At 38.5% G+C, this 72,089-nt stretch overlaps 1 protein-coding gene across 1 annotated transcript; it reads left to right on the top strand.

Moving 5' to 3' along the window:
* Positions 1 to 13,742: 13,742 nt before the first annotated feature.
* Positions 13,743 to 69,840, top strand: RXFP2 (relaxin family peptide receptor 2; the record flags this gene model as incomplete). Its single annotated transcript, XM_081125904.1, has 18 exons — positions 13,743 to 13,785; positions 31,901 to 32,047; positions 34,758 to 34,835; positions 37,665 to 37,770; positions 38,578 to 38,649; positions 46,810 to 46,881; positions 47,517 to 47,588; positions 49,174 to 49,245; positions 50,830 to 50,901; positions 52,605 to 52,676; positions 54,116 to 54,187; positions 57,814 to 57,885; positions 57,992 to 58,063; positions 59,957 to 60,028; positions 62,574 to 62,803; positions 63,409 to 63,819; positions 66,896 to 67,114; positions 69,581 to 69,840. The coding sequence occupies 18 exons, from the start codon at positions 13,743 to 13,745 to the stop codon at positions 69,838 to 69,840; spliced, it is 2,214 nt and encodes a 737-aa protein (XP_080982030.1).
* Between the last annotated feature and the right edge of the window lie 2,249 nt (positions 69,841 to 72,089).

Below are 72,089 nucleotides of genomic sequence, written 5' to 3'. Positions count from 1 at the left end.
CGCAAGCCCCCTTCCCAGGCCCAGCTTGCCTTTTCCCACTGTGATGCCTCTTCACATTGAGCAATGTGCCCAAGAGCAGAATACACAGATCCCCTCTTGCAGTGAGTGCACATGAGGACAGTGACCCAGGCTGCAAAGCACCCTCCCCACTGTCCTTCCAACAACTCAGCAGGGCTTCCCATCTGACACTCACTGGTCTTTCCTCCAGATCTTCCCAAGCTTGGGCCTGTGTAGAAACTCAGGATCCGTAACTGATCTTATCAGGGTCAAGGAAATCAGAGCATCAAAGAGCAGGAGGTATTCTCTGGGTTAGGGAGAAGGAGCTCCTCTGTTCAGTAAACTGAAGCCCAATTTCTAGGAGTGGACTTTCTTATTCATCAACTGATATAACATATAAACCAAATATCATATCAGTACTGAATCTGGGGAGAGGACCTTCTTCCACATTTTCTTGGGATCCCTAGTACTGCTGCAGGCCTCCCAGGCTCCTTCTAAGTGGCTGCCTTGACTGTGGTATTGCTAATTTGTGTAGTCATGCAGGCCCTGCCACAATTCTTAAGAAATGAAACTACAAGGCCTGACAGAGACTGCTGGCCAGGCCAGTGCTCCAGAGGCTGGCAGACATCCTGGGGAGGTGAGAGGGGCCTATCTACCTTAACCACTGTCCTGTCCAAGGACAGCCCCTTCCTGGTGCTTCCCAAGACTGCAGAGCTCGCCTTGGTGAATGTGAAATCACCAATCAGACATGTGAAGGAGAGCAGAACAGAGTAAGTGTTCATTGGATGAGGCCCCACACATATACCATAAGGTGACACTAGCAGGCACTGGGGAAGGGTAGCCATTTGCCAAGTCAAATGAATATTATATGGGAAAATAAATGAATTTTAGCCTTTGCCTCACACTGCACTCAAAACTGAATTCCAAATTAACTGCATATCTAAATGTAAAATATTTTAAGAAAACACCAAGAGCATATCTTCATGACCTCAAAGTAGGCATAGACTTCTTAAACAGTATGAAAAAAAAATGCTAAGCATTAAAAAAAATGATCAATTAGACTACACCGAAATTAAGAACTATTTATCTAAGAACATCATTGTGAGGGGGTAGGGGTCTGGCCACAGACTGCTAGAGGATGTCTGTTGTGCTTATATCTAGAAAGGAGAACATTCTGAGAATATTCAGAATTCCTGCATAGTGAGACGTGTATTAGTCTGTTATTGTCACTGTAACAAACTGCCACACTTAGTGGCTTAAAACAAACAAATGTATTCTTTTATAGTTCTGGAGGTCAAAGGTCCTAAATCAGTTTCAAGGGGATAAAATGAAGGTGTGGGCAGGTTTGTGATCCTTCTGAAGGATCCAGGAAGAATTGATTTCCTTGCTGTCTCCAGCTTCCAGAGGCCACCTGCATTCTTAGGCTCATGGGTCCTTCCTCCATCATCAAAGCTAGCAGTGTAGTGTCTTCTTTCTTCTCTGACCTCTGCTTCTACTGTTATATCTTGTCTTTCTAACTGAGATCTTCCTGCCTCCCTCTTAGCAAGACCCCTGTGGTTACATTGGGCCCACCTGGATAACCCAGGATAATCTCCCCATCTAAGATCCTTAACTTAATCACGTCTGCGAAGTCACCTTTACCATGTTCAGGTAGCAGACTCACAGCTTCTGGGCATGGACATATCTAGGGACCATTATTCAGCTTGCCCTAGGAAGGTTGACACCCAGAGGAGAGCTCATCAAATTTAGGTGAACAGTTGCAGGGGAGGATATCCACATAGTCAATAAGCATAAAAAAGTTATCAAGAAGGTACAGGTTAAAGAGGCCACTAAGCCATAAGACTGCCCAGCAATCTGAACAGCTAAAATCAGATCGATGGCAATGGTGTTGGTGAGAACGCAAGCAGCTGGAGCTCTGGAGATGCTGGGAGTGTGGATGGGAAGAGTCAGTATGGAGAACCCTTTGTCAGTATCTATGTGGCCCAGCAATTCCACTCCTAAGTATGTACCCAACTACATGCACACATATGCTCACCAAAAGACACATTTGCAGATGTTCATGGAACCACTGTTTGCAGTGCCACAGACTGGAGCCATCTAGATGTTCATCTGTGATGGGTGAGGGATGAATCTTGACATAGTCTCGTGGTGGAAAACAATGAGAATGGACAAGGGTTAGCTGCATGCCTCAACATGGATGGATTTTGCAGTATGGTGTTGAGTGAAGAGAGCTCTTTACGGGGGACTATGTGCATGGTTCCACTTGTAAAAGAACAAGTGGATGGTATTGAAATGTGTATGGTTTTGAAAGTCAGGATAGTGGTTGCCCCTGAGGCAGTGGGCAGTGTGATTGGAGGGAGACACGGTAGGGCATCCCTAGTGTGTTGTTTCATGATCTGCATGGAGATCACATGCGTAAATTCATTCTGTGAAAATGGATTCAGCAGTACCATTAAGATTTGCACACTTCTCTGTATGTTATACTTTAAAAATATTTACAAAAAAATAAAATAGGTTCAAATAAAACCAACTCTGGGAGAACTTTTCGTTCCCACTTCTCACCTGCAATACAGAGTTGTAAGCCCTTGCACCCTGGATACAGAGGTCTGAAGGCATGGAATAACTGTTGTCTGTCTTCCTAACTCCTAATAAATCAAAAATCCCCAGGCACTCAAGGCTCCAAATTATTGGATCAGGCTTTTTCTAAATCAATAAATTATTGAGGGGAAAAGCCAAGACTCTAACTGGTACATGAGGCCTGAGATACTGACTGGTCTAAGCCAGGGAGATATGCAGCTGCTTCTTTGTTTGTAGAACTCCCCATTTGAAAACAGATTCAGTTCTGTTTCTAAGGAGTGATAATGTGACCAGTCATACACCTCCAGTAATCCAAATTACAGTCCCTGGACTAGAATCCACCCCTAGGCCGAACTTCTATGATGCCAAGTAATCCAGATGTTTTTCCATATTTAGAATGAGTTGTAATATTTTTTACGTACATAATCTTAAAGGATTCCATTTTAAGCAGAAAATTATGGGCCAGCCCCTGCAAAGTGGTTAGAGCATTTCCTACCTAGAAAGGAAATGCATTAATGTCACTAAATCCTCTGAGGCTACAGTCATCTTGGCCCTGTTTCTGGACTTACTTCAACTCTCCAGAATCCTTTCTTCAAATCTATACCTACTGTCGCCTTAGCAGACCCTGGGGGTTCTGTCAGATAATGAGTCCTCAACATGGAGGAGCCATGTGTTTGATTAAAAACATGTATTCCCAGCTGTCATCACTAAATGTGTGGGCCACTCTGGGCTAGGCACCAAAGCTACTGGCAAGTGTCGAAGACGTCAAGCCAGAGAAACTGATTGCCAATTTTACTCTTAATACTCTACAGAGTTCCTCATTCGCTCATGAAATCGCTCAGTCCCTCCACAAATAATTTATTGAGTGTGTACTAAAGTTCAGCATGCACTAGAGATAGATAATGAAGAAAACAGTCACAGACCTTGGCCTTGTGGGGCTTCCATTCTAGGGAGGGGAGACAGACAACAAATGTATAAATATTTAATTTGATGGCAGGTGAAGAGAGAGCCAGGAAGAGTGAGAGGAGACAGGAGGAGGTGGGGTTTGATATTTTGAGTAATCTAGCCCCCACATGGATGTTAAAATGGAACTTTCTCCTCCAGTGTTTGTTCTCTAGTGCATGATCTGCCTAACACAAGCCTCCATTTCTTCCTGTGCCCATAGCCAATTTCTCCAAGAGGAAGTGGCATCTGGGATTGTTTCAGACTCTCTGGCATTTGTGAAGACAGCAGCTTCCAAGGGCTCTTCCCGGCTCTTCAGAAGTCCTGGGCTCTGTCTTGTGCCACCTGACACAGACCGCCTCCCCACCTATGCCCCAATGCTGATGTTGAACCCTTTTACGCTTACTTCTTTGTGGGCTACACAAGAATTTGATAACTCAAAAACAGACTCTTGCCCTGGCCATGTGTCTTAGTTAGTTGGAGCATCATCCAGTACACCAAACAGTTGTGGGTTCAATTCCCTGTCAGGGCACATACCTAGGTTGTGGTTTTGATCCCTAGTTGGGGTGTGTCTAGGAGGCAACCGATTGATGTTTCTTTCTCACATTAATGTTTCTCTCTCTCTCTCTCTCTCTCTCTCTCTCTCTCTCTCTCTCTCTCTCCTTCTCACTCTAAAAATCAATAAAAATGCATCCTCGGGTGAGAATTAATTAAAGAAAAACAAAAACAGACTCTCCAGGCCTTCCCTCCTCTGCTCTTTCTCCATCAGCAATTAGCTTCAGGGACTCCTCCATTCCCAGCTTCAGCCCTGGCAGAGTCGTCATTCTTAACCCATCTGATGATGTCCGAAGGGTCCCGGTTTACTGCATAGCACACGTATGCCATCCCAAGTTAGGAATGACCGCCAGGGAAGATGCCTCAAAGGGGGTATGTCCTAAGATAATACTTGTCAGAGCACTTTTTCTAACAATAATTAAGTTTTCTTTATTAGGACATATCTGTTCTTGACATGGCTATGCTTAGAATCAGGGGGCTATCTTTTCAAGTGGTTCTTGTTCCTTAAAAATAAAAAATAAAAATGACTAACTACCCTGAGTGTGTAAAATAAACTGAGAGTCAACTAATATTGGGGAAAGAAGCAAAGCAAGAGGTTTTCTTACTTCAATGCTAGTATCTTAAAATTCTTTTTGGTACTTTTGTCCTAATGATACTTAGTTCATCAAATAATTTTAAGGAACAAAACAAAATTTTTTTCTATGAAGGCCTTATAAAAGTAAACAGAAAAATCAACGTAGGTTTAAAAAGAATCTCTCTTGCCCGGCTGGGCGTGGCTCAGCGGTTGAGCGTCGACCTAGGATCCAGGCAATCAGGGTTCAATTCCCGGTCAGGGCACATGCCCGGGTTGTGGGCTCCATCAATGACTCTCTCATCATTGATGTTTCTATCTCTCTCTCCCTCTCCTTTCCTCCCTCTGAAATCAATAAAGATATATATTTTTTTAAAAAAGAATCTCTCTTACTTTTCTGAGAACTATCAAACAGTAAATTTGTCCATTTACTCATGGATTCTATGAATCCTAAAGTTCTTTGTAGCCAATAAATTTTAATTATTTTATTGAACTAAAATCATTTGACTCTAAATCTATTTGAGTTTCATGTTGTATTAATTTAAATGAGGGAAATGGCGAGAGATAAAGAAAGCAAAAAAGAGAAAGATTGATGGCAGAGAAATCACCCTTCCACTCTATCAACAAATATTTCTTGAGGGTTTGCAGTGTGCTTGGAACAGTACTAAAAAGAAGGAAGGCGGGGAGAAGGAAGGAGCAAAATAAGGGTGGGGAGAAGCCCTGCGGTTTCAGAACCAGAAAAGTCCAGGCTTACCTGCTGTCTCTAAGGCTGCTCCATCCGAGGTGCTCTCACGTGGAAGCTGACCCTGCTGCCCTTCAACAGTGTGTTGAGCGAAAACCTGCAGCTTACCATTCTCCACAATGCTTCATTTAACCTTGACAGACTCTTCTCCAAATGTAATCATCCCAGCAATAAAATTGCACTGGAGGCTGCAGAGCTCTTGCCACACTCACACGGGGGATATTTCCTGAGACTCAGATGAACTAGGCCTCAGCCAAATCTGGCCCATGGGCTGGAGGTTTGCCAAATGCAAAGTAATTCAATATGTTTTTACAACAAATACTCTGCGGTATGTGGTCATGTCCTGAGTTCAGAGTTTCATGTAGTGAAAAAAATGACCATCCTCCAGGATGACTTTTTTATGGAATGCCAACATATTTATATTCCTAAAAGATACAGTAAATGGAAAAGCATTCAGTTAGAGATAAAATACATAATTGGGTCCTGTTATAAATTTCAACAAAGACTCAATTTACTAAAATTAGTGATTAAACTGTTTTTAAACTACAGAACTAGTTCAGCATATGCTGGCTAAAGGCAAACTCTGCAGACTTATCATATTCTCAGGCTTTGTCTCAACAAATGAGGTTTTCTGGTTTATTCCATGGATTGTTGACACTATTTTGCTTTCTCAATCCTTTCAGATCCAGATCAGGATTCTCCCCCCACCCCTCCCCTTGCCATCTTGTTAAATATGACTAAAAGAATGGAGATGTCTGCAACCTACAGAAGCATGTGGAAGGGACGAAAGTACATATTCTAGGTATCCAGCTGTGCTGCATGATCTATGTAAAGACTGTCAGAACCAGCCAGTGAAAACATTTCTGTCTCTAGTACCTCAGCCCCTACCTACCCTAGCTGCCTTCCTGAGTCTATGAGCTCCCTTGGTCCTCACTGGAGCTCAGAAGACCTCTAAAATAAAGACCTAGAGAGGCTCTTCTTATAAGCATCTGCCCTAGGAACATCACTGTGATTTAACAGAGAATTTTAGCTTTTCCCTGGCCCTGTGCTTGGCCCTAGCTATCTGGGATCATCCTTGATTCTGGAGTTAACTGCTATATCATATCCCAGGAAAATAAAACATTTCAATATTTCCAAAGAGTTTAGTGTTTTCTCTCATTTAGTTGTTAACATTGTGTGCCTTTAATACCCATTCTGAAATCAGTAGCATTGTATTGACAGGATCTAGTTAGTTTTCTGCTTATGTTTGGAATATGCACGTGTGCATATAATTATTTACCTAATCACACTTACTACCCGTGGCATTGTAACTTTTCTTTTCTTAACTCTTTTACTTTGGGTTACTCAAATGGAGCCCATGTATGTTAGTCATATAATGAATGTTCATTAGTTAGTATTTTAAAATTAGCTGTATGTAACCCAAGTACCTGAGTGCTTTAGAATTTTAATGACTTTTAAATTGAGCTTCTCACAACTATCTTCTCATACATGGCAAAGGAATGATTTTAAAAATTTGATTGTAGCTTTTGAATCCCTTTATTTTAAAGTATTTTAGGTAATTATTACATAAACAAAACTCCTCCTAGTTTCCCACATCATACTTTTTTCCTGAATTCTAACTTCTATTTCCACCTGCTGGCTAGACATTGCTACCTCAGAGTCCTCAGATTCAGCACATGGAAATACTCAGTCAACACTGTCTCTGAGAAAACACTCCTCCTCCAGGTCTGAGACCCAGAGGCTCAGTCTGGAGGTCTAAGAATCACCTGAGGCAGCTCTCCCTCCCTACCTCTTATTGGTCACCCCATAGCTTCCGTTCTACCTCCTAAACACAGTATGCACACTTGCTTGCTCTTCTCTGTTCCCCAGCCACAGCCTTGGGCCACGCCTTCCTGAACTCCAGCCATAAATCTAATGGGTCATCCTGCCTTCAGACTCTGTTCTCTCTAACCCACCCTCCATGGTGGCCATGGCAACCTGTTCTCCCTTCTCTTTGATTAGAGCTTCTCCACAACTTGCCCTTTCTTGCCACATAAAGTCGACATTTCTCCGCGCCAACCCCCCCCCCCCCATGGTTTAAAATACAGTTCAATGCTTGTCCCTACTCCCTGCAAGCATCTGGCATCCTCCCACAGCCTCCTTCTCTTGAGCCCTCTGTACATGCCCCACTCCCTCTCTCTTCAACTTAAGCATAGTTCAACTCAGTGTTTGTTGAATGAATACATCAATAAATGAAAAAAAATACCCATCATGAGTTGTCACAGCGTTGCCCAAAGATAAGCAGAGTTAACTCTGCTATCCAGAGAATATCCAATTTATTGATTATTTAATGAGCCTTCCTTCTGCTCATTCTCACATCTAAAACCAATGGTTTGGGCACTTCTCTGGAAAATTCATCCAGCTGTCAGAATGTGAAATAATAGAATAAAAATCATTCAGATCCAGATCAAGATTCTCACCCCTCCTCCCATCATGTTAAATATGACTAAAAGAATGAAGATGTCTGCAGCCTACAGAAGCATGTGGAAGGGACAAAAGTACATATTCTAGGCAGCTAGCACAAGGCACAGTGAGGGAAGGGGGAAGGCTAATGGCCATGCCTGGCCTTTGAGCTGGTTTGAGGGCTTCTGTGGGCTCTGCCAGGTTTGTGTTTTTATGAGCCTATACAATGAAGGGCTGGCATAATGAATTCAAAAGGAATTCAGATAAAAATGATTTGTGGCTTTTCACTTTACCGAGCAATAAAAATGATTATAATTTTTAAGTAAAGGTACATTCATTCAGGGTAAGTTCAATATATGGACTTGAAAATTAAAATAGTCACCAAATAGTGTTCTAATTTATTTGCTGTTCCCGAAGCTTAAAAATGTGGACACTTGGAGACCATGACAAAGATGCACTAGGAAACAGCACCTATTTGCTAAGGGCATACTGAAGTTTAGTCTTAATATGCAGAATTTCAGAAGAACAAGAAAATTTAGTAAATGTTGAGGAATCATTTTGAATAATGAAGGGAATGCTACCTCTGGATGTAGCAACTCCTGCCTAATTTACTCTAAAAAGCATAGAAATAGCATATAATGCAAAAGGTATTTTAAACAAAGAAAATTTCTGCAAAGAAAAACGGAATCTGTACATTAATGGACTCAATATACCTAGCATAAACCTCTAGGCCAATCTACTCAGTTTTTGTCCTGAAAAACTGAGAACTAGATTAATAACTTCCAGATCTGTCTATTTGAGACAGGTTTTGCTGTGGCAACTAAAACAGCAAAGATAAAATAAAAATCTCAGTGGCTTACAACCATCAAATAAACTTCTTACTCATGGTGTATGTGGGTCATCTGTGGCCCTTCTGGTCTTGGCTGGACTCAGATTCAATTGAGCTGCATGTTATTCTCATTCTGGCTAAGGGGTAGGGAAGCACAACAGGCCAAGCAACATCCCACAAGCACATTTAAAGTCTCTGCTGGAATGTGGCACATGCTGCACATTCACTTGATCAAAACTGGTCTCACGGTCAAGGCAAAAGTATATACATGACCTACAAGAGGCACTGGTAAGTCACACTGCAAGAAGTGGGGGCACATAATCCTTTTACAGGGAGGAAAATAATTGGGAGAAGTAATTAAGTGTACCACCGTATTTCCAAGGTTCTTGTAGAGTATCTCTCCTGGTTTTGGTCTTGCCATGTAGTGTGCGTGGGCAGCACTCTCTCAGCTTCACACAGCTACCAGAATCTGCATTACTTCCTTCCACCTTCAGCCGGACTTGAGTGGGTCTTCATACCACTGAGAAAACAGTTGACATGACTTCTTAATCTCTCAGTTCTTTCTTCGAGATGGATGGAGCTCCACTTTCTTATAATGGTCTTCAACTAAAACAGATTGCTCCCTTTCTTGAAATACCATTGAACTCCTTACCCACACCTTTTATTTTGGTTTTTCCTTAATCTTGTGTTTTGTATTTTGTACTTGACTTTATGGTATTTGCCTTTTAAAAGACAGTTTTCCAGGTACACAATTTTTAGATGCCAGTTGTTTTCCCTCAGAACTCAGTGCTGTTGCACTTACTCTGGCTTCCATGGTCTAAGAAGTCTGCTAGCATTTCAATTTTCTCCTGGTAGGTGATCTTTTTTCTCTGGTTCCTTTTAAAGCTTTCTCTGAATATTTGATATATGCCATTTCAATACAAAATGTCCAAATGGGGATTTATTTTTATTTGTACTGTGTACTAGAATATTTTCCTACATCTGTAAATTTTATATTTCATCATTTCTAGAAAATTCAGTTATTATCTCCCCTGGAACTCTAATTAGCTATATGTTGAAACCATCTTGCTTTTCTCAAGTCTCTGAACTTCTTTAATTCTTTCTATTCCCTGTTTATTTGTAAGACCTTCTGAATAATTTCTTCATCTCTTTATTCCAATTTACAACTTTATTCCCTTAACTATGTCTTAATAACTATTTTATCTAGCCATTGAGTCCTTAAGCTCCACAAATATTTTGTTCGTTTCTAAAAATTCTCTTTGGTTCTTTTGAATGGTTCCTTACTCCTGACTCATTTTTGTGATTCCATGTGCTTCTTTTTTTCTTTTTTTTTCTTTTTGTAAGCAAAAGCAAAAGTTTATTGAAAGAAAGACAAAAGCTCCCTCCGCCACAGCGAAAGGGGTCCCAGATGGATAGCCCAATGTGTTTCTTTAAACATTTTAAATTCCTTAAGTGAAAATTTTAATATTTGAAGTTCATGGGGTTCTAAATCTGTTGTTTTTGTTTCTGCTGATTCTCATCCAAGTGTGCTTGGTTAATTTCTGATAATGAGTCAATGTTTGCTTGATGTTAATTTGGGTAAAACCTAAGGATCTAAATTGAGGATGTTTACTACAGAGATTGTGCTTCTTTTACACGGTGCTAGAGGGCACCTCTGTGGACAGTGCTCTCCTTAATCCTATAGGAAGGTTGAGATTGAATCTTCACAGGTCGCCAGTCACTCGAGGCTTAGTCCCAAGCTGCAGTGCTGGTCTCTGCATTTGTTTGCAGGGGTTCTTTGCCTTTTATACTTGTTTACTGCTCTTCATTGCTATTTCAGCATTTTGTTTTCATTTTGTCTCACGTTGTCTCTTTAGACTTAATTCCCCTCATTTTGAAGACTCCAGAAATACAGTGAAATTTTTTTATGCAGTAGGTATCATCTTAAAACAAGAAGGCCTTTTAGACTATCTAATCAACATACTGCCAGTAGTATATGTCTTGGTAATGTTTTGTACTCTGTGTTTATAGCTATGCTCCTCATCACGAAGCTTGCCAAGAATAGAAATTCCCAGAGAAGTGGAGCATGACTTAAATTATTTCAAATGTAGAACATCAGGGTTAGAACACTTAAGTTAGACTTTCTTGCTTGTAATGGACCTTATATCAGAACTGGTTTGCTAACTGACTGATACACTATGCTACTGAGACCAGATGATTCAGTTAGTTTTGCTCTTCTTATAGGGTGCAAATAAACCTGTTACTGCTGCTGAGAAAGTTACTCAAAATAACAATTGTATTGGATGATGAGTTCATGATATAATCTCATGTAGAAAGGCTAACAATTGTAATCACAAATACTTCACTAATATAGCTGAATTACTAAGATTTTACTATAACTTCATTTATAATAGGGAGACACTCAAGTGAGCATTGCCATTGTTGGCCTGCTATCATGAGTTTGGAATTCTGATATTTATTATTCTATAATTTCTCTTTTTCAGGTGAGATTGTCTCTATTAATATAATTCATTTATTGAATAGCACTCTTTTCCCTCAAAACAAAAAGTGATACAAAACAACTAATGGATCAGGTTTTGATAAAGACTAGCTTGACGGTAGAAGTGAGAGGTGTTTACAAGCCTATACTGGAGTCACAGAGTAAATGTTGAGCAAATATCTTGATTGAAAACATTAATTTGGTAAGATAGGGAATTACAATCCATATGAAAAACAATCACACAGTTATGAAAATGTGTTAAAATCAGATTTCCTGACCATATTTAAATAAATTGTGTTCTGGATTTCAAGACTTTATATAGAATAATGGCTTCTAAGATGTGAATAAACCTTAGAGTGGAAGCTAAGAAAATGCCCACCCCCAACACCCAGAACCAGGTAATTAGTACTTTCAGGTAATAAACTCCCTAGAATTAGCCAGAATTATATTGAATTGTGCCATATAGTAAATACTATGTTTATGTGAGCTTTTACACAGTGCCAAAAGTCTGAGTGCTGCCCACAGAAGACTGAAAAGAAATGAGTTGGTTCAGGCAAGGATCAATAAAACACACTTGCGTGAATCTGAAGTTAATATCCAGGGGTGAACCAGTACAAGCCTCCTTCCCAGCTCTGCACGAGGCACTCTCTAGGGCTTTCTTACCAACATGTCTCTGAGAAAAAAGTAAATCCATTCACCCTTATTTAAACACATACATTATATCCTTGTGCACCTTTTAGTTATTTCAGCTCCAATTCAAAAGGCTGCAGATTCACACTAGATAAAAGGTAAAACATATTAAACAAAACATGGTTCAATCCTTGCACTTTCTGCCTTTATAAACTAATAATGAGCCAAAGATGCTCTTAGCTGTTACTTATAATTATTAAGTTCTGAATTTTTTGTGTTAATATTTCAGAGTAATTTTGAAAAACCTGACACAAAGCGATGACAATTCAATCTTTTAGCAGTTTCAATCTATTCCTCAGGCTTAATATTCACACACAAAAAATCTAAACTAAGTTCTTTGAGATCTTGGCATTTCTTCTTTCTCTAAAAATTGTATTTTCACAGAATAATATATGTAAACTTCAAATAAAGTTGCAACAGGCAATTCATGGTACTTAATTGCACTTAAAAATTCATGCTCAAAGTTTCAGGACCAGAAACTAGCATCCATCATTTTGGCAGCAGAACACAAAATGTAAGAAAAGCTCATCACGGTGGTTTTTACTTAAGCGAAGTAAGGCAATTTATAAAAGAGTTGAAGGTTAGTGAAGGGAAAAAAAAAGTGTTTGAAATGTTAAAAAGATCTTGAAATATTTCTTCTCATCTTTAATTTATTCTCTTTGTTGCTCTCTCTTCTGGTTTGAAAAATAAGATGAGGACACATCTAAACGTGTCTGGAGAGTCTTGGGGAATTTAGCTCACTTCTTAAAGGAGAAAATAACCATATTATGTGATAAATAAAATATTTTCTATTTCAAATTCCTTTTGAATCCTTGTTCCATCAAAGTTTGGAATGAAAGGAAGCACAATGAAAACCCCGTTTCTTATGATTTGTGATGGTAACAGCCCATCATCACAGGACAGTTTTCTGTGTTGTTACAATGCAGCTAATAAAAACATGTAAGAGAAGCTGTGTCATTCACTTACAAAACTCTCTGTTCAAATCAGAAGGACATCCTGTTTTACATGTCTAAACAGGCATTTCACAGTTAGTAAAATATATGCTCTGATAACAAAATTCGACAGTGTCCTTTTGTAGAAGTTTTTATGATTATAGTAGGACTGACTGAATCCTCCAACCAAAATCCCTTTCTGTACTTTAACTTGCACTAACTATGCTATTTTTGAAGCTGCTTTCAGGATCTAAGAACTAAATTAAGAATAAAATTTTCTAATAGGTGTGCAACATGGGACTGAAAGCAAGAATGCAGTTGTCCACTTTAAAAAGGAATATGATTATAGAGGAAGTCAAGGAGGCTCATACTACTGTGGAAATCTCTTTCAGTAAGTAGCTATTAAATGCAAAGCCATATATTTTAATTATTACTACCTTTCTGTGTATCATTTGAAAACATTTAAGTGACTTTGATTAGAAGTTTATCTGTCAGTAATTAGCTTTGTGTCACTTGTTTATTGCATGAAAAATACGCTTGCAGAGAGTTTCGTCACCTGTTCAGTGTAAATCTATATCCCTTCATATTTTAAGAACTTCTATATATGTTTGGATTTAAATAAGAGCAAATTGAACTATGTGCTTGGAGAAGAAAAAATTAAAGTGATTTTTAAGTAAAATGTTTCTTATCTAAGAATACCAAAGTCTTATCTATGTCCCTCTCTACATACTATTCTGAAATGATGACCAAGAATACAACTGAAGATTTAAATTAAAATGAAAAAAGAAAGAAAGGCTGCATTGTGACAAAACACCATCTCCCCTTATGCCAGTGAAGTGAGCATGCTCAGCCCATTGGGAGGCACCAAAGTTACTCTATCAGACTCCTTCTGAGGTACAAGGAGGACACATTTAATAACTCAATTGCTGTGAACCTATTGCTGTTATTCTGGTATTAAGCATTTCTTCAACTGCAGATTGATTGAAATGTTCCTTCTACTTCATTTCATTGTTTTGATAAACGTCAAAGGTAAGACTGCTGCTTTCTTGCTTACATGAGTGCAATTCCAAAAAATAGAACATTTCTATCCAGCTTTATCATATTTGTAATAGACTCATTGCAGTGTTTGATAACAGCCCTCCAGTCGGCATTGTCATTTTCATTGTCATTATCTCTAACTGCTTAGAGTCTCATCCTAGCAATTTCTATGTGCAACAAATTTTTCATGAAAACTTGCCTTAATATGTTATTAAAATTGGAGATAAAATATCTTTTAAAACAATGTTGAATATATCAATTATAAGGGAGAAAAGAAATTAATGGTGAGGAATGATGACAAATTAGCAAATTAAAAACATCCTATGAAATTTCAACCTGTTGAAATATATTTATAACATTTATGCAATTGTTACTTGTTATGTTCTGCTATAAACATCGTTAAATTGAGAACTGCAAAGTCACAGACAAATCAATAATCAGTATCTCTCCCAAAGAGCAAACCTATCTAAAATAAAATCATTAAAAACACACAAAAGCATACCCATTTAAATAATTCTCTTTTCTGTTTTTAACATTTTTATTTCAGCCAAACTGCTAATTTTCAAGTTAGTGGAAATTTATTCTAAAGCTGAGGAAAAAATAGCATTTAATCTTCACTTTGTTTAAAAAATACAGAGACTTGTTTTGTTATGACCTTGTACACTTGTCAACACATAATCTATTCATCACACTCAATGCATGTTTGGTTTATTAGTGCTATTCCCAAATCTATCTATTTAAATTTATAATTTCATAGAGACTTTTGATAAAAAGAATAAAAGTTAGAATTTAAAATTATTTTTATTTACTGAGAAATCTGTCCTAGGTTTCTAAAATATTCAATTTTAGTAAGTGAATTTAATTGAATATTACTAATCTTGAAATAAAATGCAGTACTTATGAGAAATTATTTGAGAACTTCAAGCAAATAAGATATTTTTAAATATTTAATTTTTGTTTGAATTTTAAATGCTGAAACTTTACGTTTCAAATTATTTAAAAACATTATTTTAATACACTTAGCACAAGTTTAGTTTTGTGTTTTTATCTCTCTGTAATGAAAACTTAAGTGTTATCTAAGCAGAACAAACGTATGAGCTCATTTTGTATGAAATACGGCTGCAGAAAGCTGCTCATTTCTTTACTTAAGGTCTCCCCTCAGAAGTTCATGTCCTGTGCACTTTTGTGATATTCACTTTGTTATGATTTTTTAAGAATAAACTATTAAAAAGTAGCTTCTTGAATCAAACACATTTCGTAGAGGTTATCTGTGCCTTAAAAAATTCTTTTTTAAGTACAGGAATATAACTATAGTTAACCAATTTTACTATAGTCCTGTTTTTACTGATGGTAAAGTATCTAACTGATTTTGCTTAGAAAAACAAAATCTTTAGGAGATGAAAATAATGCCTTATGATTTGCCACACTGTAATGGTGCTCTTTAAACTAAAAAAAAAAAAAAGAGGAAAAGAATTTTAAACAGATGGTATTTTTATGCCTAAGCAAATGACATGTTTCAGATTCATAGTACCTAACTGATAAGTAGTGATTAATTGTAATCCCTTGGAAAATTTTACTTTCTAATTTTACATTAATTTGCTAATATAAACCTTTATATTTAAAATTATTTATTTTCAAGGTTAGGCATATTAATGCTTTGATATCTCACTGCTACTTATATATAGTAATAATTTGCTCTATATTAGCAAAACTTTTTACTTTCTCACAATAAAATTATGGACAGTTAAAGCAGTAAGACTATAATAAACAAATAAAAGTCATTTAGAATTATGTAAGCTAAATTTAAATAAATATTTCTGATAGATTTTTAGGCTAGATCTAAACAAAAGGAAACTTTAGAAATGATTGTTTATTTTCCCTCTCACCATGATTACCTAAGGAATGAATAATATTGACTACCTTAAGCTGTAGAGATTAATTGATATGTAAAGATAAAATATCTTATCACTTTCTAACACAAAACTTTATCATCAATTTATTCATTGGGTATCCTTGCTAACCAGCCTCAAGCTGCCTCCAAAAAGATTTTTTTTGTGTGTGAACTAATTATGGACAATATTACAAACCAAAAACATGGGCTTATATGGGAAATTAAAGCATGAAGTACAGAGAATGCTACTTGGTATCTACCAATTGCTACTTACTCAAATAATTTGCTAACCTTGAAAAATAGGGTCATCAAAAAAGTCCTAAGCAGCACTTTGAAGTGAGCAGTATGTGACTGCCCCCTAATGGACAAGTTCAAACCTCCACTCCAGGACTTGATAAAAGGGTTTTGAACTAAATTTTAATTTTACACAATTGCATCCATGCTGCTGATAACTGAAAATCAGTTAGATCACTGGCCAGTCCTACTGACGGGCTGAAGCAGTACTATTAATGAGAAAAAAACTGCCCTACTTGAGCGCTGCATGGAGCTTGCTGTGAGGGAGGAGGGGATATACCAGGTACCCAGAAGTTAAAGCTATGGAAATAGGTCCTCCAGAAGGCACCAACTAACATGACCACACATAATAAAAGAGTTTAAGGACTCTCACTTGAAGTTACAAAATTGGCTATTACCTGGATTTTAGATACAAAATTGGGATACTGCTTTCAAATAAGTTGATATTGAAATATCACATTTTTATTCTAGAAAACTGTGACCTAAATAAAATTTGATGAACTAAGGCTAGTTTGTGTACATAGTTATATAGTAATAATTGCACCAAGTTTTTAGGCACACATATCCACACATTTGAGAATCCAAAACGGCATGTTCTACTTGTTTGGTAAATGTTAACTAACATCCACCAGGCAAAATGAATATGCTTGTTTTACAAGAGAAATAATAGTAGAATCAGAGGCACAATTATCTGAAAATACAAAATAACTCTCTCTCCCATGCTTTATTCACATGTACCCATTTCTCAGCCCCAAACTTCCAGCTGTTGAATATGTACAGAGAAAAATTAAACTTGCAATAAACATTTCCCACCAGTGCTGTATGGCTATTTTCTTTGCCCAGGAAAGTTCTGTATAAATAGAATACATGTTTGATAAGGAAAATATAAACATAACTAATTCTCCCTTTCTCTGATTCCAGTTTATTTTTTTTCAATCTATAAAGTTAAAATTTTTTCAGTGACTATAGTTTTCATTCCCATGATTTCAACAGAATTTAAAGTTGTCATTCTGGTTTTATAAACTTCCATTCTTAATTTGTGATGTTCTTCCTTCCATTATTTCTTTGAGAATTTAATCATCCAGATTTTAAACTGCATTTGAAAACTTTATCATCTCCTGGTTCCCCAGGTATCAATTCTCTCTTTGGTAGAGCCCCAGACACTTTCATGAAGTTGGAGAGATTTTCCTCCCACACACGCATCCGTGGGAGTGATCTCTTAATTGCCTTAACAGAGTCCATTGGAGTCTTGAGATCTGAGCTATTAGTTTGTATTAGTATCTCAGGGATTTTACATTGTGGATGATCCAGTTCCAGAGCTCATGCCCAATCTGTAGTCCTGCTGGCCATGGACAAAGGGTAAGATTCAAATCACCCCTTGGTGCAGTTGTCTTGGTGTCAGGTAGAGCTCCTTCATCGCCACTCACAGTCAGGGCTCAGTCCCTGCACATGCTTCCTGTCAGTCCCAGCTTCTGTGGTGGAGCTGCATTTGAGCCTTTTCTCAAACAGGCATGAACCTAGCTTTCTATGCTTATCCAGTACAGCTTTCTGCCAACAAGTGGGTTAGCTACTTTCACAATAGTGTTTTTTTCTCTATTCGTGTTCTCCCATCTGTGAGCGGAATATATTAATGAAAACACATATCAATCGTTCCTGTGTCTGGAGAAGATATGCTGTGGGGAGCATATTCAGAACTTGCTCACAATAGATCATCCTGACCCAGAAGCTGAGAAAAGAAGGTAGATTTTATTCTTCAGCTTTTGCTTGATCAGAGACAGAACATGAGAGGCCACACACACCAGAGGTCTGGAACTGTGGAGTAAAGAGCTGCACTGTAAGGAGTTAGGACAGGAGAGGCAGCAGAGTGGCAAGGAGGCTCCACTTAGGGGCTGGCAAACCTGGTCATTACCAGCCTTTGGCCTTCAGCATAACAACCTCACAATCTTCGCCACCACATTTGTGCAGTTGTCGAGTTTCTGAGAACCACTTGCGGTGATGTTAAAAAAAGAGATTCTAGGACTTCACCCACCCCCCAGGGTGGGCTATGGGACTCTGTACCCCAGGCGACCTGATGAACCTGTCCAATGGATCACACTCTGCAAACACTAGTATTGCGTTAGTTTATCAGTGTAGGTAGGCTTCTTTTCTATAAGAAATGCCAATTCCTTGTTAAACTCTTTATGTGTGCACTGATTGCTAATTAAGTTTACCTGGATTATTTAACACATTAATTCTACCTGAAAACTTTCTTTTTAAATCTGGGGACAAATTATTTAGCAAGGGAATCGCTGAAACTACGTTGTCTAATAATCAGTATACAACCTCCCAATGGAGAATACAATTCAAAAAAGTATAATTAATATGCAAGCTTAGCTATAAAGTAGTCTTGATGTCAATTATCACTCCCTCCTTAAGGTATAAGGAGAAATTAGTAAATCTATGATGCAACTGGTGGGGAAGAGTCTCTTGGAGCAAGATCCTCTTTCTCATTTGTCACCTGGTTTTTGTTATCTACTATTTTGTTCAATTATGGTCCAGTCAATGAACACTGGACTAGTCATTTGCCTGTAGCAGAAGACTGATAATTTAGGATCCTCTCTCTTCCTTTCCCCACACCCTCCTCTGTCTCTTTCTTATTCACACCTTGCTTGAGACTTTCTATCCTAACCATATAGGCAAAACATAGTATATCTATTGTTGTAGATATCTCTACCCTTAATGTCTGTGCATGTAAATTTATAAAATACAAGACATTCAAAAAATATTGATCCTTTTTTATTCTTCCTTGGAAGGCCACTGCAAAAATATTTCCTCCAAAACCTCAAATTCTGTCTGAAGGTGAGCTAAGTGAGTATTCATGTAAACTTGCTCATAGACAGAAAAGGGGTAATAATCCACACTGAATGTTACTAAGAAACTCTGTTCCCTTATTCTAAACCATTCCTTTATGGTTGTTTTCTTTTTTTTAAAGAAAACCTTTTTTTATTTTTTAATTACAATTGACATGCATTATATTAGTTTCAGATGTACACCCCAGTGATTAGACATTATATAACTTACTAAGTGATCGGCCAAATAAATTTTGTACCCATCTGACACCATACATAGTTATTAGAATATTATTGACTATATTCCCCATGCTGTACGTTGCATCCCCATGATTATTCTGTAATTACCCATGTGTGCTAATTAATTCCTTCACCTTTTTCACCCAACTCCCCTCCCATCTGGCAACCATCAACATTTTCTCTGTATCTAAGTCTGTTCTGCTTATTCATTTATTTTAATTTTTTTAGATTCAATTGTTAATAGGTATGTATTTATTGCCATTATTATTTATCTTTTTTTTTCTTTTCTTCTTCTTCTTAAAGAAGACCTGTTAACGTTTCTTGCAATACTGGTTTGGTGGTGATGAACTCCTTTAACTTTTTCTTGTCTGGGAAACTCTTTATCTGACCTTCAATTCTAAAAGATAGCTTTGCTGAGTAGAGTAATCTTGGTTGTAGGTCCCTGCTTTTCATCACTTTGAGTATTTCTTACCATCCCTTTCTGGCCTGAAATGTTTCTGTTGATAAGTCATCTGACAGTCTTATGGGAGCTCCCTTGTAGCTAACTAACTGCTTTTCTCTTGCTGCTTTTTAGATTCTCTCTTTGTCTTTAATCTTTTGCATTTTAATTATGATGTGTCCTGGTGTCAGCCTCTTTGGGTTCATCTTGTTTGGAACTTTATACTTCCTGAACTTGTATGTCTATTTCCTTCGCCAGGTTAGGGAAGTTTTCCATTGTTATTTTTTCAGATAGGTTTTCAATATTTTGCTCTCTCTCTTCTCCTTCTGGCACCCCCATGTGAATGTTGTTTGTTGGCTTGAAGTTGTCCCAGAGGCTTCTTACACTATTCTTTTTTGTTTTTCTTGATAATTTTTTTAATTTTTTTCTTTTTGTTGTTCTGATTGGGTGTTTTTTGCTTCTTTATATTCCAAATTGCTGTTTTGATTCTCAGCATCAGCATTACTGTTGATTCCCTGTAAATTATTCTTCATTTCAGTTAGTGAATCCTTCATTTCTGACTGGTTCTTTTTTATGATTTCCATGTCCCTTTTTATGCTGTTGAAGTTCTCTCTAAGTTCACCTACTCTTCCCCTAAATTCATTGAGCATCATTATAACCAACCAGTGTTTTGAACTCTATATCTGGTAGATTGCTTGTCTTCATTTTGTTTAGTTCTTTTTCTAGAGTTTTGTTCTGTTCTTTCATTTGGGCCATGTTTCTTTGTCTCCTCATTTTGGCAGCTTCCCTGAGTTTGTTTCTATGGATTAGGTAGAGCTTCTTCACCTCCTGAACTTGGTAGGGTGGCCGAATATAGTAGATGTCCTTTAGGGTCCAGTGGCAAGCCTCCTTATTCACCTCAGCTGGGCATTCCAGGTACTCATGCCCATATTGGCTGTGTATACCCTCCTGTTGTAGTTGAGCTTTGATTGCTGTTGGCATGACAGTGGGAGGGATTTACCCGCAGGCTGATCCACTGCAAGAATTGGCTGTGACTACCATGCAGGATCAGCTGTGCAGGGGCCCACCCCATGGAGCAGGACTTACTTCAGGGGGGCTGGTGCCCACTGAATCTTCCCCTTGAGTGTGTCACTTGTGAAGGTAACAGTTTGACATGGTCTGAAGCTATGCACTGGTGCACTGGCTGTGGGGTCTCCCAGGAGGTGCAGGCCAAGGTCAGCCACTGCCTGCATTCTGTCCAGAGCCAGTTGGCATGAGCTACAAAGTGATCTACAGGTGGCTGTTACTTGTGCTGGGCTCAAAGGTGCCCAGGAGAAGCCAAACTTTGAACAAAGGCTACCTGCCACTAGTGCCTGGCCTGGGGCTACTTAGCCAGAGGTACAGGGTACATTGAGTCCAAATGCTGCTTGTTTGAGAGATTTTAGAAAAGTCTGAAACATGAGGCAAGGGAGGCCATTTGTATGGAAAAGCCACAGGAAATGACTGAGATGGGTCCAAATGTTGGTCGTGCAGGGTCTCGGGGAATCACCAAGGTGGGGTGAGTAGTGATAGCCAGGTTAGTGAAGACTCAGATATGATGTCTGCCTGCTGGCTTTGTGTGTGTGTGGGGGGGGGGGCTCAGAAAAGGAACAATGGCCTCTGCCACCACTTTTGTCTGTCAGAAACCTGTCCCTCCAGCTCTTGACCTGATGCCAGACACTTCAGTTCCTCCCTGTATGTCCCTGGTACCTTTTGAGCTACTGTCCCAGCTCTAGAGCTCAGAAGGAGTGAGTTGAAGTAAGTCCATGTGCAGGCCCTTTAAGAGGAACTGCCTGGGACTCCAGCTACCATCCATCTCACTCAGCCACAATCTTCACTGGTTTTTATAGCAAGAAATTATAGAGACTTGCCTTCCTGGCACTGGAACCCTGGACTGGGGAGCTTGATGTGTGTGGCTGGGATCCCTCACTCCTCAGGGGGGACCTCCACAACTGAGATATCCCTCCTGAATTTTATCCACCACACATGGGTGTGAGACCAGCCTGTTCTGCATCTCCACGTCTCCTACCAGTATCAGTGAGCTTATTCTTTATATCCTCAGTTGTAAGATTTTTGTTCAGCTAGATATCAGGTGGTTCTGAATTATGGTTTTTCTGAAGTTTATTTGTATTTTTGATACAGTTGTGGTAAGATGTGAATGCTGCGTTTACCTTAGTGGTCATCTGGACCAAAAGCTTCTATGATTGTACTCTGTTTCCCACTTAAAAATGTCACTCTTACTGCAATAACTAAAGCTAAAATAATCTACTGAGAGATATAAGTTGCCCTCTCTAAAAGCACAGGATTTTGTGAATGTTATGCTTTTTATGCATTGTTTGTGTGAATTGCAAGAGTTTTGCAAAGATTAACGCATGAGGAAATTACCTATGGACATAGAGCATACCGTATGATAAAACAATGTGGGCCACCTTGCCCCAACTTACATGGAGTCCACCTGGATTTTAGGAGAGGTCTAACCACCTCTCCTCTCCCATAGTAGATAACTTCAAGCAAAAAATGTCAACATAAGAAATTGAAGCATTGATATAAGATAAAGGAGAAAGGGAAGTGAATATAGAGCTTCTATATGCACCTAACCCACACTGACATCATATTCAACATGCATACCCACATTGAGCCTTCACTTCTGACATGGACTGTCACTGAAGTACCCATGTCTTCCCCACTTCCACATACAGGGATTTAGGTATATGTAGCCCAGTTATGGAAACAACATTGCTATCTCTGAAAATGTTAAGTAAGCTCAGATAACAATTTTGAGGCATATGGCATGTGTTAAAAATTGAGAACTTTTCCAGGCATTGGGAGAATCAAAATTAATAAGTTTCCTTCCATAGGTGGGGCACAATAATTATAGGAAAAAGAAAAATATCTATAATTATAATAAAATGCCACAAACACTACAGAAGAGGTTTGTATAAGATGCTTTGGGAAGAAAAAAAAATTGGTCTTGGAGGGGATCAAGAAAGTGTTCACAGAAATGATTCCTGAGACGAATAACAAAAAAGGATGGAGTGGAAAAGGAGGGAAATTGCATTTCATGTAGAGAGACCAACACAAGCTAAGTCTCAACATCTTATTCCATAGATGTCAGGGCTGCCAGAAATGTTCTGAAGACAACAATCAATATAAATGGCAAGGGAAAACTGCCCATTGACTATGCTTAATCTGAATGACTTTGTTCATTTTCAGTACTATATAGTATGCCACTGATGAAGATACCACAGTTTCTACCCACTTGATTTTTCAAGGACATTTGTATTGTTTACAGTTCAGGACTGTTATGAATAATTCATCTGTGCATATTCTTGTCTGAGTCACTTGGATTGCATGTGCAGACATTTCTATGTGCATATCCTAGAAGGAAACTGCTGACTCAGCAGGCTTGCAAGCTTCATGTTTGGGAGATAATGACCAACCATTTCCCAAAGCAGTTGTTCCAGTGAACACTCCCACCATAGCTTCACATCCTCACCACAAAGTGCAGGATTGGTTGGTTTTAAATTATAGCCATACTTGCAATTTGCAGTGATAGTTCACTATAGTTTTAATTAGCATTTCCCTGATTACTAATTAAATGTAATACTTTTCAGGTATTATTTGCTCATTTCAATATCTTCTTTTGTTTAGTTTCTATTCAAGTTTCTTGCCCATTTTTCTGTATACTGTTCATCTTTTCCTTATTAATTTGTAGAATATATATCTTAATTACTGACTTATCTGCAAATGTCTTCTATTCGGAAACTTGCCTTTACATTTTCTTTTTTTTTAATATGTTTTTATTGATTTCAGAGAGAGGAAGGGAAAGGAAGAGAGAGATAGAAACATCAAGAATGAGAGAGAACCAATGATTGGCTGCCTCCTGCATACCCCGTACTGGGGATCGAGTCCTGGGCCTGTGCCCTGACTGGGAATCGAACTGTGACCTTCTGGTTCATGGGTCAAGGCTCAAACACCAGCCAGGTGACTTTACACTTTCTTAATGGTAACTTTTTCTTTTTTTAGACAGAGGTTCTTAATTTTAATATAGTTTAATTTAACTCTTTTCCATTAAGATTAATGATTTTTGTTTTTATGGGTTGCTCTTTTTTTTTTTGTATTCTCCTGAAAGTCTCTATCCCAAAGTCATAAAGATTTTCTCCTATATTATCTTTCAGAAACTCTCTTGTTTTATCTGTCATATTTAGATCCATAATCCACCTAAAATCAACAATCCCTCACCACTGCCACTTGGTCATAAATCAGATGTTTGTATGTGTGTCTGTCTTTTTCTGAACTTTTTATTCTGTTCTATTGGTCTATTTTTTCTTCTCTTTGCACCAATATCATACTGTCTGAATTATTGTTCCTTAGTAATGTCTTGATATACAAGTTTTTTCACATTTTTCTCTTCTTCAGGACTGACTATCCTTCTACAACATCCCTTTTTAGAAACAATTTATCCATTTCTACACACACACACACATGAACACTCTTTTTTATTTGCATTTTTATTTGTGATTGATTTCAAGTGATAGATCATTTGGGGGGAAGAATTACCATCTTTAAAATATTAAGTCTCCATTTATTTGTTTTTAATGTCGAAGATAATTTTATATACTTTGCATAAGTGTATTACAGATTTGTATTAGATTTACTCCTAAATATATGACACTGTTCATACTATAGAAAAGGTGTGTTTTAAATTGATTTTACAGAAACTTGTCTAAACTCACTAGTACTAATAACTTATTATTTTGAATTTTTATGTCACAATCATATCATTCATGATGACAGTTTTATTTCTTATCTTCCAATATTTATACCATTGATTGACTTGCCTTGCCTTACTGTGTTTGCTAAGTTTTCTAAGTAAAATGTCCAACAGGCATTGCTGTCCTTTTCCCAATCTCAAAGGGAAAGGCTTAAAAATTCACCATCATTATATGCTTTGGGGTTTTACAGATATCATTAATTAAATCAAGTAAATTACCTTCTATTTTTAGTTTGCATAGTTATTTTAAAGTCAGGGTCTGAAAGCCCCTGTCATAAGCAAAGTTAAAGACAAGTGACGAAATGGGAGAAATTACCTGTGAGTTACAGAACAGAGGACTAACATCCATAAGGAATTCTGGTAACATCACCAGGTCCAATTCTCACACACAGTTCCAAGCCCTGTGTCCCAGGCCATGGCTGTCAAGAATAAAAGTTTCACCAACCCATGAACATAAATGAGTGAGTTTTTCATAAAGTTAACTGTATTCTTTTCAAAGGATTGTCTTTTCTTCTATGGATATGCTCTCTCTAATTTTCAACAAATACTATTTTTTCTAATAAGTCATTATCATTATACATAGTAGTTTAAGATTTTTAATGTTATTATTTGACAATCTAAAATATTAGTAACTTTTTGCAGGTCCCTCTAAATTCTTTAATTGATTTGATTGGTCTAAGGAACCTTTGGCCTAATGTATGTGGGTGACATTGAGGGTAAAGACAAAGAAAAGGAAGCCAGTGCATTAAGGAGATGAGCAGGAAGGGGACCTTTGAAAATATGGAGAAGGAAGAAGTAAACCAGGGCAGTGAGATGCCACAAAGCCAAGGAACAAAGAGGTTTTGACCTGGCAACTGGCTGATTCAAATGCTGCAAAGAACTAAGTAAAATAGAGACTATAAAATGCCTATTGCATTTAGTAACAAAGAGGATATTAGTGACTCCGGTTAAAGAATTTTAGTGGAGCAGCAAGGCCAGAACTGAATGCGGCGAATTGAAGAAAGAAAGGGTGATGAAGAAGTGGAGACATTGCCTTGTATGAGTTTTTCTGATAAATTTAATTTTGAAGGGAGAAGTGTGTTTCAGCTCTAGTGTGGATATAGGATCTGGGTTAATTGGTTGCTTGCTTGCTTGGTTTGTTTGTTTGTTTTGAAAGTGGGAGCTGATTGAATAAGATTAATGTTAATGGAAAAAACAGTGGAGGGACGGGGATTTTGAAAATCTAGGAGATCAGAGAAATGATTAATGGAGAGGGAGTCTGAGAAGGTGAGGTTAAATGGAATTCTGTAGAATGCAGACGGAAGGCTTCGCTGCAGGCAGGAAAGGTGACCTTCATCCTTTGTGCATTGTGAAAGAAGGGTCCGGGGCCTCAGCCTGGGACTGTGTGGCTCCCACACAGTTCAGCATCAGTAGTCTCTGTGAGTGGTGCCCACACTTGTGAGAAGTGCATTCTTCCCAGTCACATGCATGCAGGTCAATTTGGAAGTCGTTGGGACTAGAATTTGGAAGAACTACAGTCAAAAGGAAGAATAGCCAGTGAAAGTCCCTTGAGACAGAGCAGTTAATGAGTCAGAGAGGAATTAGGAGAGAGAGGCAAAGTGGAAAAGGTACTGCCTTTCTCCTCTCTACATTTCCCTTGCCAAGGTGCCATCAGGCTTTATCTGCCTCTTTCACGATCACCTTTCCAAGTTCTTCTTCCTTCACCTGCGAGAGTGTTCATTCTCTGAGCCCACTTTGCTTGGGCAGGTTTTAGGAAGAAGACAGTCTCTCAGACTGATGCAGAACAAGATAAGTACTTAAATACACACCAAACCCCACAAAAAACAAACAAACAAGATTTTAACCTAAAAGAATGCATCTCTAAAGGTGAACTTAAGCAGTTAACTGGTCATAGAAGAGATCTTTTGGGAAGAGAAGACTTTCTCTGCCTTTATATATACCTTAGAACCCATCAAGGACCAGGACATTTAGTTTGTGACCTTGGTAACAGCATCCAGCCAAGGGGGACATGGAGCTGAAATCCATCCCCTGTGAGGGTGATGTTGACAATTTGAAATTCTCTCCCCCTACTCCAATTTAAATCAACATGTATTGAGCCTATACTCTGTTCCACAAAATTGGACATTACTCCCCAAATCTGTCCACTCAAACATCAGGCAGTCACCTGAAAAGGGAGATGGAGAGACGGTTTCTGCAGTAAATCCGTGAGTAGGACCCTGAGGGACCTTAACCAGCCTGAGGTGGTCACTTTGTTTCAGAAGACCATGACAGGAAATGAGGCTAAGAGAAATTCAGTCAAAGCAGGAATATGAAATGAGGAGGTGGAGGAAAGGTGTGCATGGAGCCGAATCTGGACTGATAAGGTCACACAATCCTGTCAGGTCTGGGAGGACCAAACAGGAAAGCAGAAGAGCACATGATTTCTAAGTTTAAAAAACAACTGAGAGGCCAATTTCTCTCCACTCACCTTAACATGAAAACTTTTAAGGAACACTTTACTAGTTTCCTTCAAACAGGCAATAAATCATCTACCCTGCAAAGGTGGGCTTTTAGTGAAGCTAAGACTCTTCCCAGAAGTAGAAGAGCTTCTGGCAGGTAGACTCAGCAAACGAGCTGGATTCACCTTGGTATCATGTCAGAGTGGTCCTGAGTGGTGCTGCCCTCTCAGAGATCCCAGCCCCTGCGCTCTGGGTGGGAATGAACGTGGTCTGCCTTGTTGACAGAGAACAGAGGAGGCACTCAGTTAACATTTTCTGGATGTTAAACGAATATTTCTTCTGGTGCTGCAGTAGGTTCTTCTGAGTAAATGGCAGAGGCTCCACTTGTGTCTGAATTGTGTTGAGCTCCACTAGGAGTGGTTCACTCTGGGAAGAGGCCTCACTGGCCAAGGTCCTCTGTGCTTCCCCTGCAGTCATGGTGTCATCATCCCTGGAGTGAGTGTGGAGGCAGCCTCAGCCAGAACACCAAGCTGAGGAGATGAAGGCTTTCTTCGGCTTCATACAGCACTAGCACTGGCAGAGAATCAGAGAAAGCAAAGAGAGACTTTCACAGCATCAAAGATTCTCAAGCTCAGATCTAAAAGATAGTTCTCACCTGTTGTTTCCCAGTAATACAAGGAAGGTGCTGGTAGGCAGTAAAATTGTCCCTGGGAAGTAGTCTGGTTGGCTTCAAAATGCTATCGAGTCATTTCAAAATCCCTTTGCACAGACATGTCCAGAATATTGACCAGAAGAGAGAAGAAGAACATCACTGAGCAATTTTCTTTTACATGTTCCATCTTCCCCTCAGCCGTGTGTTTGGCAGCAGTCCCACAGAAATTGCTGCAGAAGCTACCTGCCTAGCTTCTATGTAGGCTCTTCCATTCTTATTATATGCCCGAGTTTCCATAAAACCATCTCTTTCCACTTCTACAGACGGCAGGAAGCATGAACAGCAGAACATGTTTTCTATAGAAGACTGATTCATTTTCAGTAAGGCTAAATTACAGCAGGCATTCTTAATTACTTTTTAAATTGTATAATGACAGAACATAAGGAACAATGGAGTAACAGAGGACTAAGAGTGCTTTGTTACCAGCGTAAATATGTGAGCGTAAGCCTGCCACTTTGGGAAGTTTACATCTCAAAAGGGGCTCTTTCTTCAATTCCTCTTCTTTTTTTAAAATTTATCTTTATTGTTGAAAGTATTACAGATGTCTTCTTTTTTCCCCCACTGACACCTTATACCCCCCCTCCCCCCAGGCCTTCACTGCACTATTGTATGTGTCCACAGGTTATACATATATGTACATAAATTCTTTGATTAATCTCTCCCCACCCATTTCCCCACCCCTGCCTTCCCTTTGAGATTCTTCAGTCTGTTCCATGCTTCTATGTCTCTGGATCTATTTTGTTCATCAGTTTATTTTGATTTTTAGATTCCACATATGAGTGAGATCATGTGATACTTGTCTTTCTCTGCCTGGCTTATTTCGATTCCTCTTTTATTCCTAACTGATCCATTAATTCATTCATTCATTAACATCATTATTGAGCATGAAGTAAGTACTAGGCACTAAGTTTAACAATAGGGATTTAGGATACAGAAAGCAGGAGTAGGGAATAGATTACATTTCTTTATTTTCCTACCACATAAAATTTATACCATGAGATGCCTTTAGGAAGATGTTCTCAGCTGAAAGATGGGGAATTAGGAGAAATGCAATCAACCACTTCTGTTTGTAGCTACATGTATCCCAATCTTTTCTAGGGAGGAGGAAATAATTTCAATCCCTCCTGTCTGTGACAGCTAATTGCTTGTCTCCCTCTAAGGTAGTCTGCATCTGTGAAGTAGGTATTTAGTCGGGTCCAGCCCTCAAAGGACAGAAAGTTATCTTCATGATAACCCCTTAAAGGAACACAATCTACGACCTTCAAAATATCTTACCCAGTCTCAACTTTCTACTTCAAAATTGTCTTTAATCAAATATTTAATCACCTCTTTTAGATCATTCAGAAAATATTATTACTATTTTATAGGTTGTGAAGACATTTTCATTGCTTATTTATCATTTACAACTCCACCATTAGCTTTCAAAAGAGATTTGAGACTGCCTAAGATATAAACCACATATATCATATAGTTTTTAAAATAGAATAGTATGATGAAGTAGGGGAAGCTTTATGATAGTCCTTATTTTTTCTTTCAGAGAAGTCACATAAAGCATCATGCAATGTTAAGGTACAGCAAGCTTACATTTGGCACTAGAGCTTCCTTCTTAAAGTCCTGTTTTCTTACCTTGTGTTGAACTGGCCCATACGCCACATTAACTGAGGGATCACCATGGGCCAGGCACTATCCAGTACTTCACAAGCATTAATTTGTCTCACTCCTGAAGCACACCCATTAGGAGGCATTATCATCAGCTTTATTTTAAATGTAAGAAAACTCAAGTTTAAAGATGTTAACTAGCTTGCTCGAAAGTCATACAGCTAGTAAGTGGCTAAGAGAATGCTCATCCAGGCAGGTCTGATGGTCTCCAGAGCACTTTATTGCTAATGAATATTTTTATTTATTTAAATTTTTTAATTTTATTAAATTTTGGGGGGTTGAAATTGGCTAATAAGAATATATGTTTCAAGTGAACAGTTCTATAATATATTATCTGTATATTGAATTGTGTGTTCACTTCCTAAAGTCTAGTCTCCTTCCATCACCATATATTTGACCCCCTCTATCTTCTTCTACCTGCTCCCTCCTCCCTTTTGGTAACCACCGTATTGTTGTCTGTGTCTACGAGTTTGTTTTGTTTGTTTGTTTGTAGCTGTCTGTTTTATATCTCACATATGAGTGAAATCCTAAATATTGGGTAATATCCCATTGGTGGATGGGTCATGAGATCAACTTAGTAGCTTTTGGTCCCTTTTCAAGTGAATAAGATAGAATAGCAATGATCAGAGTACAACCCACATAGTAAAAAGAAGTAATAGTTCAAGAAATTTTGTTTACAATTTGTGCGTGTAGTTTGTATGTTGAACTATGATAAAAAATTTATTTCTAACTGTGAATTACTATCTTAAAAAATGTCAAAGCTGCTACACTAAAATATATTGACCCTCACTCATGTTCCAAACATAGGACTACTAGTTTTCATAAATCTGTTCTCTACAAAAATCATTACAAGAAAAAAGAGATTTAAAAATCCATGACTCAGTATACATGTCCCCATGGAAAGAGACTTCACAAGCCAACCCCAGGAGCAAAAAGAGTTTTCCTAAAATAGGCAGACCTGACTGGTCCTAGGCCTACTTGCTGATAGTAAATCATTCATCCATCACTGCGAAAATAGTGGAGAAAACATATTTCGCTTTTGTAAGAACAAAAATCCAGAGGGTTTCAGAAAAGCATCTGAGGATCATGTTCCCCACTCATGGAAGACTCACAGCTTCTGGAGAGAGTGTGCACTTATATCCAGCCATTCCCAAGAGAGGGCCAGACTCTTGTATGTGTTTGCCAGAATTTGACTAAAGTAATCCAATACTCCATTCCTCCTCTAAGGATAGCACTAAAGGCTTAACATGAACTTGTAAAACACACATAGCTTTAGTGCAGAAACTCAAACTCCTGCCCCAAGACAAATGGCATTATTTCTTAAACAATGAGGGCCAGCAGGCTTGACCTACTTTAGGAGAACTTGATGGTCAGCCTGCTGGGAGAACACCTCTCTACATGGCAGCATGTCCTTAAAGGGCTCGGCTCTCACAAGGGCATTTTCCCAAGATCCAGAGTCTAAGTGCTTCCACGTTTTCAGTTTCCATTTCTTCATCTTTACCTGGAGATAATAACACCAACCACATTAAGCTGCTATTAAGTGAAATAATTAGGAGGCACCCAGCACAAAGTAGATGGAGCTCCACAAAGGTTTGTTCTCTATTCTTCTGCCTCATTAAAAAACATTGTTGAACCGACCCAAGGAAATTCCTGGCCACTATGCCAACCTTCAGAGGCATGGTTAGAGACACTTTGCCAACATCCCTCTCTCCTTTCACTTAGTCATACTGAACTGTAGCCATGCCTGACTCTACACTCTTCTAAATCAATTTCTGTGAAGTTTCATGTTGCACCCCTTTTTAAAAAATACATGACTTCCACCACTCTACAGAGTATGTACAAAGAACACATCTCTTTATTTCCTGGAAAGTACTGTTTCAAAATTGCAAGACTATCTCTTACATCTAAGTTTCTGGAACTTCTTGGTCATCTTATCCCCGGTTACAGTAACTTGTAAATGCTATCTTTCCTTTCTGTGTTCCCTCATTTAACACAGCAGTTGTTGAATTCTCATTCATCTTCTCCTATGTTCCCTGCCCAAGAAGGCAGTTTTTAACTCATCCTCACAAGGGACTTATGCTTCTTGAAATGCAGGTTCCTTATTCAACTGATATCCTCCTACAACAGTGCTTGAGATGGGTCTCTGGAGTCAGGGGGATGACTCAAACCTGCCCTGTGTGACTTCCCAGATGGATGACTGTATTTACCCCTCAAACAGAAAGGATAATATCACCCATACATAGGTCTACCTCAGGAACAACTGAGATAAACTGCTGTGCCAACTGCCTGGCACACAGTGAACTCAATGAGATGCCATCACTTATTATTATCTCATTCAAATGAGGTTCTGGATGTCTCTCTAACTTACACTTACACTTACACTGTCCTTTGCATATGTGTTTTTTATTTTAAGTCTCTTCAAATCCTTCTTGGAAAGGATTAATAAGGAAATAAATCCATCAATTTGATCCTGTGAGCTCAGTTTTGCCTTTCTGTTTCTAGGAGTGGATATGCCTTCGATTTTCTACAAAAGTAGGACAATTGCTGTGGTATTGTTTACAATAGACTTCCTGAAGTGACTTCAAAATAAGCCTTGATTCCATTCTTGGTGTGGTTAGCGTTAGGTATGATCACAATTGTTTAAAATATTCTAATTAAGAATATTGTTTATAGAAATCGTGCATTAAGAATAACACCAGACAAACTCGGCTCATAGAGTTCTTGTAAAAGTTAAATGGGGCAACATGAAAAGAGTTCGGCCATACTAACATTTCTTGCTATTACATAAGATTTGTGTCCCCTCTTTCACACAGATTTTGCACTGACTGAAGGCAGTACAGTCACCCCTTTGTGCCAAAAAGGATATTTTCCCTGTGGGAACCTGACCAAGTGCTTGCCGAGAGCTTTTCACTGTGATGGTGTAAACGACTGTGGAAACGGTGCTGATGAGGAGAACTGTGGTGAGGATTCCCCCTCAGCTCCATATGTGTATCCCACCTTGTTAGCCCCCAAACTGTAGGTGAATCAGATAATAATTGTAACAAACTGGAAGAGATGGTTTGGCATTCTATAGGGAATCCCTTTGTAACACAAATAATTGCTCCTCAATTTATTTGTGATAACTACCTGAACTTTCATATACAGAGGCTGCTTAAAATAGAAACGCAGTATTATGAAGTGTTATATTTGATAAAAATTAAAATTACATTTTAAACTCTACTTGGATACTCATAGTTTAATTTTAAATGCTTTCCTATGACTACTTCGTTATGGCCTGGAAATTGGTTCAGTGTGAATGGGCCTGCCTAGATAATTAATGTATTTAACAGACCCATGTTGAGGCCCACTAGGTGCTCTCAAACTCACTGGGGCCCAGCAGGCTCAAGGAAGACAATAGTCTTGACTTCATGAAGTTCACATGGACCTTGTGAACAAGGAGCATAATAAACTCATACATAAATAAATTAAATAATTTCAGAGTGATAGTTCTGTGAAGTATATAAAACAGGATAATGGGATAGAAGGTGACGTGGAGGGTGGCCTACTTCAAAGACATAACCGGAGAAAAGCCTCTCTGAGATGATGACATCTGAACTGAAAGTGAAATGAAAATGAGAGGGAAACCATGACATATTCTGGAGGAACAAAGTTCCAAGCAAAGGAATAAGCAAGTGCAAAGGCCCTGAGACTGCATGAAATAAGACAGTGTGTTTATGGGACAAAAAAAGCCAGTATGGCTTGAGCAAAGTGAACAAGAACATAGAGGATAAAGAATTAAGCAGAAGCTAGATCATGAAGGGTCTTACAGGCCATTTTAGGTCTGTATATTGAGACTGTATATGTTGTCTAACATAACCTGTGAGTTTTCTTCTTAAAGAGACTGATGCCAAGAGAGGTCGACATGTCTAGTTAGTCATAGAGTAGACACTAGGACCCAGATCTTCTGAATATGAAAGAATCCCATGTGTTTTCTACCACACAGAACTGCCACTTGTTGCCACTGCCCAACTGGCAATCAAAGTGACACAGCAAAGTCCAAGATGTTGAGCATCTATCTGTCTCTAGAATCTGCTCTAGAGACATGTTATCCACACATGCTTCCCTCTAATGGAACATTTTGCTTCACCTCCCATGGATCACTCCCACTTACCTTAGAATGCAGTTACGGACACCTGAGCAGCTTGGCTTCTCTGGCTATGCTTCCCCACCCTGAAGCTCTACCACCAGTCTATGACAAAGACCCTTTCTCTGTTGCCATAATACCCTGGTGTACCTGTGTTACTATACTATGGACTGCCTTCCTTTTTCACTATACTTCTCTCACTAGACGTGAACTCCTCAAGAAGAATTTTTGTTTGTGTCTTGTTTTGGTGTCACCAGAGCCTAGAACATGTAGGTGCTCAATCCGTGCTCAGTGGTGGGTCAGTTCACTGGATGCCAGTGGCAAGCCACTCAGATTCTTGGCTTTCCTCTTCACTGCACAGGAATCAGAGACCACGTGTGTTTATCTATCTTATGAATATGTTCTGCACACAAAATAAGTAATCCATATGAAGGCATCAAGTAGAATCATTGTAAGAACCATTGAGGATATTAACAATAAATAGAACTAAATTAAAGTTTGCAGGGATCAAAGGGAACTTTGGGCCACTATTTAAATTTACTTTTTTATTACTTTTTTTTATTGAATTTATTGGGGTGACACATTGGTTAATAAAATTGTACAGGTTTCATGTATACAGTTCTACAATACACCATCTGTATAGTATATTGTGTATTTATCACTCCAAGTCAAGCCTCCTTCCATCACCATTATCCCCTTTTTACCTTCTTCGACCTACCCCTACCCACTTCCCTCTGGCAATCGCCACACTCTTGTCTGTGTCCATGAGTCTTTCTTTTTTTTCTTTGCTTAATCCCTCCACCCTTCTCCTCCAGCCTTAAAACCCCTCCCCTCTGACAGCTGTCAGTCTGTTCTGTGTATCTAAGAGTTTCCACTTTTCTATTTGTATGAACTTTAGTATCATACATTTAATGCAGATCTTATCATGATAATAGCATATGTTAAAGTAATGACACTTCAAAATCAGGCCTCCTTCTTTAAGAAATATAATTTTATTGCAAACAAAAAGAGAAAGAAACTTGGCAAATAAACAGATCATATCCTCTGAAAAATTGACAAAATATTTTTTCTATCAATAGGACTAGACAGCCTTTATGAAAGGGGATTTTTTTTCTTTATTAAAAATGTCAGGTGACATAAATATCAGAACTCATTACATCTATCAAGTACATATCTACATATCCATATGCAATAGTATGCATATGACAAAATAAAATTTAGATTATATTTTTTTCTGAGGACCTCAAAATTAAGATCAAACTTAAAAATGTCAGCACTGGAAATAGGTGACATTTTTCAAGATGCGCATACAATTATTATATATTTCTCATATATTTTATGATACATACATTTGAAATGTTTGCAATTTCAAAAAAGAGAAAAATTTTAGATGTCCTCCTAGTGTTTTCTCCCTTACCTTCAATGTTAACATTCTATTCCTTAAACCAATTTTTAACTGATTTCATTATCAAATTTTTAGACTTTTGTTTTGTATTTCAATATTTGATTTACACCATAACTGACACATATTCATCACCATTTTGCAGGGGACACTAGTGGATGGGCGACTATATTTGGCACAATCCATGGAAATGCTGATAAAGTGGCATTCACACAGGAGTGCTGTAAGTGGCATTGGTTCAATGACTCTAGATGACTTTCAGTGCATAGATTTACATGGGCGGGTGATCAATTCCCTTTAGATTTCCATTTCAGTTCAATGTATTTCAGGGTCACACTATCTACTGTATGCCCAGGGACTGAGAAGGTAAAGAGAAAAATACAACATGCTCCATTCATGCTCACTGTATGTATTAGTCTCTATTTGCAAGAATGCACAGGTGTGCACTAACTGTAACACGTAATAAAGATCTTATTCCCTTTAATTACTTTCTTCTCACCAACTACTTGGCAGCCCTTATGTTAGGCACTGAGAGTCCAGCAATAAGATGTGGCCCCAGCCCACACATGCCTCACATGTAGCAGGAAAGACAAATCCTTACAGAAGCAGGAATGATTCAGTATTAGTGCAAAACTGGAGAAATGGTGTTTGCATAAGGGAATGTGGAAATCCCTTAGAGGAAATAATGGCTCTGCCATGAATGGGGAAAGACCCAGAGAGAAGATGACATTGAGATGAACTTGGAAGTCCTTGGATGGAAGGAAGGGTAAGAGGTAACAGAGTGAGCAGGGGAGCAAGATCAGCAAAACCCTGAGATGGGAAGGTGCAGAGCATGCTTCTCAATGCCTTTTTCTGGGTGCTGAATGCATGGTGTGGGGAGAGCAGGAACTGAACCTGGAATGGTCGGGCCTGCCCATAAAGCGTTTGGGCTGCACACTTTGGAGTCTGGTCTCTATCTTATAGACAGAATTGTGTCTATGTATATACATATATTATATATGTGTGTAATAATATAATATATATTACGTATAATATACATGATATAGGTACACATGTAGACATAACAATGTAGGTGTATTTACAGTTAAATACTACACTAACAGTATATTATGCACTTTATAATGCCAGGTTATAATTATTTCTTATCCTATACTTTGTTATACACAAATATATCAGATATAAAAGTTAGAAATTAAAAAGAGTAAATTAAAAGATTAGAAATAAATATATCTGAAAGTTTTGGTATTTTCTTCCTGAACCACAGTGTGTCATCTTGTACACACCCCTTTTTGGAGGTCACTGCTGTGCAGGTGGGCAACCAATAAGGTTTTGAGCCTATTTTTCTTTTATGAAGAGAAAAATAAGAAGAAGTGTATGTGACAATGATGCTCCCATTAGAATTGTAGAGACTGGCTTAGAATGGTGATTCTCAACCTGGGACAACCCTCCCCACTAACCCCAGAGAACATTTGACAATGTTTGAAGGCATTTTTGGTTGTCACAGCTAGAAGGAGGTGGGTTACTACTGGCATCAAGTGGGCAGAGGCCACAGATGCTGCTGAACACCCTAACAACAGACAATGGCATGATCCAAATGTCAACCTTGCTGAGGAGCAATGTGACAGAGATACTATTTATTATGTTTCTTGCAATGCTCCAGACTAATACTAAGAATCTGAACCCAGAAAATACCATGGGGAAGAGTGAGGTAGACTGATGCAAGAGGTAGTTCAGAAGACTCCACAAAGCATGGAGTGAGACTGGTTTGCAGGTGAGGGAGTTCTGCTCGCAGTTCTGGTTTAGGCAATAGGCCCAGCTTGGGCTATGTGGAATCTTTTGGTAAATAAGAGTGTCCAATCACAGGTTTTCAGTGTAAACAATACTGTTCTCAATCTCAATAAACATAGAAGTAAACATTCTGAAGTAGTATTTAGGAAGTTGAGCTAATTAGCATAAACTTATAAATGACATAGAATATATTCCAAAACTTTTTACACTAGAAGGCATCTTGGGAATTAAACGGGCACTCAAGACAAGTTTCCTGAATTGATGAAAAGTCAGCAAAATTGATTTTTAAAATCAAGTTTGGATAAAAGTAATCTAAAAGAAGCAGAGCAATCACAAAGAACTTATACTCAGATTTAGATGAATAACAATAAAGCTTAAATTTTGAAAATAGCTCTCATTTTCTTAGCTCCATCAAAACAAATATCCATGGGATTAGAGGCAAAATAAAATGCTTCACAAATGTGTGTTCTCCTCCACCCCCTCCCTCCCACACACACACATACACACACATAATTGTCTCATGGGCCAAGATGGTCTGGTTTCACCATAGATTACTCATTCTTTTATGTCATTATCTTAATAATTATGAAGGTTCATTCAGAGCAAATTCTGAAGCCTTTTTTCCCTCTGAATGTTTCCGATTGCCAGCCCTTTGGTTTTCTTGGCTTTGAAGCTGCTCTACACCCTTGACCTTCCACCTTAACTTTATAGCAATGAGAACAAAAAATGCAAGTGAGAGCATATCTGACTTGGTTGATTTTAATAAGGCATGATGGTGGCTACTGCAGAACCTGCATCTAACTGTTCTCTAAGAGGAGTTTAAAAGGGGAAAATAATTAAATTTCATTTCAATCAACAAGTGTTTATTGAGCAGCCTCTTTGTGCCATTTGATTAAATTGAATTGACTCAATTATCACATTAAAGGTTTACTCAAACATACCAATATCCCTCCTTGAGGAGAAAGTAATCTTGTTTCACTATAAAGTTTTTGCTATTTAAACATATCTATGGTTTCTTTCTAATCACTTGTTAATTGCCTTTGAAAAGACCACTGGGAGCTTGAACAGAGATGAATGCCACACTAGTCAGTATTTGACTACAAATAGAGAATTCTTATTTGCTTTTATTATGGGACTGAATTAGCTCATTATCAGGATGTATAAGTTATACATTCAAAGAAAAGAGAACAATGTCAGTTATCAGACATAAAGTGATAAATAAAGTATTTTTTGCTTAGTGAAAACTTGCCCTTTTGGCCCCCAGTTCTAAACCAGTATCCACAACGTTGTGACTGCAAAGAAACAGAACTGGAATGTGTGAATGCTGGCTTAACGTCGGTGCCTCCCGTTTCCAGCAACGTGACGCTGCTGTGAGTAGAATTCACATCTTAATGACATTTGCCCCTAAAGTCGCTGAAAAATTGTGTAACCTGCTCTAATCTCTCTTCATTCTGTTTTATGCTACGTATACATTAAAAAATAATAGAAATCCCCTTTGAAACCACCAACCATCAGAGAATTCTGTGTGCTTCTCGTCCAGGGAAACAATGTCTAACATGCTGCACGTTAGATTAGCTGTTTATCCTTCAGCTCACAGATGCCTGTGATCCGGGGTTCTTATTTTCACCTACTTTATGATTTATGTATTGCTGCTAATATCCAGTACTATACAATTAAAAATTAAGAAAAGGGAGAGCAGTCACTTATTGTACCTCCTTTTTATAAGTGGCAATTTGTTTGAAGTTGGAAGGTATGAGGAGCCACGACACTAGCTATGTCATAATCATGCATGTGTATGTTTACTATTTGAAGTCTCCAGAATTTGCTGTCATGTCACAATTTGGGCATGCATGAGCTGGTTGAAATTTTTGTTGTTTTTTTGGGCTTGTTTGTTGTCTTTCATGAAATTATCCAAAGAGTAAAAGACAAAATGAAATCACCGTAGATGTTCCAGTCTGTTATGCTAACTGGCTGACCTGGGCAAAGACTTGCAAGCTGTTTTAATTTTGCTCTATGGCCTTTTCGTAAGAAAGTCTCCAGTTACCACTGTCCTTTTCAAATGTGTGAAGTGGGCATGGAGGGTCATCGGAAAGTCTCTTCTTAAGCACTCAGCTTCTAGGGAAGAGTTTGGTTGGTCATAAAATCCTTAATGAAATCTGCTTTACATGTTATTTTAGGTCTCTTAAGAAAAACAAAATTCACAGTCTTCCAGATAAAGTTTTCATCAAATATGCAGAACTTAAAAAGATGTAAGTAGCTATTAAGAGTGTTTTAATGGGAAAATTCCTTGTGGGGTTTTGTTTCAGATGTTTTTTATCTAAAAGTAAAATGAAATATATTATTATTATTAAATTTCTTTATCTAAATGTAATTAATATTAGAGAGTAAAGCATTAAAAAGTATATTTGCTTTCCATTTCATAATTTAAAGTGAACTGATTTTATTTAAACATTTTTGGAGTTAAATTGGAGTTCAGATGACACAGCTCAATCAAAAAGTACAAAGTTCTGAGCTTTTTCTCCAAGTCATTTGGAAAATGACATTGCAGATTCAGAGGCACTAACTTCACCTTTTAACATGAAAGAAGAGTGTTAGCACAAAAACATTGACAGGAAAGATCAGATCATTTAAAACACAGGATGATAGGATACAAACTGTTTCCCAGGATGTCAGGAGGAAATGTGATCTTAGTGAAAGCAAGGATATTAGCATATGTGAGGAAAGAAAATGTTAATAAACAGGGCACAGTCAGCAGTGAAGAAATGCTAGTCAGTGAGAAGCAAAGCAACATGCCAAGATGCTTCCAGCATTGTCCTAGAAAGAAAACCAGGGTGTGGCAGATGCGACCCCTGAGATCATCTCTACTGGAGGACAGGGATGGATTGTCCAACTCCACCTCAACTTGTGTGAACTATCTTTTGACACCATCCATATCAAAACAGAAATGGCCTTGCTTTGTTTCCGTGCTCACCAAGCAACCTTATGATGACTACATTAACTTCCCAAATTATTCATTCTAAAGTATTTGGGAAGTTACCTTGGATAGGAACTAAGAGCACTCTTATTAGTAAACGGGGTACCATACATTTAAATAAAGAAATTGAGAACATTCATCCTCTTGAGAGTTTGGTAGCTGTGTCAGTCGCTCTGAGCCTGGTCACCCTGGGATAATGAGGAGATGAAGTTCTACACTTGCCAGGATGATCTTCAGACTAAATTTTAAAATTAGCAAGGTAATGCCTTAGGGCCCTTCGAAAGTGCCATCATCTTATTGTTTGGTTCTTCAACATTTGGCATGAAGGAGAAAGTTTCTAGAACTGTGGAATATGTTAAAATCCAGGAGTAAAAATAATCTGATCCTTTGCTGATACTGGACAGATGTACTTGGTTTGAAATCTCATCAACAATTCTGTGTCGTCCGTGAATTTGGGAACGGACTCCCTCATCCAAGAAAGGAAGTCACTGAAGGAAGGCAGAACCTTGTGTGAATGTAGGTAACCATGCTGGGGTTTGATTGCAGTCTCTATAAATCCCGTCTGCTGTCGGGACCTGCGGCTTCATCCTGGAGCATGCCGTCATTTTGTCCTTGTCACATAAGAGTAGCTATGCCTTGGCTCTGGGTTTCCAGGCTCCTCTAGAGAGGAAGTTTTAACTACACTACTTCTAGTCTTATTGGAAATTCTTAGAATCACTTGTTCATTCTATGGATCAATATTGTCCCTGTACTGCCTGAATAATGCTCGAGGGAGGACAAATAAAATAGCACTGGCAGAGGGAAGGGAAAAGATTCATGCTTCAGAGTAGCTGTTTAAATTTTGTTATCTGGAGTCAGAGAAAGTTTTATGAGTTTCTAGTTAAATCTTATTATTCATAAGGTAACGTACTACAGTCTGCAATGGTGAATGACTTACCTAGATCTACAACTAGTTAGTGGAAAAGCCAGAATTAGGGCCTGTATCTTCTGATGCCAATGCAGTATTTATTTTATAATAACCAGAAACCTCATGATAGAAAGGAATTGTTCTAGCATCTAATGGAATCTTTTACCAACACATCCTGTCCTGCCCCATGCAGAACTTCCTCCTGTACCTTTTGCTTCTTAATTTGATGGAAGCTGACTTCTGGGGAGGCAGAGGGATCACTATAGAATCAAGCAAAGAGAATTACAATTAGACTTCTCTGGCCAATTTCTTTCCTGGACCACTGAGCCATAGTTTTGTTCTAAGTCAATTCTTATCTCTCATGGTATCTGGTAGCCTACTGAAGAGAAGAATATGGAAGAACTAGCTTTGATAATTCACACTCCAATTTTTCTTAGTGGAAAAAAGTAGGAATTAATGTCAATTGCTCCGATCAGCTGGAAACTTCTCCAAGTAAATGTTTTACTTTGTCTGAGAAAACAACATCATAGCCTGATATTACCCAGCAGGTGTTCTCTTGATGCAAGTTATTTGATGGTTTCTAAGCAATCTGATTCCCCATCCTTTTCCTGAGACTCAAAGAAAATAGATTATAAGACTCCCATCATAAACATTCACTATGTATCTACTATAGGTAAGGGAGAGCACAGGGGATAAGACATAATTTCTTATGTTTATATATCACTTTTTAAAATTTAGAAAGAATTCTAACATTTGGGATTCTCATTTGGAATTTGGTCCTCAAAGTCTGTCAGGTAGGGCAGATATCATTAGATTTCTTTCAGAAATGAGGAGACTCACCCTTGGAGAAGAGAGGCTATTTTCCCAAAGTCAGCCAATTGACAAGTATTGAAGAAGTTTAGCCTAAAAGCCAAACCTCTGACTCTGGTCTTTTGGAAGTTCACCAACATGGTCCAGTCTCAGAACATTTTTATTATTGATGAAAACATCCAATGACCAAAGTTTGATTTAAAATAACTCAGGTTCTTTACATGCATTATTCAGACACCTTACAGCAGCTCATAAGCTCAGCAAACCTTCTTTAAAATCTCTCTTCCCATCCCCTTTCCTCACATTCCTCAGCTCCTCCTGCCACTTTCTCCTGAACTCCCAGAAAAGTCTCACTCAACCTCAAGCAAGCCTTGGTCCTTCCTGCCCTTCTACGATTACCTTTTTCTTCCTAATTCTTCATTACTATAGCCCAAATAACCAAAGTACAAAACCCAAACCATCCCCAGGAAAAGAAGACACCAGATGGACAACCCAGAGTTCTTGGATAGCAGACAGCAGGAAGTTAAAAGATGTCAAAGTCCCCATGTTCATTCTTTCTTTCAACAAATATTTATTCATACCTATGAGGTGCGAGGCTTTAAAGATAGAGCAGAAAACACCACCTATGAAAAGTTCTCTCTTCACAGAGCTTAACCTCCCATGGAGGAAGATAGATAATAAAATACAGAGTGTGTTAGATAGTGATTAGGGCTGTGGAGAAAAATAAACCAGGTAGGGAATTAAAGAGCGCTGAGGGAAAGGAGTTTATAACAATACCAATATACTAATAAAGTGTGTCTGTCACATAACTCTACTACTTCCCCAGGCATCTTTAAGGCTCCCCTCATTCTGAGATTCACCCTACAAGACTGATCAGAACGCACCGAATCAGTCTTCTACGTGACTTCAGATATTTAAGGCTGGCAATCACCCTGAAACCCACCACAGGTCTTTTCTCCAAGCAGCTTCAAAGTCTTAAATTCCTCCCTAAAGGCTTGGTTTCAAATCTGTCATTATCTGCCTTGTGTGTGGTATCTAGAATAAACATAATATGACCCTGTGATGCGGCCAGGGCACAACCGGAGGAAGGTAGCAACATTTCCTTTCTAAAAGTCACATGCTCTGAGGCTACATTTGCTCTTTTGGTGGATACTTCATTTCCTTAACTCCCGGTGATTTTGCTTCAAAGTTCCCAATCCTGTGTCAAATATTTTATTTCTAGGTGATGGCTTCTCCATCCTGCAGTTGTTACTGAGCATTTGAGAGCTATCTGTGGGTTCTCAAATGTATCCCTATCCAGTCTCATCCTGTTGGATTCAACTTTTCTTACCAGAGTATGAAGATCTTTTTGGGTCATCTAACATAATTCACTGCTCCTCCCAGTGTTCTGTCATCCGAAAATAAGATGAACCATCTTTACCCAAGTCATGGAGTGAAATACTGAAAAGGACAATTGTCTTCCAAGACCCCTCTGCCATCATCCTTCAGAAAACATGTACCTTTATTTTTGTCCATAAAAACATCATAAAACCACTCTGTCAAAGCCTGATAAACATATAAGCAATATTGGCCACACATTTTTGTCTGATCATTCTTTCCAAGAAAATCAGGTTGGTTTGCCTGTCCTGTTTCTCGTGAACTACCCTATCCCCTTTCTCTCTGAGCTCTTACAAAACAGCATTATAATAGTCTGTTCTCTCCCAGAACCAATGTCGAGCCCATTCAACTGTAGCTTATGAGATTTACTTATTCCCTTTCAGAAAAATCAAAATTGCATTTGCCATCTTTAATTTTCCAATTGCTCTTCCTCTGTCCAGGTTCCTCAGTAATTGATCATGACTCGGTGCTTTCATTTTTGTGTTTCTCAATTTCTAGGAGAAATCTTCCCAACCATAGGACTTTAACTGGCCTTGATTAACATGTTCTACCATCTTGGACTTTCATGTTTTCTGCCCTATACCCCTTCTATTCCCTTCAGTCTAAGATCATCTTTGCTGACTGAGAAGACAGGAACTGTGCAGGAGTTGAGAATTTATATTTTTATATTATTTCATAATATTATAAAACAGATCCCATACAGCAGGCTTGGGCTTCTTCTTAACATTTTCTTATTTCTAAATATAACTAGAAATACATATTGCCCACAGTATTCTTCAAGGTCTGAGTTTGAACATGACGAGGTCATTTTTCAACTTTGATTATATTTTTGTGAACCCCTCACATTCATCCTTGAATTTTGAAAAAACCCTTACTGCCCACCATACGCTCCTCTGAGTTGGATGGTCCGTCTGGTTCTCTCATGTACCAGGTACCACTGCCACCACCACCCCTCATTGTTGTGTATGTTGAAACATAAGTGAATATCAATGAGTATTTGTTGAAGGAATACTGTGCCAAACTAGCATGCAGGACTAAAGAGAATGTGGAGAGCATCTTCAGCAGGGAGAACAAATTAGCATAAGCAGAAACACTCAAAGGATATCAGGAAGAGAGTGACCAGGGCAGGTTGTCTAAAGGTAAAGAATGTCCACAGGAAATGATAGTGCATGTGCTGGGAGGTCACTGAATCATGATTGTTGACCCTTTGAATGCCAGGCTAAAGAATCTGAGTTTTATTCTGTCTCACCAGAGAAAAGGCACGTATAAATTTGTGCTTTAGATGGTTTTGAGCAAATAAAATTAATATACATTCTTAAGTTGTTTTGGAATATATCCTAGGAAATACCGAATTTAACATTAAGTGAGTCTCTCTAGTCTGAAATGCTCTAAACATTCACAGTGCAGTTGAGGTCATTTAGGCATCCAGAAGAATAAATTCCTAACTCAAAATGAAATTTTAATTGCCAAGTGAATCAATGTTGCTCAACTTATCTGCATGCTTTTTTATTTATCAGATTATTAATTTTAATAATCTTTAAAAATAGCAAGCCTTTCTAATTTGGGGGAGAAGCGATTTAAGATGACCTTTCAGAGAAATAAAGTAGAATTTATGAGACTGACTATAATACTTTCTCACTGCTACCATGGAAACTACTAGTCATTCTCCTCCTCATTTTAACATAAACCTTATATAATTTAGGAATTCCTTCTTAAACTGGTTCTTGTTCAAGGCAATCATTAGCAACAAAATGTAATGCAATGAGTCACTTGGCTCATGAATACACCATGTTGTTGCTTTAAAAAATAGCCTGTAAACATGCATGTCATTAAAGCATATATATGCTTTAGTTTCAGGTACATAAATTCCTGGTGTTTCTGCTTGAAAACTCCTGACAGCTGAAACAGCAGGAATTCATGAAGCAGTAAGTTATTTCTAAGAAAGCTATTCAATGTGAAGTATATTAAATGGACTCCTATCTCAACTCTGAATAAAAAGAGAGCACCACTTGCCAAATTGTCATGTTTCCAAATTTCTTTTAATATTCACCAAGGTAGTATTCTGCAAAGAAGAAAGCAAATACTTTGGCACTGGAGTCTGAGACAGGGGACTTAGGACTCCAGTTTTCTCTTGGGTGCCAGCAAGCTGACTAAATAGACTAGAAGCTCTTTATTATTTAGGGAGTTGGAGTCTTATCTTGTGGCAGTGAAGGCAATTAGGTTGTACACATCAGGTGAGTCATGCAGCTCAAAAGCACAGTGTCCAGCTCTGGTGGGGTGACTCAGTTGGCTGGAGCATCATTCAATACACCAAAAGATTGTGGGTTCAATTTCCCGTCAGGGCACATACCAAGGTGCCAGTTGGATCCCTGGTCGGGGGCATGTACCGGAGGCAACAGATTGATGTTTCTTTTTCACGTCGATGTTTCTCTCTCCCTCTCTCTCCTTTCCTCTCTTTCTCCTTTTCTCATATACTCAGGTGAGAATTTTAAAAAATAAATGAAAGCACAAGGTCAAATTCACAATTCATGACTGTATCCATCTCTTTAAGATTGACAACATGTGGGTAAACTGTGCATTGCCTTTTTGAGTTAATTATCTTGAATAAAATGTAAATAGCACTAGTTAGGCAATAAATTATATAATTTTTAAGACAAACTTCAAGATATCCATACTATAGTATTATATTCTTTTTCTATTTTTGTTTGCTATTATAACATTTATAACATAATTTATCGTATTAACTTTCATTACATCACTTCAGGGGCTCAGAAAATGCTGCAACAGATATTGATCTGTATGAGCTCATTGTATTCATAGAAGAACTTTATTTTTTTAATATGTTTTTATTGATCTTAGAGAGAGAGGAAGGGAGAAGGGGGAGAGAGAGAGAGAGAGAGAGAGAGAGAGAGAGAGAGAGAGAGAGAGAGAGAGAAAGATATGTAGAGAGAGAAACATCAATGAGAGAGAAACATCAATTGGCTGCCTCCTTCACAGCTCCCACTGGGTATCAAGCCCTCAACTTGGGCATATGCCCTGATCAGGAATTAAACCAGTGACCTCTTAGTGCATAGGACAATGCTCAACCAACTGGGCCACACCAGTCAGGGCTCATAAAAGAGCTTTAAACCAAAAGCAGAATTTATGCTACAATGTGAAAGGTCTCCTCACAGACATGGTGCAGGGGGAGGGAGGTTGGAACACCATTCGGTCTCTTTGGGTTTCAAGTTTACTTGATAGGATTGAAATCTATGCTTTTTGTATCATTATGGATGTAAAGCATGTGCTCTGTAGTACCAACCTTTCTCACATGGTGGTACACAGAGAAAATGACAATATTTGTCCAATATTTGGGGTAAAAGTTGGGTTTTATCTGTAACTGGAAGATAATCTTGGCTTTACCTAGCTACCCAGAGGGCTGAGGGCATCAATATCCTAGCACACCTGTAACACAGTCCTTATTCATAGGCTTTGTAGGTAATAATTGTGGTATAAGTTAATTCAGAGTACAGCCAGATTAAGAAAGTGTTGTATATTATTTTAGAAACCAAATTAAATTCACATAAGAGCTAGGAAAGCCATTTAATAGACTACGTAGTCATTAGTTACTATTATTTGTGTGGATATTTCCTGTCCCTAACGGACTTCGGTAAATATGAATTCAGGGCTAACCTCTCATTGTATAATGAGCACAGGAAATGGAAATTGTTTACTTAGATACTCCCAATAATGCTCTTATTGATTGGATGCTAGATTGCTAAATTGCTTTGGAGGTTAAGTAAATCATGACCCACAAGTTGAAGTTGGTGAACTAGCCCCTGTTCAAGCACTGGTGTCTTTTAGGACCTTGAGCACCTAGACAACTTTCCTTGCTTTCCTCACTCTGCGTCTCAACATAGAAAAGAATAAAACTCGCCCTCTTCTCTTTTTTGTGTGGGAATAGAACAAAGAGAAATGAGAAGTTTGAGGTGGAACTTGGCTGTGAGAGACTAGCTGGTTTCCCATGGTGAGCACTCCTGCAGGTCAGAAGAGAAAGACTGACATGGTTGCCATTTGCAGAAACAGAACTAGTTCCCTCCTCACATCACACCGGAGTTCAGTGGTACAACCCAGAGACACCCCAGTCTGACTGCATGGGTGCTACAGCGACAGCAAGAGTCGGCTAGGTTCTCAGTCATCTGTCCTTGGCAACATATTTACTTCCCCATGAGGGAGAGGGGCTGGGACTTCATAAGCCAAGTTCACAAATGTCTTTAGGGAAAGAGAGCTCATCACACATTCAACAACCTGATGAAGCACACAAACCATGATCACGTGATTCTTCTGTCTTATTCCCACCAGATTTCTTCAGCATAATTGCATTAAACACATATCCAGGAAAGCATTTTTTGGACTACATAATCTACAAATATTGTGAGTAACTTCTTTATAATTATATTATGAATACAGTTTTAAGTAACAATTAAAAGGGTAGAATGGTACTTTTGAAAGGTTTGACTTAGTTGTAGAGAAATGGGAAGACTGGGTTATTACAAAGTGCTTAGATTAGTTATGACACTGAAAGATTTATTAAAAGATTTCTAGGTTTACCAGATGACAGATATAGAGGCTCTCCTTAACCTTGTCTACTCAAATTTGGGTCATTTCCACAATATTTTAGCATTTTGTTTTTTCTGACCCATGCTAACTTACCTACACACTTTCTTAGAATGCTAGTCTACTAAGGATGTGACCAAAAAGGACAAAGCAAAAATCACCCCCATATTTATTCTACTCTTATTCTGAAACATAATATAATATCCTAACACACTATTCTGGGCCACTTTCCTGGTCCTGGCTGCAGTGTTGCGCACACTAGGCTTGTGGCTATCTGTGTCTCCTAGTGTCACTTGGTTTCCCCCCTCTGCTCAGCATTTCTCCTCTCAGTAAAGTGCTTTTGGAAACAGGTGCCCATATTTCATGGTCATCATCAGTGGCTCATATTCTAATTTATGTGACTAAAATGGAGTCTTGAGTCTGCCTAATTCACTCACTCATACTATTTGTAGATATCTCAACCATAACTGCATTACAGCCCTCAGAGCTGGAGTGTTCAAGGATCTACATCAGCTGTCTTGGCTGTAAGTATTCTAGCTTTGCCTGCCCCAGAAAGGACCCGTCTTAATGATACACATCAGTGTTCACAGTTTCCATCTACTTGTGTATCTTGTTTACTTATTTTTCTAGTTGTCACATAATCTGGAGCACTTTACCCAAGCAATTCAGATAATGACACACTGAGTGGTAACTGTGTGAAAAAAACTGGTGCCATGTCCTTTCAGGTGGCCTTCTGAGCCCAGAACTGGGCTTGCTAAGGCTTCTATCCACCCAATGTTTACCTATGGCCAAGTTTCTCACCTCAGCTCTACTGGCATTTGGTACCAGATAATTCTTTGATTGGGGGAAAGGGAGGTGTCCTTGTGCATTTTTGGATGTTTAGCAGCTCCTGTGGCCTCTACCTCACTAGATGCCAGTAGTACTCGACCCTAGAGTGTGACAACCAAAAATGTGTCCAGACACTCACAAACGTCCCCTGGGAGAGAAACTGCCCTCTGTGGAAAATCACTGACCTAGAAAGTAAGCAAGTTAAGGACTTTTTGAATTTCCAGGGCACTCATAGAAAAGTCTGAATGGATGGTGGCTTATGGTGTGTCACCACTTTCAAGGCTGAGCCATCAGTCGCACCGCAAGGGATCTCACATCAGATTTCTGTGTTTTCATCAGGAAAATGAACAAAGGGTAGTTAGCAGGTGCCCTGTGTCTGTTTGCCCATTTTCCATGGGTTGGCCTGGTTTAATGGAGAAGGTCAGGGCTCCAGCTTCATCCAGACCCTTGTGTATACTGTGGCCCCAGGCTTAATGTTGCAGGTGACTTTCTTAGTCTTTCTAGGCCTCTTTTCCTCATCTGTTAACTGAAATCATAATTCCTTTTTAAGAGAGATATTGTGGGGACTGGCTCACATGTCATATGTAAAGTGCCACATACATTGTGCCTGGCATATAGTAGATGCTCAATGTCACTCTCTTCCCCAGATCTTCAAGGACCTCTGGCAATAAAAGGAAATGGTACCAGGCTTCAAATACAACAAAAGAAAAGAAGGCATATTTCTCCTTAGTCTAATTTTTTTTTCTAGGAAAGACCATATATACTTAAAAATAGTAATTTGAATATGTAATTTGAATATTTTTCACTTTTTCACCCTTTTTGCTCCTAATGAATTTGTTTGTATCAACATTATTAAATACATCATTTAAACACTGTGAGACCATGGAACCATTTGTCATTTCCTAAGAATTTTTTTTCAGTTCATTCTTTATTTATCAATAGTGGGTCAAAGCATTTAAGGATTCCAAGTTCAGCCAATAAATAAATAAGAGCAGCTTGTGTGGGTCCCACATGTCCAGAGGTGAAGGGTAAACCTTGGGTCTGTAAGTCCATCAGGATGGACTTGCTTCTTGCTGGGATGGGCTTTTGGAGGAAAGAAGCGCCTTGCCCACAGGGTGAAGGGAAGGCTCTCAGGGAGAGGAGTGATCCCAGTGTGAAGAAACAGGAAGGGGGACAGCAGGCATTGGGCAGAAGCAGAATTGTCACAGGCCTTTTAGTTTTTCTTGCTTTTACTTCAAAAATGTCTCTGACATTGGAAATATTTGTGATCTGTTTTGTCAGAATTCTAGATGAAAATCCAATAACCACAATTTCACAGCAGCTATTCACTGGACTAAATTCCTTGTTTTTCCTGTAAGTATTCACTTCCTTTACAATGCATCTGTCTATACATTGCAGTGATACCAGCTTACAAAAAAAACACACAAACAAAAACCTAGAAAAATCAAGCCCACTACAATTTTTATTAGTCAAAACCTCTCCTGTATTTCCAGTCACAATTACTGTTGCTACTTCCTGACCAGGGCTCATATATATTTTAAGCCTACCAGTCGATTTCTTTTGGATCTCTTTTCATTTCCTTTAGTCCTAAGGCATGTTTATATGTGCAGTGGTTGACCAAAAATAATGGTCATTTTTATCTCCCAACTAAATTTATTTTTTTATTATTATTATTTTTAAAATATATCTTTATTGATTTCAGAGAGAGGAAAGGAGAGGGAGAGAGAGAGACAGAAACATCAATGATGAGAGAGGCATTGATCGAGCCCGCAACCCGGGCATGTGCCCTGACCGGGAATCAAACCCTGATTGCCTGGATCCCAGGTCGACGCTCAACCACTGAGCCTTGCCCGGCCGGGCCCAACTAAATTTAAATCACGTGGAATCTCCTAGAAGATTAGCCCCAACTACATTTTTTTTTAAATCGATTTCAGAGAAAGGAAGGGAGAGGGAGAGAGAGAGAGATAGAAACATCAATGATGAGAGTCATTGATTGGCTCCCTCCTGCATGCCCCCTACTGGGGGTTGAGCCTAAAACCCAGGTATGTGCCCTGATCAGGAATCAAACAGTGATCTCCAGGTTCATGGGTTAACGCTCAACCACTGAGCCAAAACGGCTGGGCCCAACTACATTTTTTAACAGAGGAAAATGTGCCTTTGCCCAGCAAGGGTCATTGAAAAGGCCAAAATATTTGTCCTACCAACAGAGCCACTCTCATAATTACATTGTCACTGTTTATTAATAGACTAGAATGATCTATCAGCAGGGCTTATTATGTCCCTTTGCAGTTAATCATATAGCATCATTATTTCTCTATTTGTCATGAGAGACCACAAGCTACACAATTAATATCACAAATTAATTGTGTAGCTTAACTGCTCATGAGTTGTTGTTTTCTTTGCTCAAATGTCCCCTACATCACTTCTTGGATTTAATATCAGTTCCAGTGTGGCTCTTTAATATTGTAAATGATTAATGTTTCCCTTAAGAAGAAACTTTGGATGAGTAATGGTGGAAATGATTGCAAATTTGGAGTTTACAAGAAAAAATATCATGAACTTCAAAATTATCACCTAATATATATTTTGTTTCATCTCATAAAATTAAATTGTATAATATTTATTACCAGGTTATATGTCATACTGATGCATTCATAGTTTCTTTGACATCTGTCTCCTTTTCTGTGCCACGCACATATCTAGATAGCATTTTGAATAGGAAGTTATGTTTAGAGTCTTCATCCTAATAAAACTATTTTAGCATGCAAGTTTCCATGTTATAAAAATAGTAAAAATACTGCTCTTAAAGTGGCATATCATTGTTTCTTTTTTAAAGTTTTATTTATTTAACTTAAGTATAGTTAGTATATAATACTATATTGGTTTTACCAGTCCCAGGTGTACAACATTAATTAACATCTTTTTTTGTGTTTAAAGGTCTATGGTTAATAACTATTTAGAAGCTCTTCCCAAGCAGATGTGTGCCCAAATGCCTCAACTTAACTGGATGTGAGTATTCATGTAGGCATTAGTTTGTTATTTGCACAGATCGAGGAAACTAGCCCTAAAGTTAATTCACAATTACATAAAAATCTATCTGGGCTTTTCTTTCCAAAACTAAAATCTGATCCTATTACTTTCTGATTTAAAAATCTTTTGAGAATTGCAGTGGGTGTGAGGGTAAAGTTCACACTTTCCCCTTGAGCACCTGGGACCCATCTTTTTCTCTCCTTCACCCCATTTGGTCTCTTTCCCTGCCCCTCTCCTTACATGCCTTCCTTTCAGATGCACCAACAGTCACTTCCCTCAGCAAACATTATTCCTTTCACTTGTAAAGTCTGGCTCCTTTATTCTTTTGGTTAACTCCAACTTCCTTCAAAAGTTCTCTTAAACATCACCTCTTAAACATCACCTCTTAAAAAGCTAATTTGACAGACCAACCTATTTCAGTAGCTGCCTCTGTGCTCCGTGTATGCCAAGAACAGACTTCCACTATGCCACCCAGTTTCTACCTTGCACACCTACCTCACAGTACTAGAACCACTGGTTTACTGTGCATCCCCTACCCATTTAGAAATTTTATGAGGGCAGAAACCCACCTATGATTAGCACAGTGATCAGCACGTAATAGGTGCTCAGTAAAACTTAGTTAAATGAAAGTGCTAAACTATTTCCATTCTTTGTTAACTTTTAACCAATACTTGTTTAAACATTCATTTAAATTCCTTCATGGCTTCACCATTATTACCCACCAATCTCTGTCACATTTATCCTCAGGGTCTCCTGAGATAGGCAGCATGGTCACAGGCAGCTGTTTCCTTACCTGGGAAAATTCCCTAGAACTCTTCTCACATCAAAACAGAGGAATCAATGCCCACACAAGATGATACAATTTCGTACCTAAGCTATCGATTCTCCCTGAACTGGCCTCAGAATTACTTGTGACAACACTATTAGGTGGCCTTGTGTATACTTACTGACTTTAGTTTTTGTATTTATTTATATACCTTCTATCAAAAGGCAAAAGGCATAAAGGGCTCACTGAGGCATGGTAGAAAGAGTAGCCACTCCACATCCTGCAGATCAGGATGCATATGCTGACTCTGGTGTTCAGGATTGGGAAGACAGCTTGGGCCTGAGTTTCTCCTTCAGCCAAATACAGACAATTGCAGAATGTAAGATCTATTACACCATGGTTAAATGTCTAAGCTTTACAGTCAGACAGATATGGGTTAAAAGGGCAGTTCTACCACTTACTATCTGTGGGACCAGAAGAAAAGTGAATTTTTGAGAAACTCAGGTTCCTTGCATGTGACATGGTGGGGAGGGGTTGAAAATACCAGCTTATGTACTCAGAACAGTACCTGAAAACATTTATTAAAAACAGTACATTTATTAAAAGTGCAATAAATGGTAGCTACCACTCTTATGGGGGTAATATTAGGGTAATGAATAGTATGGTATCCAGCATAGACACATACTTACTAAATGTTGGCCTGCCCTTTCCCTTAATTTTTCTAAGTTCTAACATCAATTGAAAAGGGAAAAGTAACATAATATGAATTATACTAACCCTGTAATAATTAGGAGGGAAGCAGGAAAATTGGAACAAAGTAAAAATAAAGCTCAGAACAGTTGTATCAACAAATAGTGCCTCTAGACATACAATTTGTGCAAAAACATTAAAAATATTTTTCCTCCATGCCTTTTAGGGATTTGGAAGGCAATGGAATAAAATATCTTACTAATTCCACCTTCCTGTCGTGTGATGCACTCACTGTGCTGTAAGTATGCAATGGACTTTGGTAAATGAGGGGATACCCAATAGATTTGAAAATCAAAAGAAAATATTGACAGGGAATTTTAAAGTAGTGTCTTATTTACAGACTGGGTCTGAAACTGCAGTATTAGAAAATGCACAGGTGGTTGGATTGGTTTTGAAAGGGGTCTAAGCCTTACCTTTAGCTGCCACCATGAAGGTCTTCAGCTGCTCTCCTTGTTTTCAAGGACAGTCACTATTTCTGTGCATCCTCAGCTGAACTGGTACCTAAACCCATGTTTTCAGAAATGAGATAATGTATGTGAAAGTGGTTAGCTAGCCAGTGATTATTACTTCCAGTGACACTTATTACGTGATGTCTCTCTCTCTAAAAAAAAAAAAAAAGATTAATTCTAAAGAGAAAAACATCTAATGTGTTTCGATAAGCCAAAGACTCTGATTGGTGATTCTGATTGCCAACAATGTTTTTTATGGGGGCTGGAAGGCAGATGGGTTGATTAATTACACATTTGCACTGGAAAACTTAAAATCACTTGTATTTTGTTTTTGTTTTAATCATAGTTTTCCATATAAAGTAAACACTTAGTAATATTGGCTGGTTGGATGGATGGGTGATTGGAAAAGAAAAGTTGGAGTCTATCCATTTGTAGTAGCCTAACCACTTTTCTCCAACAAATGAAGAGCTAATACTATTGCCAGGTTGCACATTTATCAATCAGATTGCAGATAAGCATGTTTAATGAGAAAAGAGGCTATCCCACTCAGGAGATGCAAAGAGTGTATTCCTTTTCTCATGGATAATGAGACAGAACACTGGAAAACTAAACAAAGTACATCAACGCCTTCTACTTTATAGCTTTACTCAGCTTTTGAATCATTTTCATATTCATTATCTCTCTGCACCTCTGTAACGTAGGTGGCGGCTGACCCCACTTCCTGCCATTTCTCTTAAAGGATTCCATTTATAGACAAAGGGAATATAAAACCACTGTGACCCAACCAAATGTAAAATTTGACTGTGGCCCCAGAAACTACTACGAGGTTGGTTCAAGCTTTGGTCTTTATGGCCTTCTCCTAAGGAACGTGCCTTACGCAAGAGTCATCTCAAAGCCTTCTGGAGAATTATTAACAAAGTCCAAATCTGATATTAGTTGTGTGTATTTGGGAAAGAAACACTTTCTAAAATAATGAAAATCCAAACAAAGTGCAGCTTTATAGACCTCGCTTAGCACCTCAAAATACGTATGACAAACATTTCCTAGAGGGGACATGTGGACATCCTCAGTGAGAAAGTTCAGCCTTATTTCCACACCAGAACCCACCTCTCTTTGAGTTTTCAAAGGAGGCTTAGGGAATTCCACCTGGATCAATGGCTGTCCCAAAGAGAACTGGTTACTGCAGCAGACACAAACCAACAGTGCTGACTCTCACCATGTCTTACAGGTTTCTGCCTAGAAATCAAATTGATTTTGTTCCAGAGAAGACATTTTCTTCATTAAAAAATTTAGGAGAACTGTAAGTAGCATTGTCTACTAGGAAAATATGATTGCTTCTTCCAAGATGATAAATTTAATTGACTAGTGAGACTGCTTTTCCACTAGTAGCAATCAAAATCCTGTAGACTACTGGAGATTCAAATTCCATTAAGAAAACCAACATTATCCTAAAGTCAAAAGCAAATTAAAATTAGACATGAGCTTAATATGGATTTAGCTTATTCTAATTTCCCTGCCTGTTTTTTTTTTTTTTTTGAGTGATTTGATACATATGTGTGCTTGGGAGTAAATGAATTTTTGTAGCTCCTTAAACCCAGGGATCGTTATCTCTAAAGGCTAAAGTATTGTTAAGTCTCAATAAATGCTTGCTGAATGAATAACTGACTAACTGAAATAATATTAACTAATTATAACTAAATAAAGGGATGAAGATGCTTGTTATTTCTTGAGAAATTATGACTTCCAGAGTAGATGAAACAAACACTGAAGTCGGGAATGAGGCTTAAGTTCATTGAAAAATATTTAGAGAGCTCATGGACCTTTTCCTGTTCAAACACATAAGTTTTGTAGATCTATGCCTTTGAAAAAGCACCTGTATTGCTATTAATTCATTGTCACCCACATAGTTGTGTATCATTGGAAGTTAAAATTATATTATATTACAAATAGTAGCAATTAGGGTAGAGAGCTCCTACCCTCTGATTTGAGGTTTAAAAATGGAAATTAATTTCTTAATTAACCTCTCCTTCATTCTTTATACCTTTTTTTGACATCCAGAAAAGACTGGGGAAAATAACTCAGTAAGAATAATATGAAAGCCATGGCCAGTGTAGCTCAGTTGGTAGGAGTGTCGTCCCATACACCAAAAGGTCACAGGTTCAATTCCCAGTCAGAGCACATACCTGGGTTGCGGGTTCGATCCCTTGTCAGGGCACGTACAGAAGACAACCGATCAATGATTCTCTTTCACATCAATTTCTCTCTCTCTAAAAAGATTAATTTGAAGAATAGTTCATTAATAATTAAGACACTTTAATCTAATTCAAGAGTAACATAAGCCATAAATATTTATTAAGTGCCTATTGTGTGCAAGGCACTACATTAGAACAAAAAATATCATTTTATGGCAAAAAATTAAGGGTAGCTCACTTAGAAAAGTTCACTCATTTCTTGAAGGGGCGCTCTTGATCAGATCTTGGGGGATGGACATGGATTTGGGTAATCGGTTGGAGAGGAGGAGCAGTTTAGGGCAAACAGGTGTGGGTTTTATATACAAACTTCAGGAAACTGGTATGGAGTCCACATTTTGAAAAATTTCCTAATTTTCCCCTTCCTCTTATCCTATACTTAGGCAGAGCCACCTCCTGCCCCCAAATAAAAGAGCTCAATTAAGAGACACTAGCTTGCTTCTTTAAGGCCACCAATAATAATCTGTTTCAATCCACATAGCATCATTAAGATAAAAGAAATTTAGAAATTAATAGAATTAACTTGAACAAGGTATTTATATTTCTTGAGTTTACAAAAATGATAGATGATTTTACTTTGCCTTCAGCACACCAAACCCCTCCTGGAGAGGAATACACATGCTTATGTGAAGCCACTGAAGTCCTTTCCCCCCAAAAGACTGCCCTTTCTTTTTCAGTGTAACACTTTGCAAGATGTTTCTAGGTGTATGAGATCACCATCATCTTGCTCAGTTGTCAGGTTCCCTGACCCATGCACACCTGTGGCTTTGCTTCTGTGCCATGACGCAGGTGAACCCCTCCCACCAAAAGCCCCAGGTCAGAATTCCCAGCTGGCAGGACCTCTACACTTGGATGTCATCACAGCCCCTCAAGAGCAATCTGTTAAAATTAAATTTACAAACAACCCTTACCCCACTGCCAGTTTCTTCCCCTAGACTTGCTGTCTTAGTTGCATCAGCATCCTCCTGGCAACCAGGCTCAAAGACTGCGCCCTTTCCCTCTAACTCTCTTTACACTTCATATCCTACAGACCGTAAGCCCTGTCAGTGCCTTTCCTTGAACCTCATCAGCTGCTCCAGGGTGAAAACCTCCTGCCAGTTCCCCCCTCTGACTCTGGCTTCTCAGTCTATCTTTCATGCTTCTGACAGACTTATATCATCCCATAACCCAAAGCATATTATGACACTGTCCTGCTTAATATCCTCCCTCCTTGTTGCATGCTGTTCAGCAAAGTCCTTGACACAGTTCTCAAATGTTAATGTTGAAAAGAATCACAGCTCTGGCTTTAAATGCATGGCTCCTCTTCCCCCCAGCCCTGGAACTTCCAATGCGGTAGTTGTAGACAGGCACTAGGGATGTGCTCTTTTTATGAGCATCCTCCTTGATTCTGATGCCCGGACTCTACTCTGGCAGATACTGCCTCAGGAAGTAGTCAAGGCCCTTCCATTTTGTCTGTACGTGCTTTTCCAGACTCCGGTCCTCTCCATCCCATACTTTCTGTCCTCCACCACATTAGACCACTTGCTGACCCCATGAGTTGACTTCTGAGCATCTGTTTCCCTGATCCTGCTTAATTTAACCCTCTGCTATAAAACTGCTCTCCTTTTGTTCCACTTATGAAAACCATCCAGCTTTGTACAGACACTTCCTAATTTCCCAGGACAAGTTCTAGGTCTTCTTCCTTTGTTTCTTATCTGTACTTCTGTAATAGCACTTGTTTCATTCTTTCCTTGTTTTTTAATAGAGCTGTTTGCTCTCATTGTAAGCTTCTTTAGAGAAAGAGCTAAGTCTTAGTTGTAGTTCCCACACATCCACCAGCAGCTCCAAAGCATCAGAAATAGATAAGATCTTTTGTTTCATTCTTAGGCACTTTCACATGCCTTGCATTAACATCTTCTCTGGCTCAGAAGGATATTTTGGACCCTTAAAAATTCCTGATTCCTTCTGATCCCAACAAATCTCTTTTCCTCATTCTGAAGAAATACTTCCCTATGATTCTTTTTGGATCAGGCAGTCTTATTATATTTAGTTCTAAATTCTCAATGTCTTATAAAAAATAGTACCATATAAAAATAGATGAAAAATGTTTTAAGATTATCTGGATATAGTGTATATAAGAATGCTATCTTAATTGGAATTTAAAATAAATAGAAGACATAGGTCTTGACCTCAGAAAGCTTATAGTTGAATAAACATGATACCACTTGTTCAAGATTATCTGGATATAGTGTATACAAGAATGCTATCTTAATTGGAATTTAAAATAAATAGAAGACATAAGTCTTGACCTCAGAAAGCTTATAGTTGAATAAACATGATACCACAAATATGAACTAAGTAGGATTACAAAACGGTGAATTGCCAAAGTGTACAGAGTACCTAAAACAGAGGAAATTAACTAAAATAGGTACTGAAGCCAGGTTGGGAATGGTTGGAAAGGAGCTGAGAGGAAATTCCAGACAGGAACTGGTTGAGCAAAATGTCACATGTCTTAAAGTGATGGAAAACATATCCATTTGGCCAACTCTGCAGGCCTGGTTGTATAACAAGTTATCAGGTTGGTTACATTGAATCATATTCTCTATTACGTCAAGTGGGATGATGAAACTTGTGAGGAGTAATAACCATGTCATTTATTTCCAATGTAACTGCTTTGGATTTTCACTGTCACCAACAGGGACCTGTCTAGCAATATGATAAAGGAGCTACCAGCCCACATTTTTAAAGACCTGAAGCTTCTACAAAAACTGTAAGTTCTTCCTGCCAACACCATCAGATTTAAATGGCTACATCTTAAGCTTCCAAAAAAATAACATCCTGATGCTTCCTTCCTTCTTTCCTCTAATGGAACAAAGGAACCTGTCGTCCAACCCTCTCTTGTATCTCCACAAGAACCAGTTTGAAAGTCTTAAACAACTTCAGTCTCTGTAAGTGAAATATGACAGTATGCTGACTATTACTTTAGTGAAGATGTGTACTTCACTTAGAAACACATCTGATTCATATGGGAAAGCTTATCCTCTAGTTTTCAGAGAGAATTAAATTTGCAATTGTTTTGTTATTAAACCTTTGGTGAAGAACAAATTATGGAAGACTCGCTGCTTCTCCCCTTACCCCTTTCCTATAGCAATCAGCTTGCTATCAGTCCACAGAACATGCTTTCTACTTTTCAATCAGTGCAGGAAAAAGTTATGGCACAAAAATGAACAGTCAGACAATTTCATTCAGTATTTTAAAATTTCAAACATATTAGGCTGCAAATGGTGTCAAGAACTCTGCCAGTTATCCTTTGTTTTTACACAGAGATGTACCGTGTTACGCAGTCTCAGCCTAAAGCCTTTCTTCATTTAATTCCAAAGACCAAAACTTAATGTCACATTTTATTCTTGCTAAATAGCTTTCTATTGAAAATGAGTGCAAAATTTAGGTTCTCCCTCAACAGGTGTTAGTGAACATCCACTGATATAAAGGGCTTGGTTGTTGCTCTCAAGAAGCTAGAATATTAAAAACCAAAAAATATAAATAATGCATTGTTTTTAAATATAAGAACAGACAGAATGTGCACAAAGTGACTCTTCCTTTCACTCACCACATACTGGATTCTGAAAGACAAAATATCAAGTTACCAAGCCATGCCTTTCTAAAAGTCAATGTTGTAACTCTTTACTCCAAACTTTTCTGTCTACATTTCTTTTATTTCTTTGTTGTCTCATTTTTTTCTAAAGGTTAATTTACATATGTATTTCACATTTATTGACCACCAACTTATTTGTTATACTTCTTGTCTTAGGCTCTTTTGGAAACTATAGGCTATTATTTAAATAATCACACAACCCATGCAAAGCTAAAACTGCGATAAATTCAGGAGAAAGCTAGAGAGCAAAAGAAAGAAGAGGGGGAAATATTTTTAAAAGAGCTCAAGCATTTCCTGCAGGAGGGGCCCAGTGAGGACTCAGTAGCATCATTGCTCCTCTAAGCTTTGTTTCTGATGACCAAAGGGCAAGGCGGTTCCTCTGTGAAGGACTCAGTGGGTAAAGGACCATGTCCAGAAATCCTTATTCAGATTAGTCAAAAAGAAATGGAGTGAGAATCAAACACCTTTCACAGTAAACCTTAAAAGTGAAAGTCTGCTGTCATTTTAGATTGTCTTCTCTCCATCTATGGTTCCTGAGAACAGGCACACTCCCTTAATTCATGCCATCCCAGAGAGGTCTTCAAGAACCCATATTTGAAGAAGCAGCTGGATAAATGAGGAGTAGAACAGTTATCACCAGAGCCCTCTGAGGACATCTGGGGCTGGAAGAATTAAAGGATTATGCTTTCCATATGTCTTAGGAAACAATTGCCCTGAATTAGAGCTCCTCTTACTGCTTCCCCGATTTCCCCCATACAGACACATAGGCCAGGAAAAAAATGACTGTATTTAAATTCAGATTCTCACAAACACACTTATCGATGTCCTCTGTTTGGACATAGCAGCTCTTGTCAGAAACCCTCTAACCACATGCCATGATTTCTAAAATCAAAGGCCTGAGCCATTGCATAATCCTGAAAATCACCACTGCAGTTTTTAAACCAAAGAAATGAATGACAGTGTTTTATTAGAATGTAATCTGCATAGGAAATGACAAAACGAACTCCTATGTACCGGAGGCATAAAAAGAAATGGAAATTTTCTAAGATAGCTTACTGTGAAATGCTCATCCTACTTTGAATTGGTAACATAAGGTTTTGAAAAGTGATATTTAGGAAGGACAAAGAATGCAATTACTAAAAAGTGAAACCTGAAAAACATGAAACCTTTTGTGCCTGTATTCCAGAGACCTGGAAAGGATAGAGATTCCAAATATAAACACACGAATGTTCCAGCCCATGAGGAATCTTTCTCACATGTATGTATGTACAAAAGAATAGAAAAGACTGCATGGTGGAATGTCACAAACTGTCTCATGTGTCACTGCAATGTGTTTTTTTGTGCAAGAAAAGTCTTTTTATTGAGAACTTTTTAATTTTGTCACCTTTGGTCCCTGTTCAAATAGAATTCAATATTATGATGCGCCGACATGAATGACACTTCTCTCTGGAAACACGCTGTTTATCCAATTGAGGCCCAATAAGAGATCAGGGTACCAGAGTGCCACACATTACACAAGATGAAGTCACTGGCTCAATGGTACTCAGGAGACCTGGGAACATTAATTCACCTCTCATGAGTGAGCAGTCGCTGCTCTAAGATTTGAGCCCTTAGGAAGAAAGGTGCTTATATAAATTCCAGGTGTTGTTTCTGTTACTAAGTGCACTTCAAAATGGAGGTAATTAATCTTTATAGTAGTTTTTGATAAGTCACTTGAATATATTTGACTAAAGTGCACTATGTAAGTTGTGTTAATATATGTTTATGACATGATTATTTCTTATCGACTGTGTAATCTCTTTGTTCATGATTTTAAAAATTAACCATTGTTATTCACAACAATAGGGAGAATTCGAAGTAAGCTAACAAGTTGGGTGCAGCAAGTGGCTGAAATGGTTGGTGTGAAGGTGCTGTTTTGGGAAAACGTTTTGTGTGTGTCTGTGCCGTAGGTGTAAATTACTACTGGACAAGTGTTTGATGTGTACTGTGTGGTTTTCACAACTTTTCTTTCTGTGGCACCAGTAGATAAATACTTAAGGAGGCTATCATTTCCTTGTTGCAGGCAGAATGTGAGGTCTTGGAAGAGAGAAACTCAATCTTTTTAGAACTTGAGAGAACCTTAGGTTGAGGTCAAGAGGACCCAACAACTAACAGAAAATATGTTAACTTAGGTCCCTACTAAGTGCCCTAGTTCTTCTTTCATCTTCCTTGCCCACACTTACTGAAATACCTTCACCCCCATAACCCCATGGAGCTTCCATCTGCCAAGCAGTGCCCCAGTCACAGTGGGAAGAGAGGCTGAACCACTGAGAAACCCTAGCTGGCTCTACCTGAAGACAGTGGATATAATTCCTGAAAGAACCAAGAGGTCAAGTGCATACCAGGGACTCCAGGGAAGGAGGGGAAAACAAGAGTTATAAGTCAAGTTTCTTAAATTGGGTAGATGATATGGGGAAGCTAGACTGTAAGCTGCCCAGGGGCAGGAATTGCCTCCAATTTTTCTACCTGACATCCCAGCACTAAATTACACATCATTCATTAGTTCATCTAAGAAGTGCTTGCTGAATAATTCCCATGTGTCAGGCACTGTTCGAGATCTGAGCACACAGTCTGACCAGGAGAGACAAGTGTCTGCCCTATGGAGCTTTCATGGAGCTTTCAGAACCAGAAACAAACATGTAGACAAACAAATAGTTAATAAATATTCTGAAGACAATTACGGCAAGATGAAGGGATAGAGAGAGGACATTGATGGTCCACAGAGAAGTCAGAGGATGTAACATTCTAGTGGACCTTAGTGGAGGGAGAGAGCAGCCCTGAATATCTGAGGGAAGAGGGAAGAATCTTTCAGGCAGAGGGAAAAGCAAAAACATCAAACTGAGAAGGGGGTGAGCTGACTCATCTGGGGATTAGAAGGTCGGTGCATCTGGGCGGAGCGAGGCAGGAAGCCAAAGGGGCAAAGCGGGTCATGGTAGGCCTTGAAGCTGTGGCAAAGTCAAGCTTTGTTTAACTTGCTGGCCTACCAACTGGCTGGGGAGGGAAATGAAAAGATTTAGAAGAAAAGAGATGAACTAAAAGAGGTGGTAAAAAAAATACAAAAATAGAATGAGTTTTATGGGAGAAAATCCTAAGCACACAGGTTTGGAGAATGGCAATAAGCCAGACGACCTCCCCAATTCAAACGCCTGACATTCCACACACCTGCAGCATAAATAGATTGATCACAAACAAATCTGTTTTCCTCTAGAGATTAAATCTTTCTAGTCCCTGGGGAGAAATCTGTGTTTCAGGCAGCTGTTTTTCCTTCTAGCTCCAGTGAGAATGAGTTTTCCTAGTCTCAGAGACTCTCCCTTCCTGCCAGGGATAAGAAGGCTAGTTTGAGTGAGTACACTTAAACTAAACACAAGACAGGAATGCTTTCAGTGAGTTACCATAGGTCCTTTGCATCCCAAACCCAAACCCCTCAATGTCTGCTCAAGATCAACTTAACAATGACAATCTACTTTTTATAACACCCTAGAGAATAATCCAACTTGAAGGAGACTTCACATTCTCATGTCCTACCCTGATTCACCTCAGACAAGCCACAGAATTTGTCTTTTAGGTTCATTTTTAAAAGAAGCACCCTGCCTAGAGTAACATATATTTCATGAAGAACTCTTAAATTACATAATCTCTGTTAAACAAAAACAAACAGGCCTAGTGAAGTTGCATACCTCACAGAGCTGCAGCCCTGACGGGATAGCAAGTGTGGTTTCTGTGTCATTGCTGTAAAGTGACTCTGTTTTTCCCTTTGACTTTAGTTATTTCAAAAACTTTCGATACTGCTCCTATGCTCCCCATGTCCGAATATGTATGCCCTTGACTGACGGCATTTCTTCATTTGAGGACCTCTTGGCTAACAATATTCTCAGAATATGTGTCTGGGTTATAGCTTTCATAACCTGCTTTGGAAATCTTTTTGTCATTGGCATGAGATCTTTCATTAAAGCTGAAAACACGACACACGCTATGTCCATCAAAGTCCTTTGTTGTAAGTATGTTTCTTGTCTACATAGATCCAGGGTATCTTCTGTGATCTGTAAACTACATATATACTGGCCTTCAACCAATGGCACTTAGTTTAAATTATACTTGTCAGGTAATTTTTAAAAGTATGATGGTGCTATTATCTTTGGCTGCTCTCTTCTAGATTGTATGAGTTTTAGGAACCTAGTGCACACTCCTGGGGGTTATGTTTTGGAAATGGGGTAACGAAGCTTAAGAGTGAAGGGATGGATTCTGGAGGACAGGCTGTGGGTTATAAAACTAAATTTTGTTTAACCCTCAATTACAATAACACCCATGCTACTCAAGCCCAGAAAATTATTCCTTTTATTAACTATGTAATATTTGTTTACTGTTTAAAAACTAGCCTCCCCCACAATTACCCTGACTACCTTTTTAAAAAAATTCTAAAACTAAGATGCAGCATGGTATTTAGAAATAGTATCCTTTTTGAAGTCCATTGGATCTAGGTACTGTTGTAGCTGTTTACATTAGTTCGTTTAATAGAGAACGAAGGAAGTAGACCTAATCAGAAAACAAAAACAGAAATGCAAGGAACTGCCAACACGTCCTGTGTCCTTTCCTTAACAGGTGCAGACTGCCTGATGGGTGTTTATTTGTTCTTCGTTGGCTTTTCTGATCTAAAATACCGTGGGCAGTACCAGAAGTATGCGTTGCTGTGGATGGAGAGTTTACAGTGCCGGCTCATGGGTGTCCTGGCCATGCTGTCCACTGAAGTCTCTGTCCTGTTGCTGACATACTTGACTTTGGAGAAGTTTCTGGTCATTGTCTTTCCTTTCAGTAACATTCGTCCTGGAAAATGGCAGGCCTCAGTCATCCTCATTGGTATCTGGATCATGGGATTTTTAATAGCTGTGATTCCCTTTTGGAGGGAAGATTACTTTGGAAACTTTTATGGGAAAAATGGAGTATGTTTCCCACTTTATTATGACCAAACTGAAGATATTGGAAGCAAAGGGTATTCTCTTGGAATTTTCCTAGGTAAATTGTATTTTTCATTTTCTGGACAAATGTAATTTTGATAGAAATACTACAAATTTCAGCAAAGACATATTTATTCATCTCAGAAAGTAAACAAATATAGACAAGACTCTCCCCCTTTTTTAGAAATATATTTTTATTGATTTCAGAGAGAGGAAGGGAGAGGGAGATAGACACATCAATGATGAGAGTCATTGGTTGGCTGCCTCCTGCACACCCCCTACTGTGGATCAAGCCCACAACCCAGGCATGTGCCCTGACTGGGAATTGAACCATGATCCAGCCAGGCAAGACTCTTGCTATGTATTTATAAAAATTTTTATTAAACTTTTAATTATAGAGATTTAGCATGAAGAAACTATACTGTCAGGATCTCTGGATGGCTTTTTTATTACCTCCCAGACCTTTGAGCTGGAGAAATTCTGGGTCACTTAGTTGTCCTCTCACCCTACCAAGTTACTTGAACTCATTTTGTTTCACAGTATAGATTAAGTTAGATAATAATAATAACTCACTTACAGGAGATTATCTTAGTGGAAATTCCAAGAAGGTTCATTGCCTTTGGTAAATGCTGCTGAAAAGTTAACAACATAAAGATACTTCATAAAACTCTTCCCTTTCCCATTTTCTCAGTCTCCCCCCACCCCCTTTTTTTTATTATTTTTTAAAAAAGAAGACCATATATTTTCTGTTACAAATGAAGCTTAGTCCTTTAAGGTAAAAGACCTTTTTTATCATCTAATAGGTATCTCAATTGCTTAAAATTAAAGCCATTCCCAAGTCCTCTCTTTAAGGGAATATTATTTTAATTTCCTCTTCTCATCTTTTCCTCCCATCTAACTAGTCAATAAGCTCTGCTGTCCTTTCTTTTTCCCAAATAATTTTTATCAAAATATGCCTCTGCTTTCTATTTCTTCCAGTCTCTCAAACCACTGCTACCACCTTCCTTTAAAAATCTTATTACCTGAACCCTGAATTACATTAGCCTTGACCAGTCTTTTGTCCTCTGGGCCCTTCTCTCCTATTTGTGTAGTCAGTACCACTGTTACAGCCTCCCTGAGGACTGAAAGAACTGTGTGTCCCTCTGCTCAGAGGCTTTTAATGAAACCTTGCTACTACCAAGGACAAGTTTAAATTAGTCACTTAAAGCCCACCACAAAGTGGCTTTAGCCACTGTTTCCAGCTCTTCACCTATTCCTTCTTCCTCTGAAAAGTAAAACACCCTATTTGCACCATTTTAATAATACTCCTCATATACTATGTTGTTTTATAGCTATTTTTCATGGCTATGCCCCTCCTAAGATATTGTAAGATGTTCCTAGCATAGGTGCAGTCATAGAGAGCTTCCCTCACACAGGCACACATGCACATACTATGTTATGTTATTACCTTACATTACATTATGTTACATTCATTGATCCAACATGAATTTATGAAGCACTTATAGGGCAAGCACTGTTTTGGGTACTGGAGATACAACAGATTGGTCCTCATAGACCTGCAGCCAAAAAGGAGAATGAAGACAAGTAAACACATTCTTACGTCACAGGGTGACAAATGCATGAAGGAGGAATACAACATGTTCTAGAAGCCCCAGATCTGGGAACCAGGGGAGGCTTCCCAGAGGAAATGAATCCAAACTGAGGCCCACAGGAGGAGGCATTAGCTAAGTGAAGGCAGAAGTTATGTTCAGGAAAAGACAGAGGACTTAGAGGCCTAAAGCCAGGGAATAGGCCCAGAGGAAGGGTGAAAAAAGTTCAGATTTATAGTTAAGGTGTGGGTCAGCCAAAAGGGTTTAGCACCTGGGATATATTCTACATTGACTAAAATATTGCCTCTCTCTGTCTCTCTCTCTCCCTCTCTCTCTCTCCCTCTGTGTGTGGGGGGAGTCCTAGAGCCCTTTTCTACTTAAAGAATATAAGAACATACAATGTTTTAAATTAATTTTACATTTTAGAATAAATTAGGTTTAGAGAAAAAGAGATGCAAGGTCAGCACAGTTTCCGTATACCCATCGCCCGGTTTCTCCTGCTGTTACCATCTCACATTCTTATGGTGCCTTCAGAACATGAACTTTGATCCTTTCTGTAAGTCTGTTTTCAGAATTCATACCGGAGGATCATCTTTAACAGTCATTTTATTTTATTCTCAACTTTCTGACAAGAGGCCTAAGATAAATCAATCTTTAAAAATTCTTTTATATGGCTTAATAATGAGATTCCATAAAAAATGAAAAGTTTTGAATAAAAACAACAGAACACTTCCCAGTCTTACATATAGTCTAAGTCAGATGAATATTTTTTAACAACCTTGATATTATATGCAAATTTTATGTTTACCATAAGGTATAAGATGATCACTCTTGGGATTTTTATTATAGCAAGAATATAACAAAGTGACTAAGAAGTCAGCATTACATGATAATCTTCTGAACACATTTAACTCTAAAAGAATAATTCATATAGTTGAATTTTTAATTTTTTTCTTATTTCTGTTTTCCTAAAACTAATCTATAAGGTTTTTAATTTTAGTTTAAATGACTATAAGCAATCTGAAGAAAAATAAATAAAAAATGGTATTATTGTTCTATGCATCTTTTAAAATTTAATACCCCCAAAAAATGAGGAATAATATTTCTGAGGCTATTACCTTCTTGATACTCCAAGGTTATCTTACTCATATTTATAAGATAAAAGAATGGGGTCATACTTATTATGATTATGACAACCCATCACGGCGTTGAATTTGCAGAGAGCTAAAAACAAAAATAGCTCTTTACCTGCTTTAAAAAACTAAAATTTATCTTATGATACCCAGATCCAAATTTCAGAAGTATAGCATTCTTCATAAATGGCTTGTGTATTTGAAATCTCTTTCTGATCTGGCAAAACTGATTTCTTTAGCTTATTCCAGTGTACAGCCTTGACCTAAGGGTTTGGCCGAGTACCACTGAGGTGATACAAAAGAGTGCTTCTTGGGGTTCAGGGAAGGAGGCACCAGTCAGACATCTCAGTAACAGTATTTTCGCTGCTGACATACATTCTTGCGGTGTTAAGAGCTGTGCTTTTCCCGACAGGTGTGAACTTGCTGGCTTTTCTCATCATCGTCTTTTCCTATGGGATCATGTTCTGTTCTATTCAAAAAACAGCCTTGCACACTTCAGAAGTGAGGAGTCACATTGGAAGAGAGGTGGCTGTTGCAAACCGTTTCTTTTTTATTGTGTTCTCTGATGCCATCTGCTGGATTCCTGTGTTTGTAATTAAAATTCTTTCCCTCTTCAGAGTGGAAATACCAGGTCAGTCCCTTCTCTTACTCCCAAGTACACAGTGCCTTCTTATGCCCTTTGTCTGATGAAGTGAGAACACAGTGCTTTACAATTCTCCGTAAATTCTCCATAAATATCTGCAACTTCAATACAAACGGTCATTTCCCTCAGTGCTTTATATTCAGTATTCTATGACAGAAACTGGGCAGTGGTACAATCTAGACAAGAATAATAAAAAACAGGAGGGAGAGAAAAACAATCTTAGTGTCTTGCTTTTACCTGAGCAGGATAATGGTTCTTAACCAAGAGTACATATGTAAAATCAAAATATTCCCAGGGCCTCTGAATTTAGTTCACAGGGACTACGGCCTCTACAGGGGTGCTTTGTAAAAGACCCCCTGTGATTCTGAGGCACATGTCTCCGGTTAAGAACCATGAGTCTATGTCATGGTCCTGGCCAAACGATCGTCACACTGGGCTCTCCAGAGTGTTAGGTGTTCCGTGGAAGGTGCCTCATCCGAGAGGCCAGGTTCCCCACTCCCTCTCCTACTCAACCAGAGAAAATAAACTCCTCATTTGTTAGGACTGTCCTCAAAGCTCGTCCTGGGACCTAGAAGTCATATCCATCTAGGGCCCGCCCGGGCTTTAGCCTAACTCTCTGAAACAGTTTTGGGATCACATTCAACTCTTCATTTCAGCCTTTTGCAAAGCTCCATGGGGCATCTGTCCAGGGCAGGAACTGTATCCTAACCATCTTGGCACACCAGCATCAAGCACTGCTTCACATCTCAGAAGCCCTTATAAAAGGGTGATGACTGTACAAGTAATGACTTACACCCCTCTGGCTTGTGCACAAAGTCCTAAGAGACCTTGTCAAATGGCTGGCTGCAAAAAAGACACATAGCACCCACAGAATCCCCTCAACCTATTAACTTAGTCTCCCAGCATGGCATAGATGTCCCTCGAGCCACAGAAGATGTAGAAGCGAAGATCAGGGCTGACTACTTGGGAGCCTTTGCTGGGTGGCAAGAGCAAAAGCCATAAAAATATGTGAGATTACTGGGGAAAGTCAGTTATATTCGGAGAGCAGAGTTAATTAACTGTTTACTGGTGACAGATGGGACCTTAATGAACAGACTCAGTATAGCACAACTTCCCAAACATTTCAAAGGTTATGTCCTAACATCTCAAATTCAATAGGCCTGAAATGTCCTTTGGCCCCCACTGCTCATGGAATAAGTTCCCAATGCTGGGATTATCGTTATGACTTTTCTTCCTCCTGCCCCACCTTCATATATTTTGTGATCCAGGCCCACTAGAATTATCGGGCTTTTTTTTCTGAACTTCATTTATGTCTTGCCTTTGCTGAAGCTGTTCCCTCCACCTGGATTATACTTTCAACCTGTAAGACTCTAGCCTACAAAACACCCTTCTTACCATCCAAGGTTTAAGCCAAGCACTCCCTCTTCCATGGTACCATCCCAGCCCTCTCCCAAACCACTCCCATCCAACTCCACTGCTGAAATATCCATTCAATTTTGTTTGCAATTCATTTATTAGCCTCATATGAACTACCTCATGTCAGCATTACTTTTAATGTATCCATAAGTGGGGACCTTGCCTTATTTATCTTTCCACAGTATTTTAACATAGTATTATTAAATAAATGCTTGTTCAACTAAAGATGCTCAGCCAGTCCTAAGTTTCCCCTGACAAAGAATTTTTTATGGTATCTTCCCCTAGTATGGTCTACTAGCATTTGTAAGGCTTCCCACAAAAGGAATTCGTTAAGTTTGGAGATGTACTGTTTTTTTGTTTCTCAAATCGTCAGACTCCTTTGTGAATAGGCCAGCAGGGATATGAGGGCAATAAGGCCTCCAGGACTGAAGTTAAGACCAAAGTCCAATCTAACCCTGGACCAAAAGTTCCCTGAACACTATTCTACTGATTAAGAATTATTTCCAGCCTGGCCTGGCATGGCTCAGTGGTTGAGTGTCGACCTAGGATCCAGGAAATCGGGTTTCGATTCTCGGTCAGCGCACATGCCAGGGTGCGGGCTCGATCCCCAGTTGGGGGCATGCAGGAGGCAGCCAATCAGTGACACTCATCATTGATGTTTCTAGCTCTCTCTCTCCCTCTCTTTTCCTCTCTGTGAAATTAATATATATTAAAAAAAAGAAAGAATTATTTCCTCACTTTATTTTTTCTATAAAGAAAGAAAAACATGTTATATATGAATTTATAGTTTATAAAGTATTTTTACATATTTCCTCTCATTTACCCTCACAACAACCTGCAAACTAGCTACTGAAATTCAGAAAAGTTAAATGGTAGAGCCTACAACTTATGGCTCCTATACCCTTCTAACAAAGAGATCTTCAGTACTGTGAGAAAAAACTTGAGGGAAGTAGCCCACTCAAAAATAACGTGGACTACAAAATGCTGTGAAAACATTATGAAAAACTTCTGTTTTTCACACTTTGTTTCCTGTTCCAGGCACAATCACTTCCTGGGTAGTCATTTTTTTCCTGCCAGTGAACAGCGCCTTGAACCCAGTCCTTTACACACTCACCACCAGCCTCTTCAAGGGCAAGCTGAAACAGCGGCTACACAGGCCTCGGAGAACATCGATTTTCCAAACTAAAAAAAACCATTTATCTACATCCATCGTGTGGACAGATGACTCCTCTTCCCTTAAACTTGGGGTTTTGAACAAAATAACTTTTGGAGATAGTATATCAAAACCAATGTCCTAGTAATGGTTGGGGACCACTGGACTTCCAGTGGACTACCTATTAAAAAGTGCTGTATTTGGGAAATGACTCTGCAAACCTTCCTTCTTGGAGAACACAGCAAAACGGCTTCTGATGCTGCGGTCCAATGGCAGCCATACTATTTATCAGCTATGGCAAGAACTGTACCTAAGGTTTCCTCTCACCCTTACATCCCTGAAGTGAGAAGTGAACCCATACAGAAGGCAGATGTGCAGCTGGTCTCCATCTAGTCAACACTACCAAGCCACCAATGAGTGCCCACATGTTGGCACTGCATGGTCTGCTTTTAAATTGAGTTGCACTGTCCATAAAATAAAAGCATTGACACACCTAATTCTAGTTGTGGCCAGAATAACATAAGCTTAACATATCTTTCCTTGCTTTTTCAATGAAATCATCAGCATCCCATTGAACTGATAGCAAAGGATTTCTGAGATGTTCACCCACCTCAAGTCCTGCCCTATGGAGGCTGGTGGAGCAGCAACCTTAAAAAACAATACTTCATGCAAGGTTACCACATCAAACATTGACCAGAGAGGCACACCGACAAAACCTAGTACCATTCACCTTCTTGGCTTTTATTTAATGTGAGTAGTGCTGAGATCTCAAACAAGGCATTTTTCTTAAGATTGCCTCAGCCACAAAGGAAAATTGGGTACTTCAACCACCCAAAATTACATTTTAATATTGCTTAAGTATAATATCTTTACAACAGTATCTCTATTGCTGGCAAGTTCTGACTTCATAGAACACACAGATAAGAGGCATTAAAGGAGATTTAAGAATAGTGGTTTGATGGGACCATTTGCTCATTCAGGCTAATTCCCATCACTTTTAATAAAAAGGTCAGTAATTCTGGATTTGTTTTTTGAAAATTAAAAGTACTTGTGAAGGCCTGAACATGTTTTTATACTGAATGTTTTATGTGGAAAAAAAAAAATCAGGTAAATAAAATTATATTTCACATTTGTCCATATAGTATTTTAAATTTAACAAAGACCACTGAGAGGGTTTATTGACTGTTACCCATGGTTCTCCTGATACAGAAGAGAGTAGGAAACAGCACCTTAGAAATAGGACACATGACATTTTTCATTCTCTTCCTACTTTTTCCAAAGCATATGACAAGAACTTAATTTCTTTACTGTTCACTTCATTCTGAGTTTCTTTCATGAGATGAAATGTAAATAGCTGACTGAGAACACCAATATTTCATATTAAATGGGATGCCTTTCAGTAGCATCCACAAAAGGAAGAATCCTAGAGTTGTGTCACAGCTGTCCTGGTAATTTACCTGTTATTGCTTAATATTGACTAAAACCATCATGTGACTTCCTTTATTTTGCTCAATTGAGATATTTCTTACAGTACTGAAATCTTCCCCTTAGGATTCTAAAAATAATGTTCCTACTCATTTGACTAAACTGTTCTTTCCCCTGTGGTTTCAAACTTAATGTACCCATGGTCCCTACTCATGGATACATTAAAAAATAATGTATCTATGATTATTCACTTCCCATTGTGTTTTCTCTATTCACAGGTATTTTATTAAATGTTCTTTGCCAATCCTTGGTCATCATAAGACTTATTTCCTAATATATATCCCCCAAACAGGGTGTATAAATAAGAAATAGACCCCAGACATAGAGTATTTCAATATGAAAAAATGAGTGACTCTGTTCTTAAAAAGAACAAAGCTCAGCCCATGAACTGAGCCTTGGACACGATGTCTGTGCTCTCACTGTGGAGTAGAGGACGTGAGGAGAAGTACAGGTCAAATGTGTCAGAGAAGCGGGAAGCATATGTAATAGAAAAATGGAAGCTACATGCTAGTCAGCAGCATGCCAGGACATGGTATAAGTTTGAATTCTAATTGCTTAGTAATTTTAATCAGTTGGCTGATATTCTGTTTATTAAAGATGGAAGATGACTATTTCATAATGATAATATTTATTTCTGCACCAGGGAAATGAAATGAAATTAGACTATTCTCCTTTTGAATGGCTTCTGAGTAGGAGATCTCAAAATCCTTGAGAAATACTTCTTAAAGCCCTGGAAGCTGATTGAAACCAATTACTCAAAGTACTTCATTATAATAGTTTCCAGGTAATTTTTCCACATGACAATATGGGAGAAAAAAATTATAAATAAAGAAACAGAAAACAAGCCAAGTGACAAAATTACAGATATCCAAGAGTGGGGGCCTCCTGCTGTCAGAATAGTCTGGCTAT

The sequence above is a fragment of the Miniopterus schreibersii genome, assembly GCF_964146895.1.
Source record: "Miniopterus schreibersii genome assembly, chromosome: 2".
Taxonomy (NCBI): Eukaryota; Metazoa; Chordata; class Mammalia; order Chiroptera; family Miniopteridae; genus Miniopterus; species Miniopterus schreibersii.
Note: the sequence above shows the minus strand (reverse complement) of the source record. Positions and strands in the feature narration are given on the sequence as shown.